The sequence below is a fragment of the Acomys russatus genome, chromosome 4 (genome assembly GCF_903995435.1).
Source record: "Acomys russatus chromosome 4, mAcoRus1.1, whole genome shotgun sequence".
Taxonomy (NCBI): domain Eukaryota; kingdom Metazoa; phylum Chordata; class Mammalia; order Rodentia; family Muridae; genus Acomys; species Acomys russatus.
Window position 1 is genome coordinate 48,584,155 of NC_067140.1, and position 72,089 is coordinate 48,656,243.

Consider the following 72,089-nt stretch of genomic DNA (forward strand, 5'->3'; position numbering starts at 1 on the left):
TGGCTTCTTATCTGGCAAAGTGGCGATTGTTGCCATCAATGATCCTTTCATTAATCTCAACTACATGTCCTATTATGACTCTACCCATGGCAAGTTTAATGGCACAGTTAAGGCTGAGAACGGGAAGCTTGTCATCAATGGAAAGGCCATCACCATCTTCCAGGAGCATGATCCTGCTAACATCAAATGGGCTGATGCTGGTGCTGAGTATGTTGTGGAATCTACTGGTGTCTTCACCATCATGGAGAAGGCCAGGGCCCACTTGAAGGGTGGGGCCAAAAGGTTCATCATTTCCTCCCCTTCTGCCAATACCCCCATGTTAGTAATGAATGTGAACCACAAATATGATAACTCACTCAAAATTGTTATCAATGCTTCCTTCACCAACAATTACTTAGCCCCCCTGGCCAAGGTCATCCATGAGAACTTTGACATCGAGGAAGGACTCATGACCATAGTCCATGCCATCACTGCTACCCAGAAGAATGTGGGTAGACCTTCTGGAAAGCTGTGACATGATGGCCACGGGGAACCCAGAACATCATCCCAGCATCTACTAGTGCTGCCAAGACTGTGGACAAGGACACCTCAGAGCTGAATGGAAAGTTCACTGGCATGGCCTTCCATGTTCCTACTCCCAACATGTTCATCATGATTCTGACATGTCAACTGGAGAAAGCTGGAGAAAGTTTGATGACATCAAAAAGGTGGTAAAGAGGCATCTGAGAGTTCACTAAAGGACATCCTGGGCTACAATGAGGACCAGGTTGTCTCCTGTGACTGTAACAGCAACTCCCACTCTTTCACCTTTGATCCTGAGTCTGGCATTACTCTCAATGACAATTTTGTAAAGCACATTTCCTGGTATGACAATAAATACAGCTACAGCAACAGGGCAGTGGACCTCATGCCCTACATGGCCTCCAAGGAGTAAGAAACCTTGGACCACCAACCTAAGCAAGGACATGAGAGCAAGAGATAGGCCCTTGATGGCTGAGGAGTACCTGTTCCAACTCAGGCCCTGACACTGAGCATCTCCCCTCACAGTTTACATCCTAGACCACCAGAATAACAAGTCAGTATCAACACCCCCTCCAGAAAAAGAATCACATGTCTCAATGTTTTGTAAATAAACACTTTCATAAGAGCTGAATGGCCTATAGCAAAGGCAAGAAAGAAAAGGTGGGATCCTTAAAATTATTTTTAAAAAATCTTTAAATGTCATATTCTGCATGTCTCTGAGGTTTTTGAAGTCCTTATATAACTTTAAGATCCATCCCGAAGTGCTTCAATTGCTGTTCCTCATCAGAACAGGACAGCTCTCAGTACAGTTTCAAAGAAAGCTTCTGATCCCAATTGGTCCAGCATTTCAGACTGTCCCACACAGGACTCCTATTAAGCCTGGAATTCTCAACATTTAGAAATTGGACCACAAATGCTATTCCAAGCTTGTTTAACTCTTTTCCCTAATTATGTTTGGGCCCTATAAAGGTATTATTCATCACAAATCAGCCAGAAGAAGCCTTAGGAAGAGAACGATGCTCCATTTCCCTTAAAGGAGAGGGGTAGGTGTTTTGGTTATTTTCTTGAGATATGAATGTTTATTTTCATTGGGAGTTGGTTATAAGTTATTGTTGATCTTACTCAGAGAGAAAATCAGGTTGGACTCAGGGATTTCTTTCTTTTCATTTATCTTTCTTTCATAGTTATGGAGATAACGGTCAAAAAGAAAGAAGGGGGAATATAGACCTATATAGGGATGGCAGGACAAAATGTAAATTATTGAACTTACTCCTCAACTTAAGGCCTTATCTGTTACTCACAAAAAGGGTTATTTTTAAATCATTGGTATAGTTTTTTTGTATACTGATGCAAAATAAGTTCAATTTTGACACAGTACAGAATTCAAATTCAAGATTATTCTTCACACACAAAAAAAATATACTGCTACTCTAATAGGAAGTATTGTACCCATATAACTCAATCATAGTACAAGCTCTCCTTCCAGTACTTTGAAGGTGCTATTACAGTTTGTTTAGGATAATTACATAATACAAGTAAATTGTTAGTTTATCAACTCATGTCCCATATCTATTAGTAGTCTGTATTCATGACAAGAATATACACCTAGGTTTTAACAGATAGATAGGATTCTATAGATAGATAAGGTAACCCTTATTTCTTAACACTAGTTTATTTGTTTGGAAGTGTTCAATACCTTTACTTTTTTTTTTTCAAATTTTTCCATTTCTGTGAACTGCATAATTTTAATTTTCATACGATTTTAATGTAATTTGTATAATCTGTATATATCAGTTATTAAAATATAGAATTTTCCACAATATTAATTTTGTCAATCTATGAGCATAGAAACTCATTTTCCTATCCTTTCTTACTGTTTTTCAATAAGCATACAAGGTAAATTAGTTTCCTGTGTAATGTCTGTATATACCCACGTAACCTTTCTCTAGCATCCTCCTCCCACACCTTGCTGGCTCCATTTTTTCCCATGGTAGACCTCATCTGTTTTCATGTCCCTTCTATTATACTATATATTACTCCCTGCACACTTTCTTACTTTTCCCTACACACTTTAGGACCATTATCCTCTCTATCGTATTCCTTTTTTTAGTTTCATGGTCTATTCCTATAATTGTATACACACATAAGGATATATTTAAAAATAAAGATCTAAGTATCCATGTATGAGAGAAATCAAGGAAAATTGGTCTTTGTAAGTGTAGGTAACTTTGCTCACTATACTAAGCATAATGTCCATCCATTGTGAGCATGGAACATCTTTCAATCTAGTGTCTTCTATTTTACTTTTCCTTGTGATATTCAAGATCTTTACTCTATTTTTATAATTATAACAAGAACTCTTTAGAAAGCATGAAGAAGATTGATTGCCTCAGAATCAATTCTGTCTGTGAAAGGTTGCTTTTGGTACATAAAAAGATTAGTGGGTTTTGTGGGGTAATTTTGTATTTAGTTATTTGTTGACAGGGTTTGCCTCATATTAATGCTGGACAGTTGAAGATCTCTGGAACTTTGTCAAGCAAAGCCTCTATGACTTATCCTCATGTCTGCGACCCTTATCTTGTTCTAATATCAGGGTAGTATTGACTTTGAATAGAGTCTGAAAATGCTCACACCCTTTATATTTTTTGAGATAGTCTGAAAAGCACTGGTGTTAGGTCTTCATTAATGAGTAATAAAATACATCAGTGAATCCATCTGGCTCTGTGCCTTTCTTACATGGGATAATCTTCATTGATTCAATAACATTGCTCACAGATTTATTTAGGTTGCATGAATTGTTTTGGTTCAATGTCAATAGATCATACATGTGTAAACATTTTGTCATTTTATGTTTTCCCCTTTATTTAAATGTACAATTTCAAAACGTTCCCTGAAGCATCTGTTTTTCTGAAATCTGTGCATTGAAATATACACATTCAAAAATGCAGCAATCTGTATGAGCATGCAAGCATCTTATTAAAATGCTAATATTATTGAGGAATCTCAATATATTCACTTAGCATGTAATCTAATTTTTATTCCCAGCAACACTGTGCAAGGTTCCATTATGGCACATCTCATAAGGATTGGTAATCTTTTGCTGTTGTGATGAAAACACTATATTTTATCTAAACACACTGGTAGAAGGAAAATATTAAGTAATAATTATAAATTTTACACAGGGTGCCATTGTTTGCTTTCTTCACACATTGGGTAGTAGGAGATGAGGCAGTGATCCTAAAGTTTGCCAATTGTCCATTTCCATAAGAATTCTCTTGAGGCACTAATATATGAAAAATTATGGTAATTATAGAAATAAAGAAAATACTATGAAGTAAAATTACAAAATGTAAAAAAAAAAAAAAAAAAAAAAAAAAAGCCTTCTCAGGTATGGTCACCAAGAATTGTTTGAAAATTTAGTGGCATGACAATGATTCCTCTACTTAGTAATTACCACTAGATTATCTGACTATATTTCTGATGGAAAAATCTCTACAGCCTAAGGTCTAGGGCTTGGGACATTATGGAACTGGAAGTCACATATTAGCAAAGTGAGTGACAGCTTGGTGTATCCTGGTTTCTCATTAGCTAAATCTTCATTCACATTCTAAAATAGGGTCTTAATTCTTTAGTCTAGCATCTCTGCCTCTCAGATTTCTGAGGTGTTGACTTTCTTTCTTTTTTTTTTTTTTTTTATTATTATTATTTTTTTTTATTAATTTATTCTTGTTACATCTCAATGTTTATCCCATCCCTTGTATCCTCCCCTTCCTCCCCCCCCCCCCATTTTCCCATTATTCCCCTCCCCTATGACTGTTCCTGAGGGGGATTACGTCCCCCTATATTCTCATAGGGTATCAAGTCTCTTCTTGGCTACTGCTGTCCTTCCTCTGAGTGCCACCAGGTCTCCCCCTCCAGGGGACATGGTCAAATGTGAGGCACCAGAGTATGTGAGAAAGTCGTATCACACTCTCCACTCAACTGTGGAGAATATTCTGACCATTGGCTAGATCTGGGAAGGGGTTTAAAGTTTACCCTCCTGTATTGTCCTTGGTGGTGCCTTAGTTTGAGAGGGACCCCTGGCCAAATCTGCCTATCATTGTTCTACTTGTAGATTTCTAGGACCCTCTGGATCCTTTTATTTTGCTGTTCTCCCATGCGTCTCTCATTTAGAGTCCCAATAGGATGCCTTCCCCTCTGTCCCAGTTTCCTGGTAAGTGAAGGCTTTCGTGGGACATGCCCCTTGGGCTAGTATGCAGATATAAGTGAGTATATACCATTTGATTCTTTCTGCTTCTGGGTTAACTCACTCATTATGATCATTTCTAGCTCAATCCATTTATCCACAAATTTCGGGAATTCCTTGTTTTTAATAGCTGAGTAGTATTCCATAGTGTATATGTACCACAGTTTCTTTATCCACTCTTCTACTGAGGGACACTTAGGCTGTTTCCATGTTCTGGCTATTATGAATAAGGCTGCTATGAACATGGTTGAGCAAATTTTCTTGTTGTGTGCTGGAGCATCTTCTGGGTATATTCCAAGGAGTGGAATAGCTGGGTCTTGAGGAAGCCCTATTCCCATTTTTCTGAGATAGCACCAGATAGATTTCCAAAGTGGCTGTACTAGTTTGCATTCCCACCAGCAATGAAGGAGTGTTCCTCTCTCCCCACATCCTCGCCAGCATGTGGTGTCGCTTGAGGTTTTGATCTGATCAGTTGCTTTAATCACTTGTTCTGAAACAAAAATTATTCTGAACATCTCTGTTTGAGCTGCTTTTGTTCTTCAGGTCTTTTGTCCTTTATATCCCCTGGGTGACCGTAGACACTCAGTGGACCACACTAATTAGATGCTTCTATTACTGGGGGAAAACAATATAAGGCTCTTTGTTTTGGAAAAGGTGATACTCTTGGTCAGAAAGTGAAGTTATCTATCCTCATATGTAGAAAGTCTCCCACTTACTGCCTTACCACATAAACAAAACACTTCTGTGAACAGACAGTTCACAGTAGAGCAGATATCAATCCAGTCTACCTATGGACAGAGGATCTGCCTGAATATTGTCATAAATTATTTGGCCTCATATTAAGCTACAATTTAGTTCTTGACATATTTGCTTCCCATGTTTGAGAAGAAGCAGAGAGAAAAGGATCAAATGAACATATGTGACTTTTGCCCATGCTTTTTGAGATGTTTACAGAAGACTCCATGCTGGATATGGGATAAAGGTAGAATGTTTATCACAAAAAAATAGAGGAGAAAAGTGCATGATATTTTCATATTTTATATTGTATATTCCTTTCTTTTCTTATTCTTTTAGTATTTCATATTGATAAATTTTTAACTTATGCTCTCCACTTCTATGCATTATATAGTCTTCATTTATGTCAAAACATCAGTTAAAGTAATTCTTGTTTTTCTCCTGGGGAATTACAGATATCATAAATTAAAGCTTCCTGTTCTCCCATAGTCCTTTAAAAGTGATTTCCATCTGAGGACAAACTCAGATGACCAATTCAGGAAAGAGTTTCATTACCTTTCCTGGCAAACAGCGCTGACATTTCCATTCTTGAGTATGAGTCATCACTTGGGTTCAAAGTAGAGTTGTCTGTTTGGGTTTTTTCTTCTTCTCTTATTTATATATTTTGATAAACAATAAGTTACCTAAAGTGGGCCCCAGACTATTGCTGCATCCAATTTCCATGGAAGGGTGGGAGGCTCGTGGGACACTACTCTTTACTAGATATCGATAGATTCTGAGAAAGGAAGAAAGATTGTCTCCAGTTGCAGACCTACTGCTGAGCACACCAGCCTCTAACAGAGTGTTCCAGACCTAGAGCTACACAGGGGGACCTGATTAAGCTAAGTTGGTAGGAAAAATTAATAGATATGAACATTAAAGAAATTTGGAGGATGTGTAAGCAGGTAGGTAGAAGATGCTGACTGATGAGGATAAGGAAGGTCAGTATGCATTCTATACATATATAAAATTATTTAAGAATAAGTTTAAATAAGAAAAAGAACAAGTTTAAGCAAGCAAAGATTTTATATTTTTAAAATAAACTTTGACAATTATGAGAATAATGCAAGCCAGAAAAAACAAGATGTATCAGTAATTTTTAAAAATTCAGAACAAAGTAAGGAAGCAATGCAAAAGGGCTAAAAGCACAAATATCTTTCAGCATATGTCCATTTCGTGGCACTAACTTCCCATATGGAAGTTAGTGAGAACACGTCTCTGCAGCTTATTTGAATCACTATGCACTCCCACGGGTTTGCTCCAACTATTCCTTTCTTGGTTATGCACTGTCAAAGTAAATTTAGGGCTAAATGATAAAGTGGCATTAAATATGTAAGCATAAGAAACGTTCTGTACCTAGTCTCTACGGGAAATTTTGAAAATCTCACTGTGAAACAAAAAATGTGTTTTGGTTTGTATTTGAGTCATTGCCTTACACACCAGGATACCCCTTTTCCTTAAAAATTACTTTTGCCCCTCTCCTGCCCTCTAGGTAATAGTCAACCCGTGGTCAGCCTTTCACAAGTTGATGGATGGAGGAAATCATTCAGTGGTGTCAGAGTTTTTGTTGATGGGTCTCACCAACTCATGGAGAATTCAGATCCTTCTTTTTCTGTTCTTCACAGTATTCTATGTCGCAAGCATGATGGGAAACCTTCTCGTTGTGCTCACGATCATCTCCGACCGTCACCTGCATTCCCCCATGTACCTCCTGCTGGCAAACCTCTCCTTCATTGATACAGGAGTGTCCAGCATAGCTACTCCAAAGATGATTTGTGACCTCTTCAGAAAGCACAAAGTCATCTCCTTGAATGGGTGCATCACTCAGATGTTCTTCATTCACACTGTTGGAGGGACAGAGATGGTGCTGCTAATAGTCATGGCCTATGACCGGTACATTGCTATCTGTAAGCCCCTCCACTACCTGACCATTATGAGTCTCAGAATGTGTATTTTTCTTTTGGCTCTTGCATGGACCATTGGCCTTATCCATTCTGTGGCCCAATTGGCTTTTGTTGTAAATTTACCCTTCTGTGGATCTAATCAAATGGACAGCTTTTATTGTGATTTTCCTCGATTCATCAAACTTGCATGTACAGACACATACAGACTGGAGTTCCTGGTCACTGCCAACAGCGGCTTCATCTCCATGGCCACTTTTTTCATCCTCATTGTGTCTTACATCTTCATCCTGGTCACAGTTCGCAAGCATTCCTCGGGTGCTTCCTCCAAGGCCCTCTCCACTCTCTCAGCGCACATCACTGTGGTGGTTTTCTTCTTTGGTCCTTGCATTATCGTGTATGTGTGGCCTTTCCCTACTTTACCCATAGATAAATTTCTAGCTATATTTGATGCCATTATCACTCCTTTAATGAATCCTGTCATTTATACACTTAGAAATCAGGAAATGAAGGTTGCAATGAAGAGACTCTTTGTTAAGGCTTTAAGTTTCAAAACGTCTTTCATTAACAGTTCAAGAGATTCTGATTAAAATAGAATACTTTTGAGAGTAAAAACAATTTTATTCTGTAATGAGATGTCTTTCCTAAAAACATATACATGTGAGAAACATTGAATGGAAACAGCAGCGTGTATTTACATGGTATATGGTATGTATACATGTGTATATGTTTGTATGTGTGTACATATGTATATAATTTATATGTATAGGTAAAAAGAATAAAAGAAGATGAGTACTTGAATTTGATAGTGAAGGCTTGTCAGACATGAGATGGGTATGGGGTAAACAAAAGAAAGAGATAGCTTGATTATATTTTGATTAAGGACTTTCGATTCTATGCTAACAAACAACTTCAAAAGTCACTTCAATTTAGTGTTTTAAATAGCACTGTAAAGTGCCTCCGGAAATACTCTCTGCAGATCTGAAGTTCTTACTTAAGAATTCTGAGCATTGTGAAAGTGCTGAGAAGTAAGTTGAGGCTAAAATGCGGTTTATGTCAGATTCTGTCTCTATGGAACTGATTGTGACTGCTGGAACCTCATGCTCTGCACACACTTTGTTATCATCTCAAATGTTGGAAAAATCTCTTTGACTCTGGCCCTCAGGGACATAGGTCCCTCTTCTAATCTGCACATCGGCCTTGATTCATGCCTCAGTGTCTGTACAGATGCAGAAACACACAAAATAAAGATCTGTAGGTGGATAAATTCAAGGATTCAAGACTGTTATCGTCTGAGTTAGTTCAGTTAGAGGAAGATTTGACTTTTTCTAACAGTTTAAATGTAGTAATGATTGAAAAGTAAGCTGTTGTCAATTATGGAGAAAAAGTGAAAACTAATAATACTAGTCATTACATAATTTTTGACACTAGAAGCTGCAAATTCCTACTGTACTTTATGTATATGAAAACTATCTTACCTCTCCTTTTACAGTCATTGCTTTAGCAAAGAAATATGAGTGGCTTCTATGTCATTATAAATGCTTTGAATATTTTGTAGCTAAAGGTGAAAATTCTGATTTATCAATAAAATGCAAAATAATAATATTATTTTAAACTTTGTTTATAACTATATAAGAAGAATATAAATTAGAATACAAAAATCATGACAAAATATTAATAAAAATATAAAATATTAGGAGGAAATAGATTATGTTTTTCATATAATATATTATTTATTTTACATGTAATCCATGAAGTTATTATAAACTTTAGGGAGTGTACCTCACAACCTGTGTTATCAGGTGATTCAAACCAGGTGTCTCCTGAATACATGATTTTTCAAGTCTGGATTATAGAACTTATATTCTCCACCGTTAAGTGGTGAAGGAGATCTGACTTTCACACAAACTCTGGTGCCCCATATTTGACCACGTCCCTTGGAAGGGGACGCCTGGTGGCACTCAGAGGAAGGATAATAGGTCACCAAAAAGAGACTTGTTACCCTATGAGCATATACAGGGGGAGGAGGTTCCCCCTCAGTCACAGACATAGGGGAGGGGAGTAGGAGGGGAAGCAGGAGGGAGGGAGGAATGGGAGGATACAAGGGATGGGCTAACAACTGAGATGTAATATGAATAAATTAATAATAAAAAATAATAATAAAATAAAATAATATATAAAAAAAGAGAAAAAAAGAAAATGACTTGCCACGCATGAGCTTCCAAATGATCTACAGCACACCTTGTGGTAAACTATGGGAAAAACAGTAGAAGGACTAGGCTGAGATCTTCAACCAGTACCATCCATTGATGTCTTACACAAGCACTCTACTGAGCCTCAGCTGCAGCATCAGAGTATCTTGAATTAAAAATAGATGAGCTGGTCCTCGTCTTTAGTGCCAACTATTTTAAAACCCCTCTGAAATATGTTCCAAAGGCTCCAGTGCCAGCTTCTGTCTTGAACTCCAGACAATAATATTGAAAGAAAAACTCCATGTATAGCATACTAATAAGATTGTCACTTTTCTATAATCCCATGTTTCCTGTGCTTCTCCCTAACTTGGCATAACTAATCAATCTTAGTTGCAAAAAATACCTAGATTCTGTTTCCCCTTTGCTAGAATCCTTGTTCCTTGTTTTGATCTGGTTTGGCATTTCTTAGCTTTGGCTTCTGGTTTTGCCTACACACACACATAGATATACACACATGCACAAATGCACACATACAAACCCACATACACACACAAACACACATATACATACACACACATGAACACACAAACACATATACATACACAAACACTCATATACATACACATAAATACACATATAGACAAACACACATGCAAATACAGAAAAACACATACATATACATGGACAGACCCATGCCCATACACACATACACACACAAACACAAATACACACAAACAAGGAAAAACACATACATACAGAGACAGACACATGCTCATACACACATACACATACAAACACAAATACATACAACCACACAAAAAACACATGCATACACACAGATACACACACATTCATACATACATACAAACACATACACACAACAACAACAACACAGTGCAGCACAATGGGAATTAAACCCAGGACTTCTTACAAGCTAGGCATTCATTACGACAGTGACATAAATCTCCACACTCTGCACAAGGAACTGAACCCAGGACTTGTTTGTGTTAGGCAACTACTTCGCCAGTGTCCCCAGTTCTCCTCTATCAGTTCTTTCTAACATTGCAAGTGTGTCTTTTCATCTCTTTTTTTTCATTTATTTATTAATATAATTTCTTTATAGCCTAATAGCAGCCCCCTCCCTCCTCTCCTCCTAATCTTGCCCTCATTACTCCTTTCCCTGTTCCCCTCTCTCTTTTTTCTCGGAGAAAGGAAGGGCCCCAAGGAGTATCAGCCTACCCAGACTTCCCAAGTCATAACAAGACTAAGCACATCCTCTCCCACTGGGGCCCAAGAAGGGATCCAAAGGCAGGCAGGTAAGGAACCCACTGATGACCAAGCTGCATATCTGCTACATATGTGTAGGGGGTCTAGGTCCAATCCATGAATTCTCTTTGGTTAGTCTTTGTCAGCCCCCAAGCACCCAAGTTAGTTGACTCTGTAGGTCTTCTTCTGGTGTCCTCGGCCCACCAGCTCTCTCTCTCTTTTTCCTCCCACTCTTCAACATAACTCCCCAAGCTCTGCCTATTATTTGGCTTTTGGTCTTTGCATCTTTTTCATGACCTTCTGGATGAAGCCTCTCAGAAGACAGTTATACAAGGTTCCTGTCTGCAAGAATAGCAGAGTATCATTAAGAGTGACAGGGGTTGGCTCTCTCCCATAGGGTAGGTCTCAAGTTGGGCCAATGTTTGCTTGGTCACTCCCTCAATCTCTGCTCCATATTTACCCCTACACTTCATGTAGGCAGAACAAATTTTGGTCCTAAGATTTTATAGGTTGTGTCCCCCTCCCTCTACTGGAAGTTTTACCTAGCTACAGGAGGTGGCCTCTTCAGGCTCCTTAGCCCCCACTGCTAGAAGTCTCAGCTAGAGTCATCACCTTAGACTTCCAGGAGCTTTCCCTGTCCCAAAGATGCCACCCACGGATTTCCATTCTCTCTCCCTGTCCTACCCCTCATCCTCCACCCACCATTTCTCCACACACCTGATCCCTACCCCTGATACCCTCTCCAACCTCTCTCCTATCCATTCAGAAATCTATTTTATTTCCTGTTCTGAGTAAGAGTTCTATTTTCTTTCCTGTTCTGAGTAGTCTTCCTTGGCTACTTTGGGTCTGTGAAATGTAGCATAATTATTCTGTACTTTCTAGCTAATATCCACTTATGAGTGAGTACATACTATGCCTATCTTTCTGGGTCTGGGTTGCCTCACTAGGGTTGATCTTCTCTAGTTCCATCCATTTGACTGCAAATTGCGGGATTTCCTTGTTTTTAATAGCTGAATAGAATTCCATTGTGTAACATTTTCTTTATCTGCTCTTCAATTGAGCGGCATCTAGGTTGTTTCCAGTTTCTGGCTATTACAAATAAAATTGCTCTGAACATAGTTGAGAAAGTGTCATTGTGGTACAATGGAGTGTCTTTAGGGTATACGTCCAGGAGTGGTATAGCTGGGTCTTGAGGTAGATCTTTTCCAAACTTTCTGAGAACCCTCCAGATTGATCTCATTTTTCAAGGTATTTCCACAGTCACTGTCTTACTCTTCACATCCTGATTTCCTCTCAGAATTGAGCCTCTTGGTAAATCCACCAAAGATTTTCTGTAAATATAATCATATGATTGTTCTTGATAGCCATCTACCATAGAAGGTCCAATTCTTCCACTCTTCCACATTTCTTCTATAGAAGTGATAAGACACTGGTGTTTGGATTAATGTGAATATACTGAGATTTCATGTTAGTAAAACATGTAAGCATTTTGACCCTAAGTCTGGTATTTGTGGCAGCAGTGAAGAGTTTCAAGTATTGGTATTTGGCACATAGAATCTATGATAACACAGCCCAAAATGAATTTATATCATTGTTGGTATACTTTTAAAAATTATTTTTATTTTGGGTTCCTTAAATCTCTTTCTCTATATGCCACCCCAGACCCTTCCAGCACCTCAACACCAGGTAGGGGAGAAAGAAGGTTAGTGGGGAACAGGGGTGTAGTATTCCTTAGCTGCTCCCTGTGGTTTGGGGTCATTTGGGTTCCTTGGTGCAAATCCAATCCTTACTTCAGGCTATCTTCAACTTTTTCTCATCAAACTGCATCAACAGCAAACAAGATCAGCCAGGGCTTGGGGGAGCACCAGCAGCCTTCTTCTTTCTTGGAGCCCCCAGTCTCTCTTTGGATATGGCTTCTATTCCCACTGGCAAAGATCACACCACACACATACACACAAGGTACCTCACAGCTGACAAATGTCATGAGCCCTTTCAGGAAACAACTATCAGCTGTGGACAAACAAGAGCAGCCCACATATCCCACACCTGTTATTAAAACAAAAACATGTTTACATGTAAACCAAAACTTCCACAACATATCAATGTTGGTGTGATGTTCTGTGGACTGTGTACAATTTACCCTTGTTCGTTCAAATGCTGATTTCTCTACCCCACTATCTAGTGTCAATTCAGACATTGCTTTATGTTTATTCTAAATATCTCCTGCCTCAAGTTTGTGTAACCATGCCACCATTTGTTCTCTGGATTGCCAATAAAAGTCAACTAGCCAATGCTGAGCAAGACAGAGAACAAGGTATGACATCATAGTCCAGTGAGGGGAGGAGAAAGAGAAAGGAGAAAAGGGATGCACCAAGAGAAGACTGAGAAAACAGCAGGAGAAGTTAACGGGACCTAGGAGATTAGTAAAAAGCAAGTATAATGTGGGAAATTTGAATGGGAGAAAGCTATCCTGAAAGGAGGTTGACGATGGAATGCTTATTGCACAGTGTTGTACTAGAGGCTAATTAAATCGTTCCTAGCTTTCCATGTAGTTATAACTGGTTAAGGATTAACTGATGATAACACTGAAATTATAAATCAGTATTAAACATAAACAACAACAAATCAACATATCACTGAACATGAGTCTGAAAAACAAGCAGAAAATACCTGTCAATATTCATGGTGGGATGCTACATTGTTATGAGAATTGGGAGAAAGAGCTTTATCCTAGGAGTCCCATGAGGTTATAGGAAGTAGGGGAATTTGTGAAAACCTTTTCTTTTTTTTTTAATATATTTTATTAATTTATTCACATTACATCTCAATTGTTATCCTATCCCTTGTATCCTCCCATTTTCCTCTTACTCCCCTCCCCTACGACTGTGACTGAGGAGGACCTCCTCCCCCTGTATATGCTCATAGGGTATCAAGTCTCTTCTTGGTAGCCTGCTATCCTTCCTCTGAGTGCCACCAGGCCTCCCCATCCAGGGAACGTGGTCAAATATGGGGCACCAGAGTTCATGTGAAAGTCAGTCCCCACTCTCCACTCAACTGTGGGGAATGTCTTGACCATTGCCTAGATCTAGGTAGGGGTTCGAAGTTTGCTGCACGTATTGTCCTTGGCTGGTGCCATAGTTTGAGCAGGACCCCTGGGCCCCGATCTGCCCATCATACTGTTCTACTTGTAGGTTTCTAGGACCCTCTGGGTCCTTTTATTTCTCCATTCTCCCTTGCTTCTCTCACCTAGAGTCCCAATAGGATGTCCTCCCCTCTATCCCACATTCCTGGTAATTGAAGGCTTTCATGGGACATGCCCCTTGGGCTAGTGTCTAGATATAAGTGCGTATATACCATTTGACTCTTTCTGCTTCTGGGTTAACTCATTCATTACGATCATTTCTAGTTCAATCCATTTGTCCACAAATTTCAGAAATTCCTTGTTTTTAATAGCTGAGTAGTATCCATAGTGTAAATGTACCAGTTTCTTTATCCATTCTTCTACTGAGGGACACTTAGGCTGTTTCCATGTTCTGGCTATTATGAATAAGGCAGCTATGAACATGGTTGAGCATATGTCCCTGTTGTGTGGTAGGGTATCTTCCGGGTATATTCCAAGGAGTGGAATAGCTGGGTCTTGAGGAAGCCCTATTCCCATTTTTCTGAGAAAGCGCCAGATAGATTTCCAAAGTGGTTGTACTAGTTTGCATTCCCACCAGCAATGAAGGAGTGTTCCTCTTTCTCCACATCCTCGCCAGCATATGGTGTCAGTTGAGGTACTGATCTTAGCCATTCTGATGGGTGTAAGATGGAATCTCAGAATTGTTTTGATTTGCATTTCCTTAATGACTAGGGATGTTGAGCATTTCTTTAAGTGTTTCTCACCCATTTGATATTCCTCTGTTGAAAATTCTCTGTTCAGTTCTGAGCCCCATTTCTCAAATGGGTTATTTGGTTTGGTGGTGTTTAATTTCTTGAGTTCTTTATAGAAAACCTTTTCTTTGTGCAGAACTAATGTATAACATACCCTTATACCAATGGCAGATATCAACTTGATAACATGATCTAAGAATTCATACAATTTTACTTTCTAAAACTGTCTGAAAAAATTGTCTGAAACCTGTAAACATGCTTTTTACTTTAAAAATTTTTTGAAGTGAACACTTTTTATATTTTTACTATAACTCTCAAAACCATATCTCTTTTACATCAAAACTCTATACACAGCAATGTCTACATTTTTAAATGGTTGCTAATAAATTCAGGGACACCCTGATGATTTTAACAACTTTATTATAAATATGTGAGGTATAAAACTTTGCCCTTTGGAAGATTTTTTTATTAATTTTTTATTAATTTATTCTTGCTACATCTCAATGGTTATCCCATCCCTTGTATCCTACCGTTCTTCCCTCCCTCCCATTTCCCCCTTATTCCCCTCCCCTATGACTGTTCCTGAGGGGGATTACCTCTCCCTGTATATGCTCATAGGGTATCAAGTCTCTTCTTGGTATCCTGCTGTCCTTCCTCTGAGTGCCACCAGGTCTCCCCCCTCCCAGGGGACATGGTCAAATATGAGGCACCAGAGTACGTGTGAAAGTCATACCCCACTCTCTACTCAACTGTGGAGAATGTTCTGCCCATTGGGTAGATCTGGGTAGGTGTTTAAAGTTTACTGCCTGTATTGTCCTTGGCTGGTGCCTTAGTTTGAGTAGGACCCCTGGGCCCAAATCTGCCTATCATAATGTTCTACTTGTAGGTTTCTAGGACCCTCTGGATCCTTCTACTTTGCTATTCTTCTGTGCTTCTCTCATCTAGAGTCCCAGTAGAATGTCCTCCCCTCTGTCTCAGTTTCCTGGGAAGTGAAGGCTTTCGTGGCACATGCCTCTTGGGCTAGTATGCAGATATAAGTGAGTATATACCATTTGACTCTTTCTGCTTCTGGGTTAACTCACTCATTATGATCATTTCTAGTTCAATCCATGTGTCCACAAATTTCAGAAATTCCTTGTTTTTAATAGCTGAGTAGTATTCCATAGTGTATATGTACCACAGTTTCTTTATCCATTCTTCTACTGAGGGACACTTAGGTTGTTTCCATGTTCTGGCTATTATGAATAAGGCTGCTGTGAACATGGTTGAGCAAATTTTCTTGTTGTGAGTTGGAGCATCTTCTGGGTATATTCCAAGGAGTGGGATAGCTGGGTCTTGAGGAAGCCCTATTCCCAGTTCCCAGCCCCAGTTGGTATATCTACAAACAACTTCTGCATGTAAGGCTCAGAAAAGCAGAGACAAAAAAGTACTATTAGATCCAGAGAACTAGGAAATCTGCTGTGAGATTATGTCTCCTAGAAACAACAGCGAAGCTTAACCCATGATGTCTCAATGACATTGATGCCGAAACAAGAATTGAACAACTACCACACCAATAAATGTGCTAACATGAAATGGTGAAATTCCATAACCCTTAGACAAAACACTACAGGCAACTAAGGAATAATGAGAGTGTAGAAATAGCTTTCCCCATGGATGAGTCCCACTTGGTCAGCCCTGAAATAATATACATATGGGTAACACTAAATAGATTGAAAAGCAATATTTACATAGTTTTACATTTGTTTGTGTGTGTGTATAAAACAATAACAAAGAAAAATAGGCCATGCCTCTGAGAGGGAACAAAGTGGGAAATTAGGAAAAGAATTGGAAGGAGCAAAGGAAAGTGGGCAATGATGGAATCATGTTTTAATTTAAACATGAGTATCATACATAAATGTATATAGTATATATGGTCACATACATTGTCTCCATGAATACTTAAAAATAAAAAGGTAGTTTTGGTTTAAATGTTTACTCAGCTTTATCTTATTATTCAGAATCTTTAGGCCTTCTACATACATATACTTTTTTTCTCTTTCTCCCACACCTTATTTGTGACTCATTTAAAACTTTTCTTTTAAAGCTTCTGCCATTGACTTGCCAGCATTCTGGGTAGCAATTCCATTGCACAAATAAGTTCATATTGGTGATCCCAAGTCTCTGTGGTATCATTTGGTCAGCACTCCTCTATGGGCCAATTAACTGTATCTCCCACAGTGACACCACTCATGTAGATGTTTGTACATGAAATTATTCTACTTCTAACTGAGATAAAGGTAGACTATGCTTAAGTCTTTGGAAATAAATCTTTAAAAGCACTAGTGACATATATAGAAATAGCCTACTGGAGTAAAATATCTAACATCCCAAACAGCCAGTATTGAATAGATTTTTTTTCTAGTGATGTGTTGTTTTATATAGAAATGAATTAAATATTCCCTTGCACCAGAGAAAGGATCTGAACCGAGGTTAATGAACAAAAATTAAACTAAGAGGAAAAAGAAAGACAAAATGTCAGAAACTTAAATTAATTTTTCTAATTCTAAGTTTGAGATTAAAAAACAAGAAGCTAGAAGTATAGGAGGCAGCATTACAAGTATGGGTAAGAACTGAGTGCATCAGGGAGTTGTAAGAGATGTCTGTTTTTTGAAATGCTAACAGACTTTATGCAGAAATAGATAATAATGGCCTGAGCTGCAGGTATTATGTGGATTGGTATTCTTGCTCATGTTTACTTTAAGAGCCACAGTGAATTATAAATGCATTTGAAGTAAACTAAGGAACCTAGATGCTTATGAATGCAACCTGCCTTCTCTCTCAAGCCAGCCTACTCTTGTTTAGATCTGCTGAGCACACTGTGAGTCACAATAGGGCAGCCTAAGACCTCTAAGCTATAGCACACCTTTGAAGAGTCATGAGGAGAGGGCCAAGTCTCCTGTACATTTTGGAGAAGCCAATAAGACAGTCATGATTCCTACAACTCACTGTTCAGAAAAGTTACTTCTAGTCCCATGGTCTTAGTTTCTAACAATGAAGGGTGCAATAACATCAGTTCCTGTAGTAGTTACGAGTATCAGGCAAGAGAGTGTATGGAAAAAAGCATGGTGCCATGCACATAGTTGTTACTGGTTTGTTTGGGGTTGAGCTAATACTGTCACAAGGAGCTCATCAACCATGGACTTCTGGAAAGATTCTTTGCCTGTGTCAGAAAATCGTGAAGATCAAATCTGAGTTGCTTGGAAAGGAAAAAAACAAGATCCATCTCTTAACTGCAAGCCAGGTTCTGATTTCCTTCAGACCACAACCTCATCAGATTCACAGGTGACTTTCCTACTTCAAAAACGTTACATGAACATGACACTTGTTTGGTGATCTTACAAGGTATATTTTTACTATTACTTACATTGTGTGTGCTAAAATAGAAGACTTAAGGGTACTGAATGTATTATTGCTTCAATAAATTCAGTGTCCATTGGATATGGCAGTTATCTAGTAAGCATTTGTTCATTGATCACAAATGATTATGATAAACTACACAGTGAATTTTAATAGCATTCTAATTGCATAACAAAAGGAATGAGAAGTAGATTAATTCTATAGAATATGAAATATAAACAAGGGATAAGAGAGTGGATATAGCAGTAACTGAAAAGAAGTTAACACCATCATTATGAAGAGCTTCACTGCATAGCAGACTAGTATTATATTATGAAATAACCAAACTGTTAGACTTGGAAGGATTATTTATCATTAATATTACATACAATGAAAGGGATACAAGCAATGAGTGAAGTGAGAAAAAGAAAGAAGAAAAATCTTCCTTGAGTCCATAAAGATTTGAGACTGGGTCCTGTCAATATTTTCTGACTCCAAATGCAGTGTTCATTCCACCATGCAATGAAATATGAAAAGATAAAACAGTGTGGAAATGATCTTCAAGTATCAATCATGTAGAAATTTTAATGAACCGTACTATAAAATCAAAATTCAAATTTTATATATTTTACTCATATATAAATACTTGTATATTTTATTCATATAACCCCTGCTTTTTCTGCATCCTACAGATCATTTCTGACCTTGGTCTCCCTCTGGTGCTTCTACAACATAGGCTTGTAACCCTTTGCTCTCCCTGGGCTGCTATAAAGTCGGATAGTATTGGAGTTACTTCATCATCTTCTCCATCTATATGGAAAAGTGAAGGTGGTTTGACATAAGATTAACAATGGGACACATTAATGAGAGTAAGACTACTACACCACTCTGCTAATTGGAGCAATCAAAGAGGTAAGAATAAATGGAGATCAACAGAAAGTTTGTGGTATTTAGGGAACATCGTGGGCAGGAGCAATAAACTAGAATACAGATTTCAGGGGCATTCTGTTCTTTTCCTTTATTCCATGTGTGTTACTTCCAATGAGTTTTTAGTCTTCTTGTAGCCTTTCTTCATGTCAATCCTTTATTCTTCTCTAGTTCTTGTCTATAGAGATTCCCCAGTCTTTGTTTGGATAATGTTGGGGAGTAGACGAAGTTAGACACAGTGGCTCAGTGCTCAGAGGGTTTATCTCTTCTCTGCCTTTTCCAGGGTTTTTTTTTAAATATACAACTCTGTTCTTCACAGCAATGGGTGGAGCCAATCACTCTGTTGTGTCTGAGTTTGTGTTCCTGGGACTCTCCAATATATGGGGTATCCAGTTGCTTCTATTCCTCTTTTCGTCTGTGTTCTACATGGCAAGTCTGATGGGGAACCTCCTTATTGTGTTCTCTGTGACTGCTGACTCCACCCTGCACTCCCCCATGTACTTCCTGCTGGCCAATCTCTCATTTCTCGACCTGGGAGTTTGCTCTATAGCAGCACCCAAGATGATTTATGACCTTTTTAGAAAACACAAAGCCATCTCATTCGGAGGTTGTATAACTCAGATCTTCTTCATTCACGCTATTGGGGGCACAGAAATGGTGCTGCTCATAGCCATGGCCTTTGACAGATATGTAGCTATATGTAAACCCCTCCACTACTTGACCATCATGAGACCACAAATTTGCGTTTTAATTTTGGCAGTAGCCTGGATCCTTGGAGTTATCCACTCAGTGGCACAACTTGCTTTTGTTGTAGGCTTGCCCTTCTGTGGACCTAATATTTTAGACAGCTTTTACTGTGATCTCCCACAGCTTATTAAACTTGCTTGCACAGAAACCAATAAATTGGAGTTCATGGTCACAGCCAACAGTGGCCTCATCTCTGTGGGCTCCTTCTTCATACTGATCATTTCCTATATCTGCATTTTGATGACTGTCAGGAAACACTCTTCAGGTGGCATATCCAAGGCCCTCTCCACTTTGTCGGCTCATGTGACTGTGGTGGTTTTGTTCTTTGGACCATTAATCTTCTTCTATACCTGGCCTTTTCCTTCATCACACTTGGACAAATTCCTTGCTATTTTTGATGCCATCCTCACTCCTTTTCTGAACCCAGTCATCTACACATTCAGGAACAAGGAGATGAAAGCAGCAATGAGGAAACTCTGCTACCAGCTTGTGAGTTACAGGAAGGTATCTTAGATGCTTTTTTTTTTTCATATTTGAATTTTAAAGATATGAAAATTTAATTCTGTCAAGATATAAGCAAATAAAGTACTGAGAAAATTATCATACTTTATTATTAGGCTTTTAAAGATAGGGTAGGTTTTCTCGGTCATTTTCAAAAGCAGTAAAAACGCAACTACACTTGCTTGCACAGAGACCAATAAATTGGAGTGCATGGCCACAGCCAACAGTGGCCTCATCGCTGTGGGCTTCTTCCTCATATGGGTAATTCCCTACCTCTTCATTCTGGTGACTGTCAGGAAACACTCTTCAGGTGGCATATCCAAGGCCCTCCCCATTTTGTAGGCTCATGCAACTTCAGTAACAGTGAGAAAAATGAAATCAATGACATCAACACTCTGTTAAATACTTTGTGTACCAAATTACATTTAGGAACTTACCAAGCTATTGTCTCTAGTACCTTAACATTGATAAGGGGAGTTAGAACTGGAGTTTTTGCTTCAGATGTTATCCTGGGTGCTTCAAATAAAGTATTGAATCGCCATGATAACTCTGTACAGTATTTGACCTTGATGATTTTTTTCAAAATAAATTAAGGAATATTTTCTATTTGACCTTTCATAATTACTATGTAAAAATATCTCAAACCAGGTTAATTGTCTCCTCAATCTACCAATTCAAGTGTTCTTATGCCTCCAGGCAGAGAATGTGTTAGGCAATTGACTGTTGAAGATGAGCATAGCTCCTTTTTGCTTTATATTTCCCTGTTTTGACAAGTGTTCAATAAACAATTTGGTGGTGGTGGTAAAAATGACACACCGGAGAGGCAAGTGTTGTAGCTGCAACTGAATTAAAACAACGAATAGGCCCTAAAACTGCTGTGAGAGTGCTGACGTAGTGAAAACTATGACAGTTTCAAACAGGCTAGTAAATGAAACTCTAAAGGCAAGAAGACCAGTGATCATCTGACATGAATCTTGTTTGAAATTATTAAATCACACCACTGAGTACCCAAGTCCTCATCCAGAGTCTAACTTAGTATCCTTGATCAAAGCTTTTCCATAACCTTCCGTATCTAGCCCAGGTCCCACAACTAGTGACCCTGACTACTCTGGCCATTCATGCCTGCACAGCAGCCAACTTCTGCACTTCCACCAGGACCCTCCACCCGCAACCACCCACAGCTACCTTCTTGACAACCTCCAACAATTATTACATGTATACAACATTTCAAGTTGTTTGTCTGCATTGATTCAATTCTAACAAAAACCTAGTAAGTAATATTTTCATTCTCCTATTATAGACTAGAAAACTAAGACACACACACACACACAAACAAAAAAAAAAACACCTCACCTAATCAGACCTAAGACACCAGCTGGCAAGGTGTAGATCTATATGCTGTAAAGCCAAGCAGCCCTGCTTTGAATCGAAAGGGACTGCAGGAAAGGAAGTCCCCTCATCTGACCTTATAAATTCTAAACACATTTTATATCTTCCCATAGCCCTATAAAATAATAAACAAATATTAACTCAGTAAAATATGCTATTTGGATTTATATTCTGTCATTTTAATATCTTATCAATATTTACTTATTTACTATTCAAATGGAATAAGCCTGAGCAACAAATTTTATAGTGAAAAATAATTTATGGTCATCTTCAGTCCAAACACAGTTATACATAAATGAAGAACAGCGAACCATCTATTGTTGGGCTATCTTTATTCCATGACAGTCATGTCATTTGAGAAAAATATTGAAGCCGAAGGGGACATTTCTTGGAGTTCTTCATTATCACACATCCTGAGTTTGTATTTTTTTGTTGTTGTTGTTGTTGTTTTGTTTCAGATTAGCCGATTTTAACTAGTGCTTGATTAACAGGTGGAGAAAAACAATGACTGCCAATCACAGTTGTTAATTGGTCAGGTCTCTGTTCACAGTGGAGCATATTTACCCCCACCCCATGAATCCAGAAGGTGAGGGGAATGCTTACATCACTCAAAAGCTCTTTGTCTGTCTCTTGTCAACATTTGGTCCCTACTGGTCAAGTGGCTGTACTCACGCGCCTGCAATCTGCTTTCCTGTTTCCCACACCCAATCACCTTCCCACAACAGAAGCAAATCCACCCCCATTTTCTCCCCAGCAGTTGGTGGTGACCTTGGGCTTTTGGATTCTGTAGGGGTAGGATCTGGACTCTGCTCTGGAGCACCCAGAGGACCATGGAGAAGCCTATCTGGATGGAGATTTCCCATCTCATCTGGCTCCCTCACTCTCTTTCTTCTTTCCCTGCTGATGGTGAAAGGCATCTCGTTCTACTCCTGGATCATTTCGTTCAGTTTTGGAATTAGTGTTTACCATTAAGCCTTGCTGAACTAAGTTTTGTATATATTTTTAAATAGCTATTTTAATTAAAAGACCTATAAATTTTTTTTAAGGATTTTTGAATCACCCTACACTGGAAGCCTCTGCTTGGCCCATTCTTTCTCTAAGGCAGAGAAATTAAAAACCAGATCAATTACCTATATGCAGGCATCAAGCAATATTGAGAATAACCACTATGTGCCACTGGGGTGATAAGATGAATAATGCACAATTACAGATTTCTAAATAGTCACCATCTAATAGAAGAAAGGGTTGTAAAAACAAATTATGGTAGTACAACACATAAATGACATGTAATAGATGTTTATTCCTGCTTTCCTGTAAATACCTGTGCATTTATGACTACATCTATAGTAAGTTGTTGATGTAAAGGTAGAAACAAACAGAAGTCTTTTGTTTGTTTGTTTGTTTGTTTGTTTGTTTGTTTTTGTTTTTTTTCTTTTCAAGCCAGGGTATCTCTGTCTTCTGGCTGTCCTGAACTCACTTTGTAGACCAGGATGGCCTTGAACTCACAGAGATCCAGCTGCCTCTGCCTTCTGAGTGCTGGGATTACAGGCATGCACCACCATGCCTGGCCCAAGCAACAGTCTTGAAAGTCTTATTCAGGAAAGAAGACTGTGTCTTGAACGTTGAATTGGAAAATTATTGTGTCCTGGAGTTCTAGTCTGTGGCATAGTGACCTTACTTCCTAATTATATAGTGTATCCTCAAAATTGCTGAGAGCATAAACCTGAAATACTCTACAGAATGGGTTCTGGGAACCAAGCTCGGCCTTCATAGGAGAAAAGGGGATTGAGTCTCATCAGCATGTAACAGCAGAGAGTAGTTCTTGAAGGCTGAATCTGCATTTACTAACATGTCCTTAAACTCTCATCATTGAAATAAAACACTTCAGTAATATAGCTGGAATCACAAAGACACATTCAAGATAGTAACACAAATAAAGCTCATCTACAGAAAGCTGAAAAGTTTTTTAAACAAAGCAATTAGGAAAGAACTGATGTGTAGATTTTAGTTAAGGCAGGATCATTACACCTTCTGCATTGTATCTCAGCCCTGCCATTTCCAACCTGCACAGAAACATGCAGTGATTTATAGCCATGTGAGTAGGGACCAAGCTATATGACTCTCTTGATACCGTTGTTGCTTTAGGGTGGTCTTTTTTGTTGTTATCTTTTGGATTAAAAAAGGTTTTAGTCTTAAATCTTCCAAGCTTCCATTCTTTGAATACCTCAATCAGAGACTATATATACATACATATGTACATACATAGATGATATATGTTTGTATACATTATCTGATTTATTGATGTTGAGGATTTTCTTGCTATAGTATTCTGAAGAGTCTCCCTTCAATTTCACTAACTAGGCTGTGTTTCACTTTTTATGTTTCTGAAATTTATTTAAAGATTAGAAGCCTCTTCAGCACAAGACACACAAGACTCTAGAAGGCCATGTGACCAAATAAAGCTATTTTTGTAGCGTCAAAATTTAAGCTCCTTGAGAAGATATTTCAACGGACAGTAAGATGGGTTAGCTGGTAGAGAGGCACTTGTCACCAAACTTAACAATATGAGGCTAATACCCCAAACTCAAATTGTGAAAGGAAAAACCCACACTGTCTCCCTCAAGTTGCCCTCTGAACTCCAGAGCAGGCTATAACAAGAGCACACAATCACACAGGGTAAGGAAAAACAGAGAGAAAATAGATAAATATAAAAGAAATGAAGAAAGAAAGAAGGAAGGAAGGAAGGAAGAAAGAAAGAAAGAAAGAAAGAAAGAAAGAAAGAAAGAAAGAAAATGTTTATAGGTTTATTACAAACCTGCTGCATATAAGACATGGATAAAATACTGGAGTAAATACTAAAGAGCATTTTATTTCTTTTATCTCTCCATTCCTACCTTATTGTGAAAATGATATATTTCACTTTTACTTTTTCAAGGTATATATTTTCAATCTTATGGAGTTTATTTTCTTATAAATAAGAAAACAACAGAGCCAAGGGATTTAAATATGTAAAATTATATTACATTCACAAACATTAAATCCCTAGTTTTTCTTCTTTCTCCTCAATTGACTCATTGCCACATTTCCCCTTAGTTCTAGCCAAATTTCTGTGGTCCTTGGAAACAATTCCCTTGGCCAACTGTACTCAAATGGCAATCCCAGAATTCAATGGCTGCACTGAAGTAACCTTACAGTGCTGCTAATTAGCTGCCTTTCCCTTGACTTTTTAATGCTAGGCCATGGCATAGGCTAGAGCTCAGCAGGTTCCTGTTGTCAAACTTGTCACCAGTTCAACACTAATCCAGGTAGGTTAGATGGACAGAAGTTGCCTTTTCATGATTCTCTCTAGTTAGCATGCAAAATAGTGAGTCTCATACGGGGGTGAGATGTAGGGGAGGGTGTGTGTGTGTGTGCGTGTGTGTGTGTGTGTGTGTGTGTGTGTGTGTGTTAGCTCCTGATTGTTGATCCAGCCAGCCAGCCCTTCCTTGTACCCCTCTCTATCCCACTAATTGAAACTGTCTTTGAAGAAAAATAAGAATTTCAAGTGGAAGCACATGGAGCAAAAGAAGAATCTAATCAACCAGAAGAAATGAATTCAACCTGGACAATTCAGAGGGCTGACCAAAGTCACAACATGTTCAGCACGCTGAAGTCTGCTGAAGTGCCACTGTATGGAAGTCTTACACAGGGCTGACCAAAGTCACAACATGTTCAGCACGCTGAAGTCTGCTGAAGTGCCACTGTATGGAAGTCTTACACAGGGCTGACCAAAGTCACAACATGTTCAGCACGCTGAAGTCTGCTGAAGTGCCACTGTATGGAAGTCTTACACCTGCATCCACAAAAGGAATAAAGTAAGAGTGAAAATAGAGCTAAGTAGAGAACATACTAATAATTTTGGACAATAGTAAAGAAATTAGGTGCCATATACACTAGTTGTTGGGCATTTTTATAAGTATACAATATGCTGTTAAGACCCTTGCTCAATGGACGTGGTGGTGCACGCATTTAATCACAGCACTCGGGAGGCAGGGGCAGGCAGATTGCTGTGAGTTCGAGGCCAGTCTGGTCTACAAAGTGAGTTTAGGACAGCCAAGGCTACACAGAGAAACCCTGTCTCAAAAAAACAAATAAAAAGAAACTTGCTCATACTGTGTGTCAAATCAGGATAATTAGCAAACAGACAATTAACACTTCTTTGTATTGAAACCCTCAGTATACTCTCTTCTTACAAATTCTTCCAAGTGATATGTTGTGATTCCTTGGACCACAGACAGGATACAAAACTTAGGATAATCACAGCAAAATAAATAGATGGAATGAAAGTAACAGGTACTATTGGGGCTAAGAGCCAAACATGCTGGCTCCAGATTTACCAACAGCTTGTTCTGTGGCTTGAGCAGAGACATCCTTCCTGGACCTTTGTTTCCTTAGTTTAGAATTAAAAGAAAGTAGTCAGGCGATGGTGGGGGTACAAACCTTTAATCCCAGCACTTGGGAAGCAGAGGCAGGTGGATATCTGAGTTTGTGGCCAGCCTGGTCTACAAAGTGAGCCTAGGACAGCCAGCCTGGGCTACACAGAGAAACCTTGGGGCTAGGGGTTGTGATTAAAAGAATGTCACAGCACTCCAGCAAAGTTTCATTGGAGTGATAGAAGCCTCCAGGTCTGTTCTGGAGGACTGAGGGCTCTCATTTGGAAGCATGCAGCTTTAGTGGCCCCTCCAGACAATTTTTAGCACAGTGAATGATGACCTCAACATTCTGTTCATCTCAGGAAAAAGAAGAAACGGTGGGAAAACGTGTGATGATCATGTTGAACTCTTTCTGGGAAATTTTCGGCACTATGCGGAAACTCTAATTTTATTCAACTTTATTAGTAATTGAGAGGGGGTTATCAAGCAGAGAATAGCTGGTCTTTTCCTAAACAAGTTCAGATGTTGATTTACAATTTTAACAAAAATTCTAGGATTATCAGATTGTTTCACCGACAGTAAATACTGGTGATTCAAAGTTCATTTTCTGTTTATGTTGGAAAGAATAAGCAGCCCTGAGCACAGAAGGGAGTGTGCCACTTCATAGAGGGTCTCTGAGGCATGCCCTGCTGGTACATTTCACTCTTAGCAGTGGAAGTGTAAGCAGAGTTTTGCTTTGTGATGAGCACAGTTCAGAGATTTAGGACACTGCAAAGACACAGTGGAACTAAGATCTGTATCCTCACGCTGTATTCATACCTATATGATTTCAATCTGGATTTGCTGGGAGATCAGATTTGAACCACTATTCTACCTTCTGTTATAAAAATAACCATTCTGTGAGAACAAATAGAAAAGTTGAGCTATGTGGAACTGATTAGTATAGGCAAAGCATTGACAGTCCTGAGCAAAGACCACACCGGATTTCCAGATTTTTACAAACTACAGTAACTTTTCCACTTTTAAACATTTGCCAACTGGGGGCTGGAGAGATGGCTCAATGGTTAAGAGCACTGACTGCTTTTCCAGAGGACCTGAGTTCAATTCCCAGCAACCACATGTTGGCTCACAACCATCTATAACGTGATCTAATGTGCACTATATACATAATAAATAAATCTTTAAAAAAAAAAAAAACATTTGCCAACTGATACTGAAGCCATTTTCAAGCCACTGAACTTGAAACGGTGCCTTAACCAAAATAACAAAGAAATGCTCTTTCCTTGTCCACCTATTCACATGAATGTACTCAAAAATGTTTAATCTTGGATATAGAAGAGCTGAATCAGCGTGAATAACTATGTGAAAACACAGAAGGCATTTCAAACTTAACCACTTCATTTTTCTGCCATCAGGTGTGATCCTGCCTGTTTCTCCATCCACTCGCAAACCTTGAATTTTGTCAAGTGTTTAAGTTCCTATCTAACTAAAAAGAAAAGTTATTGTGTTGATATTTTGGTGCAGATTTAATTTAATTGTGAATGAGCTTAAGAATCTTTGCCACATCCCCTGACGTGTTGGCTGTCACTTACTCTTCCTAAGGATGTATAACACACTGTGCTCATTCTGTTTGCTTCTTTCATTGGTCGTTTCCTTTTTTTTTTTTTTTTTTTTTTTTTTTCTCCACTGAGCATCACCACGGTATCCATGGTTTTCTTAATTTCTCCAAAACACACAGTGAGTGCTATAAACCTGCATCTTCTGCCCTTATTTGTCACCTTGAAATCTTAGTTTACAGAGAAAAAAATAGTCATCTCTGGACCTACAATATGTATACAAGCATTTCACTGTGATCATATATATATATATATATATATTATATATATATATATATATATATATATTATATATTATATATAGTATTAATATATTAAGAAATTTACAAATTATAAAAACCACAGTAATTTAAGAATTTCACATTTAACATCCAAAAGCTTTTTGGCTCAGAGTCATCTGGAAGACATGCCTATAAAAATTATATTTTAAAACATAGCAAATATGTTTAATCCAAGTAAATGAAAGAGTTAATTTTTTGGCATATTTTGGACAAGAAGATATATCAGAGGAATATGAATTGTGTTTGTTTGGCCTGGGAGAAGCACTTTCCTATGCTTTGAAATTTTAATTACATCATTTGATCCTTTCTTTCCTCTTTCTATGTATTCCGTCATGCTTTGTCTCAAAATTCATAGCTTTTTTTTTCTTGTAATTGTTGCTACATAAATACATTTCTATGTACATATATGTGTGCGTATGTTCTTAAATACATAAATACAACATGCCCAATCCATAAAATGGTGTGTGTGTCTGTCTGTGTGTGTGTGTGTGTGTGTGTGTGTGTGTGTGTGTGTGATTTCATGCTGACTGAGTAGTCTTCTCACTGACACCAACTGAGGGGCTTTCCCCTGAAGACACCTATTTCTCCTGCTCTCAGCCACAACAGACAAATAATTGTTGTTTTACTTAAACTACCTCCATAGCCATGTTAGTCTTTCACGTGACTTTGTCAAATGGATACAGTTGTCCTAAATCAGAATTTCTCATTATTCTATTTCAGGTAGCATGAGGGTTGTCACAGCTGCCAGAGGCAATGGGTGAAGCAAACCGCTCTGTGGTGTCTGAGTTTGTATTCCTGGGACTCTCTAACTCCTGGACAATCCAGCTATTCCTCTTCCTCTTCTCCTGTGTGTTCTATGTGGCAAGTCTATTGGGAAATTTTCTCATTGTGCTAACCGTAACTTCAGACCCCCAGTTACAGTCCCCTATGTACTTCCTATTAAGCAATCTTTCTATCATTGACTTGATTTTTTGCTCTTCGACGACACCAAAGATGATTTATGACCTTTTCAGAAGGCACAAAACTATCTCTTTTGAGGGTTGTATCACTCAGATCTTCTTTATCCATGCAGTTGGGGGCACTGAGATGCTGTTGCTCATAGCCATGGCTTTTGACCGATATGTTGCCATATGTAAGCCCCTGCACTACGTGACCATCATGAGTCCACAAAAGTGCATTTTGATCTTGGTTGCTTCTTGGATTGTTGGCTTCATACACTCAGTGACTCAGTTGGTTTTTGTGATAGACTTGCCCTTCTGTGGCCCTAATGAATTAGATAGCTTCTTCTGTGACCTTCCTCGGTTTATTAAACTTGCTTGTGTGGACACATACACGTTGGGATTTATGGTTACTGCCAATAGTGGGTTCATTTCTGTGGCCTCCTTTTTAATTCTGATCATCTCTTACATATTTATTTTGGTGACAGTTCAAAAGAAATCATTGGGCAGTTTGTGTAAGGCCCTCTCTACTCTCTCAGCTCATGTCACGGTGGTAGTTTTGTTCTTTGGACCCTTAATCTTTTTCTACACGTGGCCATTTCCAACATCACATCTGGATAAATTTCTTGCCATCTTTGATGCAGTAATTACTCCTTTTCTAAATCCAGTCATATATACACTTAGGAATAAAGAGATGAAGGTAGCAATGAAAAGAGTATGCAGTCAGTTTATTAATTACAATAAAATTTCTTAAGTATATTGAAGATATATAGGCACACAAATCATGCTAGAACTTCAGGAGGCTATTGCTATGCCGTGTGCTAATATATGATATGCTTCTGCTTGCTTCCTCAAAACCAAAGTGAAATACAAACTACTTAATAGTTTCTGTAAGAAACTTGATGGAACAGAGACATATCGGTGGTTAGAATACTTTGTGTTCTTAGAAAGGACCAAAGTTTGTTCTTAGGAAAGACCAGCACCCACGTGGAGGCTCACAACTATTTGTAATTCCAGTTTAAATGGATCGAATCACCTCTTCTAGACTCTTCCGGAACCAACATGCGTGTAGTACACATACATACTTGCAGGAAAATCATTCATATACATAAAATAAAAATACATATCTTAATAAAGCATACATACTTGAAAACTGGAGTTTGTGTATGTCATCCTTCATCAATGACGTCACTTGGGTATGGTGATGAGTGCAATAACAAAAAATATTAAGGAAACTATCTGAAAAAAATCAGTACATGAAAAAAAATCACTATGTGATTTTTATCTATTTGTATCTTCTAATACTTAGATTATTTTCCATTTCAAATCTTCCTTGTAGCTTCTACTTCACCTGATTTTTTTCTTACTTTTCTGATTATTTTCTGTCCCTTCAGCCTCTTGCTTTGTCAACCGTTTATTCGCTAGTCTGGCTTCTTCAAATTCCTATAGAGAAACAGAAATCTCACCTCTTTTTTTTTTTTTTTTTTTGGAAAGATAAATTTTAATATGAAGTTGTTGCGTCGGTATAAAACTATGCTGAGTGGCCTTCATGGGAAGTCATCGCTTCACACACCTTCCCAGTGACACAGGTGAGTCCAGGATGGGCTCACGGTGCCAAAGAGCCTCTCATGGTCAAAGGCAATTTCTAAGCAGTTCTGTCCCCAAGCAAAACAGAACAAAAACCAGAAGGTGGGGGAAAAGTAGAGTGAACGTAATGAAAATATATCCTCTTCCCAAATTCACTTTTTTTTTTTTTTGCTTGATTTATATTTTAGTCCGTTTTTCTGCTCATGAAACTAACTTTCTCTGTTAAAATCATCAGACCACTCATTTTACACTTTATACAATTCTGGGATCACAAATAAAAACCAATTATGTCTCAAATAAAAGCAAACAAATTTCCTGATATATTTGTATGGTTTTGGGGGGCTGGTTTTTGGTTTTGGTTTTTTGTTTGGTTGGTTGGTTTTTTGTTTTTGTTTTTGTTTTTATTTGTTTGTTTGTTTGTTTCTGTTTGTTTGGGTTTTTAATGTTTTTATTGTTTACATATACAATTACATTATTATACATATATACAATAAACTACCTATAACAAGAAGAACCATGACACAATCATGAATTATATAAGTGTTACATTCTTAGTGTTTTGGCTACTTGTATTTGACAGCCTTGAAGAAAACATTTTTCTTATCTTGGTGCTTCTAAAATTATGAATGTAAATCAAGTTCTATCACATCTCATCATTATCAACTTAAAACATCTATCTAGATCTAAAAATATATTAACCCCTCATTGTAAAACTAAGCTACCTGGTCTTCAACTCCATCAAAGACTTGAGAAGGAATAAACTTGATTACCTGAGTATGCTGGGAGTGCAGTTAGTGGCTTTTCCAAATGAGAAGATGACAGAGACAGTTTGATACCTGAATACGCACCCAAAACTCTCTAAAATGTGGAGCATCTTCTTCAGCCTTCTGGCCCAATATAGCTGAAAGACATATTTGTAAGGCAGGAACTGTTGAGGACTTGCTTACCCTGTCTTGGCAGAGTTTGGCCGTAGACTCTGCCTGCATCCAAGCTTAGCCTTTTTAGGCAGAATTCTGACTGTGGTAAAAATAAGAACATTTTGCCCAGTGGCTTGTTTGCCACATTTGAAGCCATCTCCATAAGGAGGTTACTTGATGCTCATCAGCCTCTTTAAGTGAAACTTTAAAATAATAAAAGCATTTTAAAATGCCATATTCTGCATGTCTCTGAGGTTTTTGAAGATCTCATCTAACTATCCTACCTTATCTTTCTATAGAATCATATATACCTGCCACACCTAAGATGTATATTTTTATTACAAAAGTAAACAAGCAATTGACATGACCATGATTTGATCAACTAACAATTAACTTGTATAACTTATTTATCCTAAACAGCCTGCAATAGCACTTTCAAAGTATTGCAAGTAAACCTTCTATTATAATTGAATTATATCAGTACAATATCTCATGTTAGAGTAGAAATATATCTAATGTGTGTGAAGAATAATCTTACATTTTAATTCTATACAACTGTATCTAAAATTAAACTTATTTTGTATCTATATACAAAATTCTATACCAGTAAATTCAAAATAACCTTGTGAGATTTGAGGCATTAAGTTGAGGAATAGATTCACTAACCTACTTTTTGTTCTATTGGCCTGATTCATATAGGTAACAAAGCTGGGTTTTATTTTAAGATTTATTTATTTATGTATACAGTGTTTTGCCTGCATGTAGGTCTGCATGCCACAAGAGGGCACCAGATCTCCTTATAGATGGTTGTGGCCCAGCCTGTGATTGCTAGGAATTGAATTCCGGACCTCTGAGCCATCTCTCCAGCCAGGGTTTCTCTGGGTAGCTGGCCTCAAACTCGCAGAGATCCTCCTGCCTCTGCCTCCCTGGGCGCTGGGACTGGTGTGTGCCACCATGGCCGGCTGACATGTTGTTTTGTTACAAATGTTAAGTAACTATTTGAGAGAGAAGTAAGTCTATGATTACAGAATTGGTATTTTTAGGAGAGCTGGAAGCAGAATATACATCTAAAGGTAGAAAAATAAAGAGAAGGGATCAGAATTATTAAGACTTAAAATTAAAGCTGGGCATGGTGGCACATGCCTATAATCCCAGCACTCAGGGAGGCAAAGGCAGATCTCTGTGAGCTCGAGGCCAGCCTGGTCTACAAATCCAGTCCAGGACAGCCAAGGCTACACAGAGAAACCCTGTCTCAAAAAGCATTTTTTTTTAAATTAATGAACAGAAAGATTAAAAACTTGAAGGAAGGGCAGGTAAGTTGGGCTGTCTGGTGATACCAGTATCTTAGTTTAAAGAAGGATCTACAAGTGAGGCAGAAGTGTGTATAAGAGTAATTTTTATTTGCCTCGGAGGCTTACTGCCTCCATCTGCTAACCTAGGCCTAGTCCTAGAAACTTCTAGCCTTCTTATAATCTTATCTAGGCCAGAATATTTTCATCTTCTAAGACTTACTGCTGAATAAACTCACCCTTTCTAGTTCTTTCTGAACTCCTACTGGCTGGTTCAACTCAGCTGTTCTGATTCAAACTCCTCTCCAAGTTGATTGACCCAATCTGGTTTTTCTCAGCTTCTGACTGAATTTCTCTGCTTGACTTCATACTGACTCTGATAATATGTTCTAATCTTCTGGGTCCTTCTCATTCTCTGGCTCCTTCTGTCTTCACCTGTGTCTAGCTTGTTCTCTCTTCAACATTTCTCTGTAAAACTCTCTTGGTAAAACTTCCTCCTCTTTCTCTCCCTCTGTGCTGCTCTCTCTTAAATCACCTCTATTTTCTCTTCTTTCTCATGAGAATTGAGCAGGTCTTATTCTGTCACTTCTTTCTCTGACTTGTCACTTGGTCAGCCTCTCAATTAGACAGCACTTTCAAACATGGTTGCTTCTTCCTACAAACACCACCATCATTGTTTGAAATTAAAAGTTTGTAGTCAGGGCAGGTCTTTGTTCTAGCCAGAGGGATTAAAAGTGTGTGCTAAGCAAATGTCTGTATTCCATCCAAGGTAGCCATGTTACTGGATTAAAATCTCTACAGGTGTGTGTCCATGCAGAGAGTTTTGCTGCTGCTGCTGCTGCTGCTGCTGCTGCTGCTGCTGCTGCTGCTGCTGCTTTGGAATGGAATCAAGGAAACTGAGGTGGCACATTTTTGCTATAAAGTCTAAAAGGAAGAATTGCCAGGAAAGGGAAGTTGGCAGAAACTCAGTGCCTGAAACATAGAGCAAAGAGAAACATTCCTTTGAATTGGGAAATTCTGTGAACATTGCAGTTTCTCAGAAAAACATTGATCAATTGCTGGGGGTGGGTGTTATCATATTTTTTAAAAGTCAGACACAGAAAGATAAAAGACAAATATCATATCATGCATTTTCTTTCATTTCCAGTTGATAGAGTTCTTTATATACACATAAATCAATACACACATGAGTAAGTGTCCGTGTGTGTGCATATGTATGTGCACTGTGCATGCCTGTGTGTGTGTGTGAGGGTGTGTGTGTGCGCTTCTATATTTGTTTGTGTGCACATGTGCATGTGTATGAATGACCATGTGGGGTTTTGGGTGTGCAGGTGTTTGCAAATGTTTGTGTGCATGTATGTGCATGCATGTATAGACATTTGCAGGTTTATGTGTACATGCATGTGGAGGGGATGTGGGGGTGTGCATGGATGTTTGTATGTGGTATTGTTGTACAGAAGCATTATGTGAAGGTGCTCTCATATGTGTGTGAGATTTTGTGTATGCCTATCTGTGTGATTGGGTATGCATGGGTGGGTCTGTATTGTGTGCATGCATGCATGAGTGTGCGCGTGTGTGTGTGTGTGTGTGTGTGTGTGTGTGTGTGTGTGTGTGTTCTCCCTGGAGTGGGGAGGGGAAGCAGAAGCTGCTTGCCAAAGGATGCTGATGAAAAATGAACAGTGTCATCCTCATTCACCCCTAACAAGTCTCAAGTCTAGTAAGGGTTTGGGTGGACAATATTCCTGAGTGGACAGGTCAGAGTGGAGAGAAATCTGACTTAGTCATGCTCTGTGACCTGCAAGGCAGTGGCCAGCACCATCTTGAGAGAAAGCCTAATGTTAACAATTGTGCTGCCCTGCATTTGTGCATAGTAGTTGCAGGGAGTTTTCTGGTGTTTGTATTATTATTTGCATGTTTATAATGGCCCAAAAGGAATAGGGGCCAAGAAATTGGAAAGGAGGAAAAGAGATGGATTTGATCAAGAGACATTATGTATAGGTAAGAAATTCTCAACAACACAAAACCAATTTGGAAGTGATCTGGGTAATTTGTTGGGCGTAAGTAGTACATACCAACTGTGGAACACTACCAGTGTTTGTAAACAAAATATACTAGAGTCATACAAATGATAGGTGGGGAAAATAATTACAGTGAGATACAGAACATTATTTCATATGTGTATCTGTACAAAACAACAGCTCGTGTATTGTTATAACACATAAAATAATAGCACATATTTTTAAAACACCAGAAAGTTTGACTGACGCAAAGGATTTGAGAATGGGAAGCAAATACTGAAAATAATACATGTTGAAGAGAAGAATATCCCTTAAAGTGAATGCTCATGTCATACTCGGGATGGAAAAATGTGATTGTGCTGAATGTTTCACAGCTATAATAAATGTTTGATATGATGAACATGCTACGTAGGTCATTACACAGTGTGTGGGTGTATCACAGTCTACACATAAGTATATGAAAGTATTATCTGTCAATATCAATAAAGGCAGATGTAGTCCTGTTACTTCCTCTGAATGTTTTACAACCAAAAAAAAATATGCTTCAGTTGGGCATGGTGGTGCACTCCTGTAATGCCAGCACTCAGAAGGCAGAGGCATGCGGATCTCTGTGAGTTCAAGGCTAGCCTGGTATACAAAGTGAGTCCAGGACAGCCAGGGATACACAGAGAAACCCTGTCTCCAAAACCAAAACAAAACAAAAAAGTATGCTTCATTATAACACACAATCAATAGAGGAACACAATTACTTTTTTGCTTTTTTATTTTTGAGATAATACAATTATAATATTTCTCCATTCCCTTTTCTCTCCCTACTCTCCTTCAAATTCATGTTCTTTATGTATCAATTATTATTATTATATGTATATGTATGTGTGAACACATATATTATCCCTAATATAACCTGCTCGGCCTGTATAATGTTGCTTGTATATATGTTTTCAGGACTAACAATTTGGTATTGGATAGCCAGTTGGTATGTTCTTCCATGGGAAAGACTATTTCTCCTTCTCTCAGCTTTCCTGTAGCTCTTTGTGTAGAGCTGAGGCCACGTGGGCTTTTCCCACCCACATTGGCATGTCTGTTGGTGTTGTCCTTGTTCAGCGCATGTTTGGAAAGCCATGCTGCTGGGAGTTTGTTGGGATGTTTTCAGACATTATTAGAGACCCAATATCACAGAAAAAAAATGCTTTGATCTGGCTCTTACAGTTTTTCCACTCCCTCTCCCACAGTGTTCCTTGAGCCTCTTGTGTGTGGGGGTTTTATAGATATAGCCGCTGGGTCTGGGCTCCACAAATCTTTATTTTGATTGGCTGTGGTTTTCTGTAGTGGTCTTCATCTGTTTCAGAGAGAAGTTTTCTTGATGAGGGTTGAAGATTACATCTATCTATAGGAATGAAAATACATGTTTATAGATCATTATTAGGAATTATGCTGGTTTGGTAAAGTCGTGGCTGTAGATTCTCGTCCAACTACCATGACTTAACTGGCTCTTAGTAGTTGCCTAGGTTTCCAATACCAGTAGTAGTTTTCCTCTTGTTGGGTGTGTTTTAAGCCCAATTAGATATCTTTTGGTTACCACCAAGGCGTGTGTGCTACTCCTACACCCTTAGTGTTATCATTCCATGCTGGTGGTTGATGCAGTTTGTAGGCATCATGGTTTTTTAAACCCCAGAACGAGTATGTTCTCTATGGCTATGTTATTCCTGACTCCAAATATTAAGTGCAGGGAGGGACATTGAAGGCATTTGAACAGCTAAATCCATCTCTTAAATGCAGCAAATATGAGTTGGGTGGCCTTGATGGCAGAAAAAGTTGCTCTGGAAGACACAAGTTGAGTTAGACAAAGCCTTTATTTACCTACTTACTACAATGTATTAAATTCATAATTTGCAAAAGCCATTATAAGATCATATAAAATATTCTTGTTAACTTGTGTAGTTCACACATATATAGAGAAAATTCTGTTTTCAGGGCTGGTGACATCATTTCTATTAATTTCTTAGAAACTGAATATTAAAAGTTATCTAGAGAGGCTGGAGAGATGGCTCAGAGGTTAAGAGCACAGACTGCTCTTCCAGAGGACCTGGGTTCAAATCCCAGCACCCACATGGCAGCTCACAACTGTCTATAACTGCAGTTTCAAGGGATGTGAAACCTTCACACAGACATACTTGCAGACAAAACACATAAAGTGAAAATAAAGTTTTAAAAAAGTTATCTAGAAATATTTGGATCCATCATGATAGGGTTTAAATTGACAAATAGTAAATATATATATTTTTTTTTCGTACAGATCCTGGTGTCCTCTTGTGACCCATTATCAACATTCCCTTGTTGCCTTGACCACAATAAATACATTTTAGAAGAGAATTTTTTTGGCTAATTGACTTTACTTTTGTAGGACCTCATAATTACTGCTCAATTTGGTCACTATCCTCCCCACAGGTAGTTAGCTAAGTTTTCTTTTTATAGAAACATTTTGTATACCTCTCCATGCTTGAGGTAATAGCCTGTGAGTACCCAGAATGGAGGGTTGCCATGACGTTCACAGCAGGAAGACATTATGATAAGTAAACTTCAGCAGCAAGGGAGACTCAGGTAACAGTTTGCTTTTTGAGCACATTAATTAAGGTTTGGCTTGTGGACAGGAAGAAACATATGGGGGAAAGAATGGTGATCAGGACAGAGAAGTAAGCATGAATTGTTGTGGTTATAGAGACAAGAAATAATCCTCACTGAAGCCACTTGGAGATTCAAGATTCATCTGAGGTGCACTATAGCCTGGTCCTCACCTGGCTCGGTTCAGGACTAGACCAGGGTACAAGCTAGTGACTGCATCCATGGCTCTTTAGGGAAAATATTATCACTGAAAATGAAGACAAATACATTATTTTCTTCTCAACAAGCTTGTTGTATACTTTTTTAGAGAAAAGCTAAGATGTAAAGAGAAATTTTATTAGTGACAAGTGCAGTTTTTTAAATAAATAAATAAAGCCAGTGTCCTGTAGGCGATGTGGTGATATAGAGATCGAAAAATGTGCTTTACACACTGATGCACCAACCAAGGACAATGCAAACAGAGAACCTAGACCCCCTTCAGATGTGGCCTATGGACAGCTCATTCTCCAGGGGGCTGGGGAGGACTGCCACTCACCTCTGGTGCCTATGATTTGATCACTACCCCTTGGCAGGGCAGCCTTGTGGGCACAAAGAGGAAGGGATGCAGGCTATCCTGAAGAGACCAGACAGTGGGGTAGGAGGGCCCCCTTGTAAGAGGTCTAGGGGAGGACAGTCGGGCAGAAGAGTGAGGGAGGGTGGGAACAGGAAGATAAGAGCAAGAAGATAACAATCAAGATGTAATATGTGAATAAATTATAATAAATAAAATTTTAAAAAGAAAAAAATAAAAGAAAATCACTTAGGATCAACTAAAGTTACATGGTGGAAGAAAGAGAAAAGGCTAGAAATGTCAATGTGTAGTGTTTTCAATTGTCAACTGAACAATCTTCTAGACCTTTTTATTTTAAAGCATTTATCATAATTTTTTCTATGTCAACTCAAGAAGAAGTTGAAGCATTGGTGTCATTGGGCAGCAGCAGCAAAGAAAAAGGGGACAGAAAACGGATCCTATGAAAAAAATCCAAAGGAGCCAAGAGGATTAACACTAAAGGGAGCCCACATTTACATTGTGTGTGGCCATTCACTGGAGCATGAATACCTGCCAGTGGCCAGGTGAATATGATCAAAATTATTGTATACATATAGGAAATTATTTAACCCTAAAAAGTTGTTTTAAAAACTTAAAGGTACAGAGAAGTGATTTTATTTGTTTTTATTAACTTCAAGGACATTAACTATTGAAAGACTCATGGGCAAGTCCCTCAAGTCCAGAGCAGAAGTGAGCATACATCCATGGGCAAGTTCCTCAAGTCAAGAGCAGAAATGAGCACACGTCCATGGGCAAGTTCTTCATGCCCATAGCAGGAGAACTGAGCACACGTTGGCTCTATCAAGAGGATGAAGATTTCCTTTCTGCAAAGAAGAAATTCAGGATTACTATATTAACAAAAATAACAGAAAATGAACTAACCTTATAAAACTGAGGAAAACATGATATGTCCCAGATAGAAAAATAAAAGGAATGGGTCAGAACATATTTTAGTCCTCTGGTTCAGTAATGTCTTCACTTGATGGTAACATCACAGTTTTGTTTTGTTTTGTTTTTTCACTTTTTATGAATGTCAAGTTGTTCAATTCCATGTAAGTGAAGAGAGAACTAGTCACCTCAAGCAGAATATCCCTGACAGACAATAGTCACAGAAGACACACTTGCTCCAGGAGGGTTTAAATGTGATGAAGGACTCAGAGTCAGGCGGCCCCGTCTGGAAATCTTTAAGTGACTAACTCTCTGAGATAGGTGCTTGCTACACAGGAAATCTGAAAATTGGACAGAAAAAAGACTGAGTAAGTTATTAAATACGCTAATGCTTACTATTCATGTTCGCTTATCTTCTTTGACTTTACGGGTTCCTGAAAAGGGAGAGTGTGTATTCAATCCTGTTTCTCCTTTTTTTCTATCTAGTGGCCATTCCTGTAGGCAGTCTCTCTCCTACCCAGACTTTCTCCCCTTCCCCTCTCTCCTGCAGCCACAGATGTTAGCTTTCCTTGGATAATGACTCGGGTATAAAGAAGTTACATCTTTCATCCACAAACCCCTCATCCTTGTATGAATAATACCTCAGGGTAGTACTTCAGGAAAGCCTTATGGAAATTCATCTGTAATCGCTTGACTGGGTTCCCCTCTCTCAGCAATGTATGCAACACACTGGGACTGCAGTGTTTTAACATAAAAAGACTCACCTCTGCCGGTGAATGCTGGCAGAGAATTATTTGGGGTGTTGTTCTTTTTGAGAGTGCACCCTTGCACTGCCCTTCTGCCATCTCTTCTTTATTATAATTTTCAGCCTCACTGACCAACTTCACCTCCAGCCATACTCAATAATCTCATTTCCCTTTCTCTCTCTCTCTCTCTCTCTCTCTCTCTCTCTCTCTCTCTCTCTCTCTCTCTCTCTCTCTCTCTCTCTCTCTCTCTCTCTCAATCTATCTCTTGCTGTTGTTTGTTGTTTGGGTTTTAGGTTTTGGTTTTGGGGGGGAGTTATTTTGTTTGGTTTTGGGTTGGGATTTTGGTGGGGTTTCTTTGTTTGCTTGTTTTGTGGATTTTGGTTGATTGGTTTGGGTTTGGTTTGGTTTTTTGTTTTGTTTTGTTTTTCCTGAGAAAAGGTTTCTCTGTGTAGCATTGGCTGTCCTGAACTCACTTTGTAGACCAATCTGGCTTCAAACTCACAGCAATCCACCTGCCTCTACTCTGCCTCTGTCCTGCCTCTGTCTCTGTCTCCCTGAGTGATGGGATTACAGGCATGTGCTACCACACCTGGCTCCCTTTCTCTTTCTTATTCAAACCTTTCCATCAAATCCTTTTCTCTTTTTAAAAGTATATTTAATTGCCCCTAAAATATCTAAGTTGCCCTCTGCCTAAGCTTTATCTTTGCATAAATGTTATATGGGGTATCATATTTTGGTCTTTAAATGGCTCCATAAATATCCTTACTTTGATCTTGTCCTTATAAATTCACTCGAGTGTCATTTCTTTGACCATTGTGATTTGCCTTTGCCTCAGTCTTCCTTACATGCCAGCTGCAGAGTCTGGACTCAAACTAGTAACATGCTTCCTGCCTCTGCCTCTGCCTCCCTAGTTAATGAGAGTACAGGTATATAACACCACATGCAGGGTTTTGTTATTTGGTTGTTTGGTTGGTTAGTTGGTTGGTTGGTTGGTTGTTTTTTGCTATCCAAACTTCAAAGCATCACGTATGTGCCCACTTCACAGTATATTCTCAGTGTGTTTATTTCCTTCAAGCCTAATTTTTAAGTGAAATTTTCTTAGTAATAACAAGGAATTTTATGGGGCTTTTAAACTTCCCATTTTTAGGGAAGTTTTGATTACTTTATAGCTAATCACATGGATGAAAGTTTGAGTAGAAATCATAAATTAGTTCTTTTAATTTTTGATATTATAATATATTTATTTTTTTATAATATATTTATATCATTTCTCAATTCCATTTCTTTTCTCCAAACTCTCCCATGTACTCCCACTACTACATGCTCTCTTTCAAATTCAAGGCCTCTTTTTCTTTAATATATATATTCCTTAATACATAAATGCAACTTACTTAGTCCATACAATGTTACTTGTTTATGTATGTTTTCAAAGCTGATTTGTTGCTTCAATGTAAGATTTTCATAGTATGGCATGCATAATAATGTCTTTCAAAGATGCCTCTGTCCTAAATATAGATCTGTGATTATTATCTTATGGCCAAGGTGACCTTGTGGCTATAATTGGTTTAAGAGTTATAAAATTTAAGATTATCATTGATCTGTCTAATGTAACTCAAATGATCATTGTAAGAGAAAGCAGGAAAAAAGAAGAAAAAAAGAGAGAAATCAGGAGAGTCAGAATGAGGGAGGAGGAGAGAATACTAAAAGTATATGCTTTAATTGTGCATACCAAACATTCCAACAGAGGCCTTGAACCAATAAATGCAAGCAGCCTTTAGAAACTGGAAGGGACAAAAAAAGAAAAAAGAAAAAGAAAGAAAGAAAGAAACTGGAAGTGACAAGAAAATAGATTCTCTTCGGGAAACTTTGGAAAGAATAAATCTCTGGTGATACTTAAATTGTATCTCCAAAAACTCACATCAGCTTTCCTGATTTTAAAACTGCAACTCTATAGGGGTAGGTGAGAATGAGGGGGCAGGTGAGTGGAATGGGAGCCGAGACAGTGGGCTGAGAGGAAGACAGATGCTTTAAGCCACAAAGTTTGTGATTAATTTCTTGGGTTTTTTTTTTTTTTTTTTGTTTTTTTTTTTTTTGTTTTTTTTTTTTTTTTTTTTTTTTTTTTTGGTTTTTCAAGACAGGGTTTCTCTGTATGATTTGCTCAACCTGCTTTCTGAAATAACCTAGAACCACCTGCTCAGAAATAACACCACTCACGATGGACTGGGCCTTCCCAAATAAATCTACTCTTTGATCTTATGGAGGCATTTTCTCAATTGAGGTTCCCTCCTCTCAGATGACTCTAGCTTGTGTCAAGTTGACATTGAAAACTTGCCAGGACAAAATCATTGAGTATGTGAAGGCTCCATCATACTGTGATTTCACAAATAATGGCAAGTTTACCTGGAGTTTGAGGATTTATGCAGTGCACAATATAATGACAGGTATTTTGGATGTTGAAGAAAGAAGAGAAATATTAAAAGTTTAATTGAGCAATAAAAATAACAGTGTAGAGACTTTGAAAGCTTTAAATTGTGCATGAGTATTGTTAGATGGCTCATATGAATGGCTTAAATCATATCAATCCACAAGAAATCATGGCCAAAGGGATTCAAAAAATGACTGCTTTGTCATCAGGTAGAATATTCTGGACAAGAGAAAATAGAAAATATTTATTTAATATTAAAAAACAACAGAGAAAACACAAATATAGAGATGAAATTGCTTTAATAACTGTAGCTAGCTTTGAAAACTATGAGAACATGTGAAAATTAACTGACCCATCTAAGTGGGAGATAGTTTACATGTGATAAAGATTATTTTGCTATGGGTAACGTTAATGTAATAACCACTTCCAGAGTTACAGGCTTTCTTTCGTAAACACTAATTCTTGCCTAAGTAAATTGTTCTCATTTTCATTCTTCTCTCAGCAAACACGAATGCTGATTCTGACCTCTGAAGCACTGTGTGGAATGAATCGCTCTGGAGTATCAGAGTTTGTGTTCCTCGGGATCACTAATATATGGGAGATCCAGTTTTTGCTTTTTTTCTTCACCTCGCTGTTCTACTTTGCAAGTATGATCGGCAACCTTGTCATTGTGCTCACTGTAGCCTTGGATCCTCATCTGAACTCCCCCCTGTATTTCCTCTTAGCTAATCTCTCAGTCATTGATATGATATTCTGCTCAATTACAGCTCCTAAGATGATCTGTGACATTTTCAAGAAACGCAAAACCATCTCCTTCTGGGGATGTATCACTCAGGTCTTCTTTAGTCATGCGGTTGGGGGCACTGAGATGGTGCTTCTCATAGCCATGGCTTTTGACCGATACGTGGCCATATGTAAGCCTCTGCATTACCTGACCATCATGAGCCCGAGAGTGTGCTTGTTCTTTCTAGCCACTTCCTGGATCATTGGCTTGATTCACTCAGTGGTACAATTGGTGTTTGTGGTAGGCTTGCCTTTCTGTGGCCCGGATACATTGGACAGTTTTTACTGTGACTTCCCTCGACTCCTCAGACTTGCCTGCACAAACACTCAAGAGCTTGAGCTCATGGTCACTGTCAATAGCGGGCTCATTTCTGTGGGCTCCTTCGTCCTACTGGTCATCTCCTATATTTTCATTCTGTTCATTGTTTGGAAACGCTCTTCTGGTGGATTATCTAAGGCCCTTTCCACTCTTTCAGCCCATGTCACTGTGGTCATCTTGTTCTTTGGGCCACTGATATTTTTCTACACATGGCCTTCACCAACATCACATCTTGATAAATATCTTGCTATTTTTGATGCATTTATCACTCCTTTTTTGAATCCTGTCATCTATACATTCAGGAACAAAGACATGAAAGTGGCAATGGGCAGACTGTGGGACTATCTTGGGCATTACAGGAAAATGTCATAAATTGTTTGACTGTGGTGATGGAACTATAGATGCCCCATCATGGTCATTGCAAAGAAGGTCCCATGAAATATCAGAGACAGTCTCAAGATTTATGCAATGCTACATGCCCAGAAATCTGCTATTAAACTGTGGTATATGTTATACTATTAGAAATGGTGTTAATGATTGACACTCTGTACATCATGGTATTAAGGTCGATTTACTGTCCTTTCTAATTTACCATATTGAAAGTTCATGATCTAGAGAAATTTCATACCATAGATCAAAGAATTATCAGCTTTCTGTAGTATACAGACTAAGAGATTAAATAGGCATGTGATTTTTAACCTGCTCACTACTCCCTTGATCTTACAGTTTCTTTGTTTTTATTCTGTTTGATTTCCATTAATCCAGTCTGTGTGTTTCACCTCCTTATCATACCCCTCTGTCTTACAGTCTGGAAAATTATTGGACCTGTGTGTAGAATATTAAAATTGAGAATTAAAGTAATTAACCAATATCATTTGCTCCAATCTCCTTAAGTTATAAATGTTAAAATAAACAATACATTTTAAAAGAGAAATTGATGGAACTTTCCCAAGGGGTGGAGGTGGGGGAATGTCACTATGTCAGTGAGTGCCTTTTCATTTTCATATGAACTGTGTATTTGAATCAATGCTCATATTTCAGCCTTTCAGGTTTTTCTGCAGGCCTAATTATGGGAGAGCTGGTACATCTCCCTTGCATCCCTCCATCCCTATAAAGAGTCATTTTCATTTGGATGATGTAGTCATTTCTAATTCCTTTCCTAACTTCTCCACTACCATACTTTTATTGCTCGGGCCTTCTGAAAGGTGAATTTAAACCATTGCTTTAATTGTGGAAAGAAGGAAATCTTTTTATTAAACAGTATTCTCTTATCTAGAATGGCTTTCTCAAATACCCTCAATCAAAATCTACTATACAAGCCTGCAGCCCTCTGTACACTGAAGTACAAAGTTTGTGTCCCTTAAATTACCAACACTTAGTCATCTTAAAGTTTTTATGGTGTAAGGCAAGAGCTTTATCTGGTTTTCCTTGGATGAATAGCAATTTCTTCCATTCTTTTCCTTTGAATTGAAACAATAAATTTTGTATGTAAAATTACTATGTATATTGAAATCATATTCTGAAATTTACTTCATTTACTATCCAATTTGTCTATTTCTCTGTCTATATGATATTTTTAATGTTCATTTTTATGTGTGCACATGCCAGACATGTACAAATGCTCACAGAGGCAAAAAAAAGATCTATAGTTACAGACTGTTGAGATCGGCCTGATGTGGGTATTGGGAGCCAAACATAGGCCCTCCAGAAGAATGTCAAGTGCTTTTAACCTCTGAGCCATCTCTCCAGTTTCCATATATACCATATTCTCTTAATGATTATGAGTTAATGGTCAGTTTTAGCATCTCATCTGAAAAGGCCAGCTTCCTATGTATATTTTCTTAATCACTGTAATGTGTATTTTTGTTGACACTAACTGTACAAAATATATACTGATTTTTCCATGAGTCAAGTACTGTGGATTGATTATTCCTCTCTCAGGGAAATGTGATAGGTTTGGTGTTTATTCTGCATGAATCACATAAATCATTATGGCTCTTTCTCAAAGAAGTGAATAGAAAATTTGATGTCAGTCAAGTATGTATGAAAATTTCTTTTTGTTTAAAACATGAATACTTAATTATCTAACATGGTTAGTAAAGATTAGAAGGAAACCTATTGATACTTACCTCATAGGGTGATGATGTTATATCTTTTTTACCACATCCCCTTGATGGGGAGGCCTGGTGGCACTCAGAGGAAGGATAGCAGGTCACCAAGAAAAGACTTGATATCCTATGAGCATATACAGGGGGAGGAGGTCCCCCTCAGTCACAGGCATAGGGGAGCGGAGTAGGGGGAAAGCAGGAGGGAGGAAGGAATGGGAGGATACAAGGGATGGGCTAACAACTCAGATTTAATATAAATAAATTAATAAAATATTTTTAAAAAATAACTTGTCATCATCACCTGCTCACTTGTGCTGGTGGAGCTGTGGGAAGGAGAGACAGGCATATCACCTGGAAGTTCGCAGGTCAGCTAGCCTGGGGTATGCAGAAACAAGAGAGACCCTTGAAGGAAGAAGAAAAGAACCAACTCCCAAAAGTTGTCCTCTGACTGATACATGGACTGCAGTATATAACATACACACACACACACACACACACACACACACACACACACACACACACACTGCTATACTCGCATGTTTTTAATACAAAAACAGAATAAGACTACCATACCATCTACTATACCACACCTGGTTATATCCCTTGAGGAACTTTAGTCAGACTACAACAAGGATACTTGCACATCCCTGGTTCTGTGGCACTATTCACAATAACTAAGCTATGAGAGCAATCTAGTTGCCCACCAACAGGTGAATGGATAATGAAAATATTATATATAGCTGGGCATGATGACACATGGCTTTAATTCCAGCACTCCAGAGGCAAAAGCAGGAGGATCTCTATGAGTTCAAGGCCAGCCTGGTTTACAAAGAGAGTCCCAGGAGAACTAAGGCTGTTACACAGAGAAACCCTGTCTCAAAAAAAGAAAGAAAGAAAGAAAAGAAAAGAAAAGAAAAGAAAAATACTGCATATATGTGTATGTTAGTATATTATATATACATATATATATTAGTAATGTATTATTCAGCCATAAAAAAAAAAGTCATCCTATCATTTGCAATGAAATGGATGGAGCTGGAGGATACCGTGTTAGATAAATACACTAGAGACAAGACTGCTATGAAAATTTTGGTTTCTTTAAAAACGCAGTTATATTGTGTGACTATGCTTTGTTTTAATCCCAAGTTGAAATATGAAAATGTTTCAGATTGTCCACGGCCATTAACTATGACTGCCTCATACTCTAGGAGGGCCATGATTTTTGCCAACTGCAGATAGTTTATGTTTGGGACTCCGAAAAGGGAATAAATTGGGCGAGGTCCAAGAGGGCCTATGGCAACTGCCGCTCCCATTGCTACTGTCCCACTGATGCTGGCCCCTGCTGTTGTGTTTGCTGAATTGCTGGTTTGCTATTGCTGGAGTGCTGGACAATGAAGATTGGTCTTGCCCTTAGTCCACAGGAAAGAGTCCAAAAATGTCTACACCCCCTTTCCCCTCTAACCTTCTTTCTCTCCTACCTAGTGTTGGGGGATTGGAAGGGATTATGGTGAAATAAGTGTTGAAGAGGTAGTAGATATAATAACCCAATAAATTACCCCCAAAAAGTACACCTACAAGTGGAGTCCCAACACAGGGTTTGGCATAATAATGGAAAAACTGGTTTCTAGTGCCATAGAGGCAATTGCAGGGTACAAAGGAATGGATATTCTGTTTCAGGACAGCAGCAAAAAGTTTACTGCAGCTGCCGACATTGGGTTCTCCCCTGCTTTGTTTTCAGGAAAGACTTTTCTATTTCTTTTTCCTTTTCTTCTTTTTCTTATTCTCCTCCTCCTTTTTCTCCCCATTCTTCTTCTTCCTGTATTCAGTTTCAAAAAAAAGTTGGGAAAATAGCTGAGCAATTTGAAAAGTTGTGAGTGGATATGGATGGGTCTGAGGGGAAAAAAATGGGTGAAACAGGAAAACCAGAAGGGTCTCTCCAGCCTCTCATTTTTGAAAGGATTAAATAAATGGCTGTGCAACTAGGGAGGTGACAGGTAGATATTGAAACACTTGGGAAGCAAAACATGACAGAAAATAAAAACAAAGGGTTTAGAGGGGGTGACTGAGAGTGAGAGCCTCCTGAAGGACGAAAGAGGGAAACAAACTTGCCTAGGAAGCAGAATCACTGCCCCACCCTGGACCACACACTTTCAATTTCAAGTCCCCAAAGTCCCTGGTCAGGACAGGGAGCTGAGAGGAGAAGGAGCCTCTGCAGGGTGACAGAGTTAAAGAGAAACAGCCTGTTCTGAGAGAAAGTGCTAATCTTGAGCCAAGTACACCCCAGCAGAAGTGGCCTGGGGTTCTGAAATAATCATCAGTTTTCCCAGTAATTGTGTAGTGCATGGCTGCTAATGGTAGTGGCCATGGTTATGATGAGATAGCATGCCGTACACTAGAAATGATAGATCTGAGGCATTTTAAAGAGGTTGTAGTGTTGTTTCCTATGAGATGCATTCCCCTTTTGTTAAACAAATATTAAGTAACGAGGCTACCCAAAATAGAATTATTCCCCAAGATTTAAAAGGATTTGTGACAGCTGGGCTATAGGCAAGTCCACAGTTACAATGGTTAACGTGGTAGGGAGAGAAAGCTACAAATATTGAATGATGCAGTAGAGCAAGGGGAATAATATTGTTAAAGATCATTTCCTTGGGCCGGGCGGTGGTGGCACACGCCTTTAATCCCAGCACTCAGGAGGCAGAGGCAAGTGGATCCCTGTGAGCTCGAGGCCAGCCTAATCTACAAAGTAAGTCCAGGGCAGCCAAGGCTACACAGAGAAACCCTGTCTCAAAATAAAATAAAAATAAAAATAAATAAAACAAATCATAACAAAAACAAAAAATAAGATCAGTTCCTTGGTACTATTAAAGATTAAAAACATAAAAAGCTTAAGTTGTTAGGGTCTAAGAAAATGCTTTGCAGTCTTAAAGAGGTATTTAAAGGTGGTAAATGCAAGTTATGATAAGAAAGTTATTTAGATACAAAACTTTGGACTCACCAAGATGGGGTAGAGAGTGGAGTATTTTCTCAAAAGTTGCCAAATGAAAATGGACTATACATGGTAAATATAATTTATATCTGATAGTTCTCATAATTGTTTTTATTATAGATAGCTTAATAATGTTAGTTAAAAGGCCATTTTGGACTAAAAGTGGGAAATATAGTGAGAATTTTGTTTCTTTAAAAACAGTTATGTTATGGATATTCTTTTTTTGTTTGTTTGTTTTTTGGTTTTTTTTTTCATTCTTTTTATTAGTTTATTCATATTACATCTCGATTGTTAGCCCTTCCCTTGTTTCCTCCTATTCCTCCCTCCCTCCAATTTTCCCCTTACTCCCCTCCCCTATGACTGTGACTGAGGGGGACCTCTTCCTCTGTATATGCTCATAGGGTATCAAGTCTCTTCTTGGTAACCTGCTCTCCTTCCTCTGAGGGTAAGTTTTTTCTTTATTAGAAAACATTTAGCTTAATCTATGTTGCTGGAGTCTATATCCAGACAGTTCAGTAACCCAGGATGGAGATGTGGAATTGGGCAAGAAGGAAAACTTTGACCACTTATTGCAGTTTGAGCAAGTGGCCCCTAATAGCTCCAGCCATCTTTATTTATACAGAATTTTGAAGCATTACACATATGCAGTATCAGATTAACCTTTAATTATTATCCAAAAATCTCAGTATTAACTTTATCTTGTTCCCTCCGAGTTAGTGATTGACCTTTGTCCGTATCTAAGCAGTATAGTATTACAATCCAGATGATTATGTCATAACTGAATACACCTAAGTACTGCAAGCCAAATGATTCTATCTAGCCAGGCACAACCAGTTTAGTTTGTGTGCAGGCTGGAAGCAAACATACAGTTTCAGTAAAAACAATTAAAAATCCAAGAATAGGCCTCTAATATTAAAAATGACTTTTAATTCTTACTATAATCTGAATCAATATATATATTAAGTTTATAAGCCAATTTTATGTGATTATACAATATGGTCCTACTCTAACTTTCTCATTAAAGATAAATAATTATCATTTATCATTGCTCAATACTATTTTCTTCCTTGTCCAAGATGAGAATGAATCTATCCAATTTCTTTTAGAATCATAACAAATCTTTACTTTCTAGCTTGTCCTAAAGTTAAGTTAACTTGACCTAAAAATAAACTCTCACTACTGACCTTTAGGGCCTCATCTCAGTAGGTCCTGTCTCTTCAGACTCTATCTTCTCTTGATTTTGACCTTTCTCTTACTCTAATTCATTAGCATACTTAGGTCCTCAGAAGAAGTAGTTGACCTTTCCAAACTCCTCCTCTTCCTCAAATATTTTATGATTATTAAAGACCATCTACTAAAGAATCTTTATTATAAAGGTCTTGGCCAATCATGTCTTTACTTGACCATTAATACACAATCAGGGGTCATAAGCAAGAATCATAGCTCCATCTCTCAAGGGTTGACATTCTGGATATCACTCCCACTGGATCTCCCCAAGTAGAAGAAGAACTTCAAGGGCCTTGCCTCAAGGAGATTACCTACAGAAGACTTGTGTATTTTTCTCAAAAGTTATTCTGGATATCAATCCCACTGGATCTTGCCAAGTGGGAGGAAAGCTCCAAGGGCCTTGCCAAAAGGAGATCACTCACAGAAGACTCAAGAAATTTTCTCAAGAGATGTAACATGGCTCCCACCACTATGTTGCTATGACAATCATGTAAACACAATGGCTTTAGCCCAGGGGAATTTATGATTAAACTTTCCTGAGTATTGTTTAAGAAATAATAATAAAGTTATCCTGACCATTACTTGGAAATTGATTGATTTTTTTCTGTATGTTTTATTGTAGGTTATACAGAATTGTTTATGTTTCCTTGTTAGACTACTCGATTGGTTTGTTGATATTTGAATGCCCTATTGATTGTAAAAGATGAGAAAAATCATGATGTAATCTGTAATGAAAAATTAAACTTCACTTTAATAAAATACTAGGCTTGGCCCATGGAGAGAATTAGTTGGACAACAATCAAGGGGGAAAGCCAGTAACATACGTGAGAGAGTAAGCTAGAGTGAGGTGAGGAACAGCAAGGGAGATGGATAGATGGGGAATGGCAAAAAAAGGCAAGCAAGTAATAGACATGAGAGAGAGAGAGCTGGAGTGAGATGGAGAATAGATAGATGAGGACAAGAAAGCAAGGAGATAGAAAGATGGGTAACAGCAAGTAAGATAGATAGATGATGATAGATAGATAGATACATAGATACATTGATACATCGATAATTAGATAGATAGATAGATAGATAGATAGATACATTGATACATAAATAATCAGATAGATAGAGAGATAGATAGATGATAGATAGGCAGAAAGCAAGTAAACCAGCAAAGAGTCAGCCAGACAGCAAGCAAGATAGAGACAGAGACAAATAGAGAGCCAGATACAAAAATTCTACTGGACTTTAAGACCTTCAGCTTGTACTGCATATGCCTGGGTCTCCGAGTATTTCTTTTTCTTCCATTCCTCAACTTCTCCTCAACAATTGGTTCCTCTAGCTAGTTCTTCAGTCAATGGTTGATTTCCCTTAACCAGCCATTCACTGCCTGCTCAATTCTCCCTACCTCAGATCCTCCTTTCTTCCCTTCGCTGTTCCCAGAGCTGGTCTTGGGGAGTGGCAGTAATCGATACATCAGTCAAACAAATGTTAAAACTAAAAAGGTTCTGATACAAAACATCCAAGAAAGCTGAGACATCATGAAAAGACCAAATTAAAGAATAAAAGGAATAGAAGAAGAAAAAGCCTCCAAGCTCCATGGCCTAGAGAATATTTTCAACAAAATTGTAGAAGAAAACATCCCCAACCTAAAGTAAGAGATGCCTATAAACATGGAAAAAGTCACCAGAACTCTGAATAGAATGGACCAGAAAAGAAAACCCTCCTGCTAGATAATGATCAAAACACTAAATGTACAGAAGAAAGAAAGAATATTGAAGCTACAACAGAAAAGCAAGTCATATATAAAAGCAAGTCTATCAGAATTACACCTGACTTCTCAACAGAGACTATGAAAGCCAGAAATGTTATGTAGACAATAAGAGACCCCAGCTCAGACTATATACCCAGCAAAACTTTCAATCACCATAGATAAAGAAAACAAGATATTCCATAACAAAACCAAATTTACACAGTACCCAGCCACAAATCCTGCCCAATGGAAGATACTAGAAGAAAATCTTCAACCCAAAGAGGATAACTACACCCAGAAAAACACAGGAAACAAATCATCACATATCCACAAAACTGAAAGAAAGGAAACACACACACACATATACACACTCTACTACCACCAACATCAAAATAACAGAAACTAACAACCACTGGACATTAATATCTCCTGATATCAATGGCCTCAATTCCCCAATAAAAAGATACAGGCTAATATAATGGATATGGATAAAAAGGACCCATCATTCTCCTGCATACAAGAAACACACCTCAGCAAAATAGATAGACATTACCTTAGAGTAAAGGGCTAGATAAAGGTGTTCCACGCAAACAGACCCAAGAAGAAAGCTGGTGTAGCCATTCTAGTATCTAATAAAATAAACTTTCAACCAAAATTAATCAAAACAAATGGGAAGGTCACTTCTTTCTCATCAAAGAAAAAATAGACGAAGATGACATCTCAATCCTGAACATCTATGTACCAAACAGAAGAGCACCACATTCATGAAAGAAACATTACCAAATCTTATTGAATCCCAACACATTAATAGTGGGAGACTTTAACATCTCACTTTCACCAATGGACAGATCATAGAGACAAAAAACTAAATCGAGAAATGATGAAACTGATAGATATGATGAATCAAATGGACCTGACAGATATCTACAGAACATTTCAACCAAACACAAAAGAATATGCTTTCTTCTCAGTACCTCATGGAACCTTCTCCAAAACTGACTATATACTCAGTCACAAAACAAACCTCAACAGATACAAGAAGATCAAAATAACCCCTTGCATCTTATCAGACCACCATGAAATAAAGATGACACTCAACAACATCACAAACAACAGGAAGCCTACAAACTCATGGAAACTGAACAATTCCCTACTCAAAAACCTCTGGGTCAGGGATGAAATAAAGAAAGAAATTAAAGACTTTCTAGATTTCAATGAAAATGAAGGCACAACATACCTAAACTAATGGGACAAAATGAAAGCAGTGCTAAGAGGAAAGTTCGCAGCATTGAGTGCCTTTCTAAAGAAACTGGAGAGATCTCACACTAGTGACCTAATAACACACCAAAAAGCTCTAGAATAAAAAGAATCAAACACACTAAAAAAAAGAATACACAACAGGAAATAATCGAACTCAAGACTGAAATCAATAGACTAGAAACAAAGAGAATAATACAAAGAATCAACAAAACCAAGAGCTGGTTCTTAGAGAAAATCAACAAAATACACAAACTGTTAGCCAAACTAACTAAAAAATAGAGGGATAGTATCCAAACTAACAAAAAAAATAAGAAATGAAAAGGAATACACAACAACAAACACTCAGGAAATGAAAATAATCATTAGGTCTTACTTCAAAAGCCTGTATTCCACAAAATTGGAAAATATAAAGGAAATGTATGATTTTCTTGATATATTTCACTTACCAAAGTTAAGTCAAGATTAGGTTAAGGGATTTAAACAGTAGCATAACCTCTAAGAAAATAGAAGCAGTCATCAAACATCTCCTAACCAAATATAAAAATAAAAATTAAAAATTAATAAAAGCCTAGGGACAGATGGTTTTAGCTCTCAATTCTACCAGACATTCAAAGAAGAGCTAATACTCCTCAAACTGTTCAACAAAATATAAACTGAAGAATCATTAACAATCTCATTCTGTGACGCCACAGTCACCCTAATCCCCAAACCACACAAAGACTCAAATAAAAAAAAGAGAGTTTCAGACCAATTTAAGTCATTAACATTGATGTAAAAATTCTCAATAAAATACTTGCTAACTGAATCCTAGAACACATCAAATATATCATCCACCATGATCAAGTAGTCTTTATCCCAGGGATAGAGGGATAGTTCAATATATACAAATCCATCAAACAAACTGAAAGAAAAAAATCACAGGACCATCTCATTAGATACCAAAAAAGCCATTGACAGCATCCAACACCAGTTCATGTTAAAAGTCTTGGAGAGATCAGGCATATAAGGCACATACTTAAACATAATAAAGGCTATATACAGCAAACTGGTAGCTAATGTCAAGTTAAATGTACAGAAGCCTAAATCAATTCCACTAAAACCACGGACAAGACAAGGCTGTCTACTCTGTCTATGTCTCTTCAATACAGTATGTGAAGTTACAGCTAAAGCAATAAGACAACTAAAGGAAATCAAGGGGATACAAGTTGGAAAGAAAAGAGTAAAAGTATCACTATTTGTAGATGATATGATAGTATATATAAATGACCCTCAAAATTCCACCAGAGAATTCCTACAACTGATAAACACCTTAAGCAAAGTGGCCAGATACAAGATTAATTTTTAAAAATGAGTAGCCCTGGGCTGAGAAATAAATTAGGGAAACTACACTATTCACAATAGCCACAATAATGTAAAGTATCTTGGCAGTATTAGTGACATAGTAAAAGTGGACATCTACAGATTCAATGCAATCCCCATCAAAATACCAGCACAATTCTTTACAGACCTTGAAAGAACAATTCTGAACTTCATATGGAAAAAAAATACTATCTAAAACAATTTAAAAAAAAAAACAAAAAAAAAACTTCTGCATGTATCTCCACCCCTGACTTCAAGCTATACTACAAAGCAATAGTAATAAACACTGCATGGTGCTGACATAGAAATAGGCTGGTTGATCACCTGGACTCCCATATACTCACAAGGCAGGTACAGAAATACCTACTGAATATTTATTTTCTAGATACATATATTTATGAGAGATGGGGGCGAGAATGGGAAAGTACAACAAAATCCAAGAAAAACAGCCAACAAAAAGCAAACCTCTTGTTTTTTGTTTTATCTCTAATGCATCTGTTAATCTATGTAACAGTTTTCATCAATGGTCTGGCCTCTGTGCACAAGAAATACCTTCATACCAAACAAATATCTAACATCTATCTATCTATCTATCTATCTATCTATCTATCTATCTATTTGGGTTTTGGATGCAAGGTTTCTCTATGTAACACCCCAGGCTGTCCTGGAACTGTCTTTGTAGAGCAGACTGGCCTTGAACTCACAGAGACCTTCTGTTCATACTGACTCTGACTCCCAAGTATTGAGCTTAAAGGAATGTACCACCATGCCCACCTCTAAATAAATACTTATTTCACGGAATGTGACTTTCCAGTGTCTAGCTAGTTCTCTTAACAAAATGTTGTTTATTAAATATTTGTAGGCTCTTCAATAAGGTATTAAGTTTTAAAATGACAGAATTACGGATTCTCCAACATGAAGGACAACTCTAATACACTGATCTCTGTTATACAAGGTGCTTATATAGAAGAGAAAGAAGAAGAGGAGGAATAGCAGGGCATAGACATCTCCTCAAAAATTCCATATGTAGGTAGAAAGCAATGCCCAAAAGCTGTCTACAGATTCAGTGAAATCTCAAGTAAAATCGCTTTCATATCCTACACACACACACAAAAAAAGAAAGCCTATCCTAAAATTTATATGGAACCACAAAAGAATCCAGACAGCCAAAACAATCCTGAGCAAAACCAACAAAGTTGAAGGGTTACTAGTCTAGGTCTCAAGATATATTCCAGTGTCACTGTAATAAAAACAGCATAGCATTAACACAAAAATAGACATGTAAACCAAAGGAGCAAAATGAGAGGCCCAAACATGAGTACACATAACTTCATTCATTTAATATTTGACAAAGATGCCAAAAACACATGCTGGATAAAAGGAGGCATCGTTAAAAAAATGGTTCTGGGAAAGCTGAATGTACACCTGCAGAAGGAAATTAGTCCCATATCTATCACCTTGCACAAAGTGTAACTGTAAATAGATCAGAACCCTGAGTGTGAAAGTGAATCTGCTAGAAAAAAATAAAAAATAAAGGCAGCACCTACATGATACAGATGTAGGTTAGGTTCATTTGCCCAAAAATGAAGCCAACAAGTGGGACTTCATAAAACTGAAAAGCTTCTGACAAGATAAAGAAACAATCAACCACGTGAAGAGGAAGTCCACAAAATAGAAGATAATCTTTGCCTGGAGAGATGGCTCAGCGGTTAAGAGCACTGACTGCTCTTCCAGAGGTCCTGAGTTCAATTCCCAGCAACCACATGGTGGCTCACAACCATCTATAATGTGATCTGATGCATACTATATACATAATAAATAAATCTTTTTTTAAAAAAAAGATAATCTTTACCACCTATACATCTGGCAGAGGATTATATTCAGAATATACAAAAATTTTTTTCCAAAAAACACATGACCCATTGAAATAATGAACTTGGGACCTGAACTGTGAGATCTCAAAAGAAGAAAGAAATATGGCAAAGAAATATCTCAAAAAAAGCCAGGCACAGTGGCACACACCTGTAATCCCAGCACTCAGGGAAGCAGAGGCAGGCAGATCTCTGTGAGTCTGAGGCCAGCCTCAGTAAGTCCAGGACAGCCAAGGCTACATAGAGAAACCCTATCTCGAAAAACCAAAAAGGAAAAAGAAGAAAAAAGGAAAGGGAGGGAGGGAGGGAGGAAGGAAGGAAGGAAGGAAGGTCTAAAAAATGTTCTTCATTCCTAGTGTCTAGGAAAAAGCAAATCAAAACAATTTTGAGTTTTCTTCTTACCCTGGTCAGAATGACAAAGATGAACAAAACAGCCAACAACAAAAGCTTGAGGGAATTCAGGGCAAAGAGAACCTTTACTTAGTGGATTGCAAACTGATACAGTCACTATGGAAACCAGTGTGGAGAATTCTCAAAAAGCTAAAAATAAATTTACCATATTAGCCAGCTATACCACCCCTTGTCATATGGCCAAAGATTACAACATCTTATTCCATAGATACTTCCTCAGACATGCCTACTGTTGCTCTACTCACAATAGAAATGGATACATCCTAAGTATCTTTCAACTGATAAATGCATAATGAAACTGTGGTACAGATACATTACATAATACTATTCATCTGTATAAAAAAAAGGAATCATGAACTCTACAGGTAAGTGAATGGAACTAGAAAAGATCATATTAAATGAGGTAACCCAGACCCAAGAAGACAAATATTTTGTGTTCTCTCTCACTAGAGGCTCCTGGCTCTGAATCTTCGGGTGTTAATACTTATCCTGGAATAACTACAGAAACCAGGAAAGTAAAAAGGGACCATTGCCAAGGCAAGAGTTTGGGAAAACAATAGAGACAGGAACAGCAAAGTACAAATAACCTGATTGGAGAAACTGGGAAAAGAGGAGAGAGGCTCTAATTAGGGAGGGGGAGGGAGATAAATAGAGAAGAAAGAGGAAAGAAGGTAAAAATAACAGTAATGATGTCTATAAAATTGTAAGGAATCATATTATTGACTAGGTACCCAAAATATCTATAATACACATAAATCTCTATATAAACATATGTATATAGTTTAAATGAAATTTTTCCACCTGCACTAACCATGCTCCTATGAAGAGCCAAAGAGCATCTAATAAAAATCCCAACCCTCAGGCATGAGAAGCCCTCTTTTGAGTTGTTGGTCAGGTTTGTCCAAGAGACTCCCAGATATTACAGGCTACTGCTATTACCCTTGGTTATTCCCTAGAGGTGGAAGGTAAGTCCCAATTGCTGGAAACACTGTACACTTCAGGTACTAAGCCCAAAGGCTCCTGAGCTAAAACTGGCCTCAGCCACTTTGCTGAGGACTAGTTTTCTGTAGAGTTTTTATATTGAAGTTCATGTTGAGCTACATTTGAATCTCACATTCTTAACAAAACAATTGCCTGAGCACACATATCGGACAGCCATTAAGTCTTCATCCTCCTCATCTTCATCTTCTTGGGCATCTTATGGGTTTGTTCTTCTTTGAATCTGCTGGTGTGCCAGGGCCCTTCTTTCTTGCTTCCCTTTCACCTGTCACATGGTATATAGAAGTATTTTTTCCATACTTCTTCAGTTTAACTGCCTTCTGCTCCTGTAAATGTTTGTCTTTGGCTGACTGTTCAGAACACATATCACCTTTTTTTTTTTTTTTTTCAGACCTGTATGCTCCTTTTTACCTTTTGGTGCTGTTTAGAGCTTCAGGAACATGGCAGACGGTGGTGTGGAGATAGCTCTGAGGTCTTTCTTCTTTCTTTTGTCATCACCTCTGGGATGAACATAATTTTTCTCCCTGTCATAATGAGCTTTGTCACTTTGGGCCATTATCTTCAAGCTTCAACTTTCTCTTTGCAAACATGGTCTTCCATCTCTCAGAGCGTTTCTTTGAGAATTCATCACAATTGGCCAAGTCACGGTATTTCATCCTGTGCTCTTCTGCCACACCACCTCGAGTAGATGCTGTGTGACAAGTTCCACAGACTGAGATGTTAACTTCAAAGGAAAGAGGTCTCCTGGAACTGGTTGTGGAACTCTTGGCCGGAGGAAAAATATTGAGCTGTAATTTTCATGGCAATTCATTAATTCTGTTCCTCTTACTATTTACAAGATGTTCCTGATAGCCTAGGCTGAGATTTTTAGGGAAAAACTTGCATAAGAAACCATCCCTTGAGATGGAGTCATTAGCATGACATTATTTCCATGAGAACCAATCCTTTACTTTACAAATCATTTACAAAATAGAGTTATGATTAAAAGTTTTCCCAACAATAACATTTCATATGGCTATACATGTGTAATCAAAAGTGGGCTTTGGTATATGGTTAAGGGAACCGTAAAAAGACTTAAAATAGTTGAAAATCACACTTTGAAGATTCACAGTAATATAGGTTAACCTGCTCTTAGAATTGTGCCATTCGCCTTGGATAATTTTGGACTTTCCCATGCCAAATAATAATGATGTTCCTTGTACTACCTATGATTGCTTCACTGCACACATCTGCTGTGTCCTATCCATGATCGACTCACTAAACACATCTTCTAAGAGTTGTAATCCTTGTTTCATTCTGTATAAAAAACCCTTGTTTGAGAGCAACAAAATACACTCAGAATTCAAGCTGCCTCTATGTTTGTTTTCTGTTTGTCATCACCTAATCTTTACCCACCTACTTCAGGACCCTCGTCACAGGGATCCCCACACCCGGCTGGGGTGGTCAATGGCGCTCTTCCAATCAAGTCTACATCAAAACTGCATATGGGAACATTTTCTTCCTTAACTTGTAGGGGTCTCCTTTGTCAATGCTGATGGAGCAGCATCTACCTGCTGGCACAGGCTCCTTCATATGAGCCAAACCAAGACTTTTCCCTCGTAGATAAGTGGTATTGTACCCCAATTTTAAATTGGGTAATTTGTTATTATGAGTCTTCGATTTTTTGGTTCTTTGTATATTATGAATACTAATCCTTTAATAGATGCATACTTAGAAAGTTTCTGTCCCACTTCCTCTTCATTCAGTTGATTGCTTTCTTAGCTATGCAGCTTTTTAGTTTTATGAGGTCACATGGCAATTGTTAGCCTTGCTTCCTGGGTAAATGGAGTCCTCTTCAGAAAGTCCTTTCCTATACCTCCAATGCTTTCTTTGGAGATTTAATTTTTCATTGCAAAGGTCCAAATTCACATTCTGTATATTGTTTCATTTGTTTCTATTTCATTTATTTCTGTCCTGATATTTATTATTTCTTCTTGCTTACTGAGTTTGAATTTGGTTTGTTCTTTTTTCCAAATTCTTGAGTTGCATCACTAAGTTGTTTATTTGTGTTCTTTCTAATTATTATTATTATTATTATTATTATTATTATTATCATCATCATCATCATCATCATCCTTTTTTGGTTTGTTGGTTAGTTGGTTGTTTGGTTGATTGGTTTGGTTTGGTTTGGTTTGGTTTGGTTTGGTTTGGTTTGGTTTTTGAGACAGGGTTTCTCTGTGTAACAGCCGTGACTGTCCTGGATTCACTTTGTAGACCAGGCTAGCCTAGAACTCACATTGCTCCACCTGCCTCTGCCTCCAGAGTGCTGGGATTAAAGGCATGTACCACTATGCCTGGTCTTTTTTTTTTTTTTCCAACATAAGCCCTTAGAGCTATAAATTTCCCTCCTAGGGCTTGCTTTAATGTGTCAAAGAGGTTTTTGTTGTGTTATATTCTAACTTTCATTTAGTTTCAGGAATTCTTTTATTTCTTTCTTGATTTCCTACCTTTTTTTTTTTAGAAACAAATATATGTATTTATTGAAACAGAATTTATCTGCCCCTACTTCTTTTTTTAAATTAACTTACTTATTTAATCACTTTACAGCCTGATTGCAGCCCTCTCCCTCCTCTCCTTCCAATCCCACCCTCATATCCTCTTTGCCCCATGCCCCTCTCCTCTTCTCCACAGAAAAGGGAGGGCCCCGTATGGATACCAACCCACCCTGGCACCTCAAGCTACAGCAATACTAACGTATCCTCTCCTACTGAGGTTAGACAAGACAGCTCAGCTAGGAGAAAGGAATCCAAAGACAGGCAACAGAGTCAGAGACAAACTGCTGCCTCCGCCTCCTCTGCCTCCGCAGCCGCTGCTATAATTGTCAGAGAATTCACATGAAGAACAAGCTACACATCTGTTATGTATGTGTAGGGGGCCTAGGTCCATCCCATGCATGCTCTTTGATTGGTGATTCAGTCTCTGTGAGCCCCCAGGGCTCAAGTTATTTTACTCTGTAAATCTTCTTGTGGTGGTCTTGATCCCTTGTATTCCCTCAATCCTTCCCCCGGCTCTTCCATAAGATGCCCCAAGCTCCACCTATTATTTGACTGTGGGTCTCTGCATCTGTTTCCATCAGCGGATGGATGGAGCCTCTCAGAAGTTACGCTAGCCTCCTGTCTGCAAGCATGGCAGATGTCATTAATAGTGTCAGGGGTTGTCTCTCACGCAGGGGTTGGGTCTCAAATTGGGTCAGTCATTGGTTTGCCATTCTCTCAATCTCGGCTCCATCTTTATCCTTACATTTCTTGTAGGCAGGACAAATTTAGGTCAAAAGATTTATCGGTAGGTTAGTGCCCCCCTCTGTCCTTTGGAAGTACCACCTGGCTAAGGAAGTGGCAACTTCCGCCTCCTTAGCCCCTGCTGCTGGAAGCATAAGCTAAGTATCACTCTCATGGCCTCCAGGGAGCCTTGACCATCCCACAGATTTTCCCCCCACTAATTTCAGTTCTCCCTCTCAGTGTTTCCCCATGCCGTTGTTCTCCCTAGACCTGATTCCCACTTCTTTCTTGTCAACACCTCCTCCCCCACCCAGTTCCCTCTTTCCATCTACTTCAGAAGTCTATTTTAATTCCCCTTCTGATTGATAGTCAAACATCTTCCCTTGGGCCCTCCTTGTTGCTTAACTTCTTTGGGTTTATAGATTTCATCGTGGTTACCCTGTACTTTATGGCTAATATCCATTTATACGTGAGTACATACTATATGTGTCTTTCTGAGCCTGAGTAACCTCACTCAGGATATTTTCTAGTCCCATCCATTTGCCTGAAAATTGCATTATATCCTTGTTTTTAAAAAGCTGAGTAGTATTCCATTGTATAAACGTACCACAGTTTCTTTATCCATTCTTCAATTGAAGGGTGTCTAGGTTGTTTCCAGTTTCTAGCTATTATGAATAAAGCTGATATGAACATAGGTGAGTAAGTATCCTTGTGGTGTGGAAGAGCATCTTTTGGGTAGAAAGCTGAGTCTTGAGGTAGAACTATTCAGAAATTTCTGAGAAAACACTAGATTGATTTCTACAGTGGTTGTACAAGTTTGCACTCCCACCAACAATGGAGGAGTATTCCCTTTGCTCCAGATCCTTGCCAACATGTGCTGTAACTTGAGTTTTTGATCTTAGCTATCTTAGACAGGTGTAAGATGGAATCTCAGAGTCGTTTTGATTTGCATTTCCCTGATAACTAAACACACTGAGCATTTTTGTTTTGTTTTGTTTTGGTTTGGTTTTGGTTTTGGTTTTTCAAGACAGGGTCTCTCTGTGTAGCCTTGCCTGTCCTGGACTTGCTTTGTAGACCAGGCTGACCTTGAACTCACAGCGATCCATCTGCTTCTGACTCCTGAGTGCTGGGATTAAAGGCGTGTGCCACCATGCCCAGCTCTTTTTTTTTTTTTAAGATTTATTTATTTATTTACTATGTGTACAGCGATCTTCCTGCATGTACATGTGCAGGCCAGAAAAAGGCATCAGATCACCTTAAAGATGGCTGTGAGCCACCGTGTGGTTGCTGGAAATTGAACTCAGGACCTCTGGAAGAGCAGACAGTCCTCTTAACATCTGAGATATCTCTCCAGGCCCGATGCTGAACATTTCCTAAAGTATTTCTCAGCCATTCAAGATTTCTCTGTTGAGGATTCTCTGTTTAGCTCTGTACCCCATTTTTAAAATGGGTTTATTTAGCTTTTTGGTGTTTAATTTTTTTCTTTCTTCCTTCCTTCCTTTTTTTGTTTTTGTTTTTGTTTTTTTGTTTTGTTTTGTTTTTTAAGACAGGTTTTTTATGTGTGTAACATTGGCTATCCTAGACTCCCTTTGTAAACCAGGCTGATCATGAACTCATAGAGATCCACCTACCACTATCTCCCAAGTGCTGGGATTAAAGGTGTGTGTCACCACACCTATCTGGTGTTTAATTTCTTAAATTCTTCATGTATTTTGTATATTAGCCCTCTGTTGGATGTAGAATTGGGGAAGATCAGTTCCCAATCTGTAAACTGCCATTTTGTTCTATTGACAGTATCCTTTGCCTTACAGAAGCTTTTCAGTTCCATGGTGTCCCATTTATTAATTGTTGATCTTAGCGCCTGAGCTGATGGTGGTGTTCTGTTCAGAAAGTTGTCCCTTGTACCAGTACATCAAGACTATTCCCCACTTTCTTCTTCTCCTCCTCCTCTTCTTCTTTTTGTTTTTGGTTTTGTTTTGTTTTGTTTTCAAGACAGGATTTTATGTATAGCTTTGGCTGTCCTGAACTGTCTTTGTAGACCAGACTGGCCTCAAACTCATACCCATCTGCCTGCCTCTGCCTTTCTGAATGCTGGCATTAAAGGTGTGCACTACCATTCCCAGCTTCCCACTTTCTCTTCTATTAGATTTAGTGTATCTGGTTTTAGGTTGAGGTCTTTATTCAACTTGGATTTGAGTTGTACAGGGTGATGACTATGGATCTATTTTCATTCCTCTACATGCAGACCTTCAGTGAGAACGCCACCATTTGTTGAAGATGCTTTTGTTTCTTTTTCCATTCTATAGTCTTGGCTTCTTTGTCAAAAATCAAATGCCCATAGGTGTGTGGATTTATTTCTTGGTATTTGATTCAATTCCATTGATCAACCTTTCTGTTTTTATGCAAATACCCTGTGGGTTTTATTACAATTTTTCTCTATTACATTTTAAGATCAGAAATAGTGATATCTCCAGAAGATTTTTTTTTAACTGTGCAGGATTGTTCTAGCTATCCTGGGCATTTTTATTTTTCCATATGAAGTTGAGAAATGCTCCTTCAAGGTCTGTAAATAACTGTGTTGGAATTTTTATGGGAATTGCATAGAATCTGTTGATTATGTTTGGTAAGATGAACATTTTTACTATGTTAATCAATCAATCCATGACCATGGGAGATATTTTTCATCTTCTGATATGTTCTTCAATTTTCTTCAGAGACTTGAGTTGTTGTCATGCAGGTCTTTGACTTGTTTGGTTAGAGTTACACCAAGATATTTTATATTATTTGTGGCTATTGGGAAGGGTGTTGTTTCACTAATTTCTTATTCAGCCCATCTATCATATGTATAAAGAAAAGCTACTGAATATTTTTTAGTTAAGTTTGTATCCAGCCACTTTGCTGAAGGTGTTTATCAGGTGTAAGAGTTCTCTGGTAGAATTTTTGGGGTCACTTATGTATACTATCCTAATATCTATGAATAGTGATATGCTTACTTCTTCATTTCCAATTTGTATCCCTTTTATCTCCTTTAGTTGACTTCTTGCTCTAGCTAAAACTTCAAGTACAATATTGAATAGATATGGAGAGAGTGAGCAACCTTGTCTTGTCCCTGATTTTGGTGGAATTGCTTTAAATTTCTCTCCATTTAATTTGATATTGGCTATAGGCTTGCTGTATATAGCCTTTATTGTGTTTATGTATGTGCCTTGTATCCCTGATCTCTCCAAGACTTTTATCATGATGAAGTATTGGATTTTCTCAAAGGCTTTTCAGCACCTCATGAGATGATTATGTGGCTTTTTTCTTTCAGGTTTTTAGCGGGGAGTTGTTTTGTTTTTTGTTTGTTTGTTTTTTGGTTTGTTTTGGTTCAGTTTGGTTTGGCTTGGTTTTTCGAGACAAGGTTTCATTGTATAGCCTTTGCTGTCTTGGACTCTCTTGGTAGACCAAGCTGGCCTCCAACTCCGAGAGATCCTCCTGCCTCTACCTCCTGAGTATGCTTGGATTAAAGGCATGCGCCACTCCACCCAGTTCAATTATTTATTTTTGGTATGGTGGATTACATTGATATATATTTGTATGTTGAACTATCCCTGCATCTCTGAGATGAAGACTACTTGATCATGGTGAATGATGTTTTTGGATTGGATTTACAAGTATTTTGTTGAGTATTTTTGCATCTATGTTCATAAGAGAGATTGGTCTGAAATTCTCTTTCTTGGTTGAGCCTTTGTGTGGTTTAGGCATCAGGGTGACTGTGGCCTTGTAAAATTAATTTTTATTCCTGATCATGTTTCCTGTACAAAGCATTCCGGGTCACTTGGGATCAGATTTCTGTTGAGGGGGATCCCTGCAGGTATCATACAGGGAAAAACAACCAGTCTAAAATATGAGAATGAAAATCTGGTGCAGATTGACTTTGTCAACCTGGATCATGTAGAAATAATCCCTTGTGTTGTACGGCAACATCACCTGTCAACAAAAATATGATGGACAATAACTGAGGCAGAATTTGAAGATGGGGGAGAGAGAGAGAAAAAACTTTGGGATAGAGTCAGGCAGTAAAAGGATTCTCCACCGAGACAGCTGAATGTATGAAGCAGAGGAGGGGTAACCAGCCACATAGCCAAACTTAGGTAGTAAAACGGGATAAGAAGTTATGAGTGAGTCAGAGACCAAAGCACAAGGCCTAAGCTTATTAGTTAGTAATAAGCTTCCGAGTCCTTTTTCAGGAACTGGGGCACAGGTAGAGAAGCCTGCGGCTACGGGATCAGATTTGGGGGAGTCTAATACTAGGCACATGGTTGCCAGAATATTAAAAAAACACAGTGTAATTTGGGAAAAGATTCCTAGGTAACAATCAGTCCAGTACCAGGTGCAAAATAAAGCTAGGTTATGACAACATAGAAACTCTTTTACAAAGTACATGTGACCATCAGGGTAGGTTCTATAGTTAAAAGACCTAGAATTTATGTGGACTCCGACCAATAGCATAGAGGTCAGTCGGCCATAAAATATATGTGACAATATATGTGACTTCTTCCCTAAGGATGGGTAATTGTCTAGGAAAGAAAGAGTCTGAGATAATCATACTGGGGAATTTGGTTGAGCTCTGCTTCCACAGATAACAGAGATCACATGGTCACTAAGAAAATGCACTCGCAACCTTTCGGATTGAATGCAGGTATTTTATCTCCTTCCTTGAGATGAGTCTCCTATGTATTTAACATTCCTGGTTTCCCTAGTGATTTGTGGGCGCAAGTACGGTTGTTCCCTCAACATTCCTTTGCTCATTAAGGAGTGGAACTCTCGCTGGGCTTAGTGGCTCACACCTTTAATTCCAGCTCTCAGGAGGCAGAGGCAGGCGGACCTCTGGGAGTTGGAGGCCAGCCTGGTCTACAGAGTGAGTCTGAGACTCGCCGCTGAAGAACATGTTTCTGCTAACAGTAGTGCTCCACAGTGTTTGTCATCTGTTCCCTGCTTTTCTCCCAGGGTTGCCTTATACTGACCAGGTGAAAAGTAGCTACAGTTCATCTGAAACCACAAAACAAAAATTACGTTCCCTAATATTTTTCTTTAATTGTTAATATTCTGGGAACTTTCCACTCATGAGACAGATTGAAACTCCACTGCAAATTGAATAAAGGGCTACGCAAGCTAGCTACCTTGATTCCAGGAGGAACAAGAGGCAGTGCCTACTGAGCGCTGTGAGGGAAGCTCGGGCAAGCTCCGAAGTCAGGACAGAGTCAGAGCGAGGTCACAGCCCACAAAGGGGAGAAGCAGGCAGCTGAACAGCGGGAGCTGGAGTGATGGGTCCACCCGGGGGCTGGGTGGGAAGACAACCGGGTAGGCTATTGGAGGACAGGCGCAAGTGCTTCTAGAATGTAAATCTCTACAGATATGGAAAAGGCCTGGCCCTCGACCTCAGGAAACCACTCTAACCCTATAGAAGGTGATCTTGTCACTCAAGAGTCACTGGCCAATCAAACCCTTCAGGTGGGCCTGCCAATCAGAAGAGGAGGAGGGTTTTTCCGGTACTTTGCTGTAGGTTCGCCTCTGTTGCTGAGCATGCTTTAACTGCTCAGTACGCGGTCCTTGGGCTCTTCCGCTAGGTGCTCTGAGGAGCTCAGAATAGCTTGGAAGTCACGATATGGTGAGCACAGGGTCACTGCCCACGTCGGGGAGGAGAGGCGCTTGAGGCAAGAGAGCTGGTGTGGTGGGTTGTCCCTGGGGCTGAGTGGGGAGCCGCAAGCAGCCAGATGCAGCCACGTGTGAGGTTAGTCATGGACTCAGCGGTAGCCTCTGAATGACTTCACTATGGGAGCTGCATCTGCACAAAGCATTTGGAGCCGAGACTTGTGTACAGAAACATCCTTTGTAGGACTCCAAACTCGGAAAGCCCTAGTTTCTCTAGTATCTTCTACAAGCTCTGCCCTTAGCATTTAATGTCATCCATTTAGAGATCATTTTTTGGAGGTTGTAAAAGATGTCTCACATGTTGGGTAGCACTCCAATATTGAGCTGTGATGTAGAAGAGTAGAATCGATTATGTAAAGGGTTTTGGTTTGGTTTGGTTTGGTTTTTGGTTTTTTGTTTGGTTAGTTGGTTTTGGTTTTTTGAGACAAGGTTTCTCTGTGTAGCCTTGACTGTCCTGGACTCACTTTGTTGACCTCTGCCTCCAGGAGTGCTGGGATTAAAGGTGTGTGCTACCACGCCCAACTTCCCTATGACATTTTCAAACAATCTTAGTATTATTATTCCTCCTTCCTCTCGTCCTTCCTCCTGTCAGTTAAAGCCCCTCTCCCATTTTCCCATTTTTCCTTTTGTAACAACCTGTGTCCGAGTATCTCCCAGCTCTGATATAAAAGATTTACCATTGCTTAGGAAATATTAAGTGACACCAAGTAGAATTTAGCTGAGGAAGGACTGCCTCCAAAATGCCCCACAGATAAGTAGGATGAGAAGCAGGTCTGCAGAGATTAGGATCTTTGTTGACCAAGATTGTCCAGGAATTTGGCTCCTAACCATCACAAAGGAGACAACTCTGATTTACAACCAGCCACTAGGCCCGTCCTCATAGCAAAGAGCGGTCCCCTAACAAGCTGCTCAATGGGTCTTTACAGGGTCACAATCAACATTAAGTCCTGGTGTGCCATAAAGGTCCAGTTTCCTTCTTGAACAAAGCATAGCTCTGCTACATGGGCAAGACTATATCAGGTGACAACTCCTAAGAAGGAAAAAACTTGAGGGCTAGCCTGATCAAGCCAGGCTTTCCATGTTTGGAGAAGGAACATAGCTCTTTCTCAAACCCAAGAACATGTGTGGCAAAACCAGTAACAGCCTGGGGCTTATACCTTGGGAGCTTCCCCTGAGGCCTGATGTATTGAGAGTAAACAGAGTTCCTTCTCTTAAAGCCAGGAATATGGTTGGGAGAGCTGGTCATGGTTTACGTCCAGGGCCTTTGGGGAAAGTGTTGCTTCAGATCCTGAGAACTCAACTCTTCCTACCACATGGGGCTGTGGTTATCAGTTCCAAGGCCACTATAGGCTTGGTCGGTAATGTTCTTGACGTACCCTGTGTTCCCCTTGAGCGTCGTCGTTTTAGTAGACTCCTCCTGAGTTGGTCCCATTGCATGACAGTTTCTGCTGACTTCATAGAAGTCTCTCATTTCTTTCCATTTTCCCCCTGTAAGTAGTATGCAAGATACTATGCTTAAGAAGCTTACTTGGCATAAGACATAGCTTTTGGAAGACATCTCCATCCCAGATTTTATACTTTCTCTCTTCTACTTTTCCTATCTTTTTCATCCTCTGGAACCTACCACTTAGGACCATGTCACAGAAGAGTGACCTGCTGTTTTAGGGCACTAGTGTACTTACATAATATTTCATGTGTGTAAGTGGCTAGACTTGAAAGCCTCCAATCTATATTTAAATTGTTTAAAACATAACCTGGTACCTGAACCTAAAAGAGAGTTAAGGTTGACAGCATATGAAGAATGTGAAATTTGTTCTCGGCTCCTCTTTAAGCATTAGCCAGAGCTGAATTCATGCTGTCATTAAAGAGATTTTTCTTTCCTTTTTCTTTCTCTTTCTCTCTTTTTTTTTTTTTTTTGTTGTTGTTGTTGTTGTTGTTGTTGTTGTTATTGAGATGGGGTTTCTCTGTGTAACAGTCCATTTTGTAGAACAGGCTGGCTTTAGAGATCCGCCTGCCTCTGCCTCTCAAGTGCTGGGATTAAAGGTGGGCACTACCATCCCCAGGCAAGGGGATTTTTCTTAATTAATCTTTTAATTGTGTGTGGAGTAATTTCTACTTGGAGAGGCATATTAATTGTGAGACAGCTGTATTTTCAGCCTTTTAGAAAACTATTTCTAAGACAAGCTATGTTGACTCACGTCAGTCATCTTGATCCCAGTCTGTTGCTCCCCAGGGCAATGATCTTGCTTTCCTCTTGATTAAACATCCTAAGTTCTTTAGTTAAAGGGCTGTACTACAACACAGTTTTAAAATTACTCATTTGAAAGCCAGGTTTGGTTGGGCATGCCTTTAATCCCAGCCCTAAGGAGTCAGAGGCAGGCGGATTGCTGTGAGTTCAAGGCCAGCCTAGTCTATAAAGCGAGTCCTACACACATTAAAAAACCTGTCTCTAAAACCAACCCCCCCCAAAAAAAAGAGAATGAAAGAAAGTTAGGTGTGGTGGTGCACCCACACCTTTAATCCCAGCACTCAGGAGGCAGAGGCAGGCAGATCGCTGTGAGTTCAAGGCCAACCAGGTTTTTACAAAGTGAGTCCAGGACATCCAGAGCTGTTACACAGAGAAACCCTATCTCAAAAAGCAAAACAACAACAAAATTACTCATTTGAGTCATGCAGTGAGCTGTCCATTGCAATAACAGGAAAAGGATTTGCCTCAGAACGAGACGTTTACTGTGTATACTGCAGGATAGGCAATAGCTAGATCACAGACTAAAGTTTAAGGCAGTCAGCTGCAGGAGTCACCATTATAAAGAGGGCTTGATTCAGGCAGGATGAGTGATTTTGTAATTTCCCAGCATGTATGTATGTATTAATTAATTAATTAATTTTCTGCTTTTTGAGACAGGGTTTCTCTAGGTAGCCTTGGCTGTACTGGACTCACTTTGTAGACTAGGCTGGCTCAAACTCACAGAGGTCTGCCTGCCTGTCTTCCTGAGTGCTGGGATTACAGGCATGCACCACCACGTGTATTAATTTATTAATGGGAATGAAACAGACCAGATTGGTGGGTGCCAGTATGTAATTTGAGTAGGTTAGCTTGAGTTAGTTAATATCAAACATTCAATTGTTTGTTTTACTTTTTAATTTTCATTTGCTTTATATGTCACTGCTCTAATCTCTTATTTGTTTCCCTTCCCCAATGTTTCCCAGTCATTAAGAATTTCATTCCTTTCTCTCAAGTGTTTTCATATTTGTTTCTGTTTAGAGTAATGTCTTCTGTAGCTCAGCCTTTCCTGCCTCGCTTCCTTGTGACTGGAAGATAGTCCTGCAGCTCTTCTCAGATTGGGCCCTGGTTGTTGCAAAGGAAAAGAGACCAGTGAATGAGTGTCCTCCAATCTCCATGGCTTTGGGAGGGGTGGGGTGGGGGGAGGGGTCAGTTTACAAGTGAAGAGAGACCTGTGTAAGAATTGAGTTCACTGATAAACTGTGAAGCACAGAAAGGGATGGGGAAGAAGGAAGGAAGTAAGAGCTTTCCTGCTTTCACAATAGTTGGCATTAGCAACCAGTAGTCAGGTAATCAATTTTAGATGATCTGTAAAAGTCCAAACTGGCCTTGGCATGGGGGGAGGAGGAAGAGAGGGAAGCATCACAGACCAGGGAAATCAAGAATCTACATGAGAAACTGAGCTTACTTCTAGTAACCAAACTTTTGTAGTTACACTAGTTCAGCCAACACAGAGGATCTGGACAAACTGGTGTGTCTGTGCCTAACAGGAATGTTATTTTTCCAGCCTGAAGATGCACAACCTGAGAAGAGAAAAGGTGTGAGCAAAATTCTAGTACATATGTCTAACCCCTGAAGAATATTGGACCATAAAGCCTGTTTCAACTTTTTAAAATAAGTTTTGAGATGATAATTGAATCATTTCAACCTTCTCATTCCTCCCTGCTGTTAAGTTTCAAGCCCTGGGGAAAATGGCTGAGGTGCCTATTTAACAAATCAAAGGAGAGCTGGCTGTCACGGTCCCCCAGCATCCCTTGGTCCCTATCTGTTACAGGGTATACCTGGCAAGCCCCACCCTCTAGCCTAGGATTTCTCCAGCTGCCTTTCCTATGTAATCCAACCATTTTGGTTACCTGGTCTTTTTTCTTTATAATTTACCCTCTTGGCCTCTTTGTCTGGCTCTTTCCTCTCCTCCCTTCTTACATGGCTAAGGGTCATGTCCACTCTGTACTCTTCTAAATGTCCCTATGTCTGGCTGTGCTCTCCCTTTTAACTATAATAAACTTTCTATTCTACCATACTTAGGAGCAGGCATGTCTCTTTCTTTTTATTTCTTTTTTCATTTACTTCCCATTTACTGCCTCCTTGCTTTCAAATTCATGGTTATTTTTTCGCTTTAATTGTTGTTACTGTTTAATTTGACTGAAAATTGGGTCCAGAACTCTCTAGCTTGTCAGATAGAGACAGCTACACTAAACATTGAGTGTGTAATAGAAAGTGCACACAAAGGACCCTGTGCCTTGGAAGAGGAACAGGAAGTGCTCTGGAAGAATGGAAAATGTTTTAAGATGCCCAAAGTAGGGCTCTGTCTATCCCTAAGGTGGCCGGGGCAGAGCTGGGAAGGCCTCTGCTATGTCTGGGTCATTTGAACTCTGATCCCCCAGTAGAGGAGCTGCTAGTTTCCTGTTGCCCAGCTGGGTTGTCCAAGCTAATAAGAGACTCTAGACAGGCCTAGCAATCAAGAGCATCAGTGGGAGGTAGTTTGCAGGTACTTTCCAGATTCTCTAGTGCAGCTAGCTGTAGGGAATTGTGAGGGAGATCACAAGCCATGCCATGTGACTGTGGGGGCCACTGTTCCCAGACTAGGAGGAGCAGGTCTGCTGAGTTATCTGAGTCTGATTGGCTTGGACTAAGATAGACTGTGGTGAGACTGTGGTTCTGTTGATCCATGTGGTGACCTGGTTGGAAGTCTTTTAATGAATTCTTCTATTTCACTAGGGGATATAGGTCTACTTAAACTGTTTATCTGATCTTGATTTAACTTTGGTAAGTGGTACCTATCAAGTAAATTATCCATTTCTTTTAGACTTTCCAATTTGGTGGAATACAGGTTTTGAAAGTATGTCCTTATGATTCTTGGGATTTCCTCATTGTCTGTTTTTATGTCCTTTTTGTTTCTGAATTTTTTAAAGATTTGTTTATGTATGTATGTATGTATTTATTATGCAGTATTTTGCTGGCACATTATAGACGGTTGTGAGCCACCATGTGGTTGCTGGGAAATGAACTCAAAACCTCTGGAAGAGCAGACCGCTCTCTTACCTGCTATCTCTCCAGCCCTCTTGTTTCTGATTTTTTAAATTTGTGTATTCTTTCTCTGTTTTTTAGTTAGTTCAGACAATGGTTTGTCTGTCTTGTTGGGGTTTTTTTTGTAAAGAAGCAACTCTGTGTTTCATTGATTCTTTGTATTTTTCTCTTTGTCATCTATTTTACTGATTTTGACACTCAGCTCAATAGTTTCTGGCTGTCTGGTCCTTTAAGACCTGCTTACTTGTTTTTGTTCTAGAGCTTCCAGGTGTTCTGTTAAGTTGCTAGTAAGAGATTTCCCTAATTTGTTCATGTATGCACTTAGTGCTATCAACGGTCTTCTTATCACTACTTTCATTCTTTCATTGTATCCCTTAAATTCTAATATGCTGTATATTCATTTACATTCAATGCATTTTCTGTGAATTTTTAGGCTTTCTGTTTTTGATGATGTGCAGCTTCAATCCATGGTTGTCTGATAGGAGGTAGGGGATTGTTTCAGTTTTTTTGTGTCTATTGAAACTTGCACTGATTTGAGTATGTCATCAAACACACTCAAGTGTATTCTATGAGTTACTGAGAAGAGGGTATATTCTTTTGTGTTTGGGTAGAATGTTGGATTCATTTGGTTTATTGTGTCCATTGCTGAGAGTGAGATATTAAAGCCTCCTAGCATCTATGCTTGAGGGTCACAGAGTGATTTAAGCTGCAGAAGTGTT

General features: G+C 38.7%; 4 protein-coding genes across 4 annotated transcripts; all 4 read left to right on the forward strand.

Annotated features, from left to right (window-relative positions):
• The first annotated feature begins 7,070 nt into the window (after positions 1–7,070).
• On the forward strand, positions 7,071–8,033 carry LOC127187993 (olfactory receptor 4F3/4F16/4F29-like). The gene has a single exon (XM_051144321.1). It carries the CDS (start codon positions 7,071–7,073, stop codon positions 8,031–8,033), a length of 963 nt encoding a protein of 320 aa, XP_051000278.1.
• Positions 8,034–19,400: 11,367 nt separating this feature from the next.
• LOC127187996 (olfactory receptor 4F15-like) lies at positions 19,401–20,339 on the forward strand. Its single transcript, XM_051144324.1, has one exon. It carries the CDS (start codon positions 19,401–19,403, stop codon positions 20,337–20,339), a length of 939 nt encoding a protein of 312 aa, XP_051000281.1.
• An 8,439-nt stretch (positions 20,340–28,778) lies between these two features.
• On the forward strand, positions 28,779–29,717 carry LOC127187995 (olfactory receptor 4F6-like). Its single transcript, XM_051144323.1, has one exon. The coding sequence runs from the start codon at positions 28,779–28,781 to the stop codon at positions 29,715–29,717; it is 939 nt and encodes a 312-aa protein (XP_051000280.1).
• A 12,838-nt stretch (positions 29,718–42,555) lies between these two features.
• Positions 42,556–43,518, forward strand: LOC127187994 (olfactory receptor 4F15-like). Its single transcript, XM_051144322.1, has one exon. The coding sequence runs from the start codon at positions 42,556–42,558 to the stop codon at positions 43,516–43,518; it is 963 nt and encodes a 320-aa protein (XP_051000279.1).
• Positions 43,519–72,089: the final 28,571 nt, after the last annotated feature.

Bases quoted from the DNA above. Each gene is read 5' to 3' on its own strand.
- LOC127187993 (XM_051144321.1), top strand. From the start codon at position 7,071: ATGGATGGAGGAAATCATTCAGTGGTGTCAGAGTTTTTGTTGATGGGT.
- LOC127187996 (XM_051144324.1), top strand. From the start codon at position 19,401: ATGGGTGGAGCCAATCACTCTGTTGTGTCTGAGTTTGTGTTCCTGGGA.
- LOC127187995 (XM_051144323.1), top strand. From the start codon at position 28,779: ATGGGTGAAGCAAACCGCTCTGTGGTGTCTGAGTTTGTATTCCTGGGA.
- LOC127187994 (XM_051144322.1), top strand. From the start codon at position 42,556: ATGCTGATTCTGACCTCTGAAGCACTGTGTGGAATGAATCGCTCTGGA.